This window comes from Larus michahellis, chromosome 1 (genome assembly GCF_964199755.1).
Source record: "Larus michahellis chromosome 1, bLarMic1.1, whole genome shotgun sequence".
NCBI lineage: Eukaryota > Metazoa > Chordata > Aves > Charadriiformes > Laridae > Larus > Larus michahellis.
Window position 1 is genome coordinate 216593543 of NC_133896.1, and position 72089 is coordinate 216665631.

Below are 72089 nucleotides of genomic sequence, written 5' to 3' on the forward strand. Positions count from 1 at the left end.
AAGATCAGAGTAAACTCCTGGTCTCCTTTTTCTTATACAAATTTGTAACCCCAGAATGATGTCATGGGTGAAAAAGATGAGCTATCTCTGATCAAATGTAGACATCTGCAAGGTTGGCATCTATCAAATAAACCACTGATCTTGATATCCTTCGCAGCTCATGGAGGGAAATGGAAGCCCTTCTTGCTGATGATTCATCTCATTCTCCAGCAGATGAGTCACCCACAAGGAGCTCCTACTTTCTCCTGTGAACGCGAAGGGAGTGGTGAGTGACTAACGCAGACACAGATTCAAAATCAAAGGAAATGAGTCCCTCTTGCAGTCAGGAAACAGAGAACTGGATTTCTTGCTGGTTGTGGGAATACCTCCTGCTAGTACAAATCCCAGCTTTCCTGCCCAGGTTGGACATACCAATCACTTAAAATACTTTCCAGATTTCCTTGGAAGAAGCCACTTGGTGATAGTATTTCTGGATGTGTTACAAATATTATAAGTGATTCCGCCATTCTACTGTTGCTTTGAGGGTCTGACATCTACCACCCCGCTGAGCGAAGCCCGGAGCAGGATTCCTGCCCTGAGGAGTGTCTGTACCTCTATAAAGCATGTCCTTATTCACAAATGCAAATTCTTTGTTAGCAAGTTGGGATGTAGCTTCTGGGGTCAGACTGTACATCCCTTTTACTACTCAGGTCAAACGCACTGGATTTTAGATAATGATCTCATGAGCCACCGTATCTAAAAGGTCTGTCTGTGCCACATCATAAGCATCTCCTGGTTGGAGGAGCATGCTTCTCAGGATTTAATTTCTGGTGTCAAGACTCCTGTATTTTTATACCCTCCAGAGCATGAGTGAAAAGAACAGAAGCTCTTCTTTGCTCATTGTACCTTCATTTGCTCATAGAATCACAGAATAATTTGGGTGGGAAGGGACCTTCAAAGGCCATCTAGTCCAACTCCCCTGCCATGACCAGGGACTTCTTCAACTAGACCAGGTTGCTCAGAGCCCCGTCCAACCTGGCCTGGAATGTGTCCAGGGATGGGGCATCCACAGCTTCTCTGGGCAACCTGGGACAGTGTTTCACCACCCTCAGCGTAAAAAATTTCTTCCTGATATCTAGTCTGATATCTAGTCTGTCCAGAGGGTCCACGTTCCTGCTAGCACACCTCATATCTTAATGGATGAAATAAGCTGTTCCTAGGACTCAGGACTACGAGAGCGGCCTCATTGCTTATTGGTTCACATCAACATCGCTAGATTCAGATCTCAACTGTTTTCAGCTGTCAGGTAACACAGTCTTGAGAGATGTTTAACAGACCCCAGAAGGGACCTGCCCACTGAAAAGTGGAGGCATACAGCTCCCACCGACCTTACCCTTTCTCCAGACACACACGTGCCAATATCCACTCCTCTTTCATCCGCAGCACTGAGGAAGCTTCTCACCTTCCACACGTGACACTCCCTGCGGTTACCCCATGGTGGCCTGCTCCCAGCTCAGCCCATCTCATCCTTGAACAATGCATAGAATTTCTAAAAAAATGAACAAAAAAAAAAATAGCCAGTGCATTGTGCAACATCAGGATGTCTTAAGGCTCGAGATTCAGGGTAAGAAAGTCATTGGAGATGGTCAAAGAAAACATTGTCAATACCTTTCTGGCCACTGAACAATTTGCTCATTGGTTTGTGCAGGGAACACATAGGACAACTGATTTACATATACTTTGCCTGCCCTCTGGTGGTGAATGGCTGCTGATTAATTGTATGTATAGGTAGCTATTTATATATAGCTACCTATATATATAGTATATATATACACACATACGCACATGTACATATATATATATAGGTATGTGCCTATGCATATGCATTGACATATATGGTGGAAAATGCTTTCACCTGAATTGTACCTTGAACCCGAATGTTGCAGATGTGAGTGGTAGTTAATTGCTGTCCTTGGCCGTAGCTGGTCTTTTTAAATGCTGAAGATTTTCCACCTGACTGCGATTGTGCTAACACTTAGATAAGTTAAAATAATTCAGCATGAAAATAATAAAAGTATAGTTGAAAGTTTGTTCCAGCTTGGAGAGACCAGTGAGCTCTTCGTGTGTCCTTTTCCTCTCTATAAATAAACTCTGGCGAAACTGGGTGAGCTGTATGAAATCAAGAGCAAAATGTTTATCCAGGACCAGTTCTTGCAGAAAATAAAGGACAGCATAAAAATAACTGCTGCAGGATGGATGTGCCTTCCCCTACACAATGCCGGCCTGGGTTAGCAGGAGGACACAGAGAGAAAGGTGGCCCTGGGCTGAAAGCTTGGAGGAGATATATTCCTTCAGCCCCTCAATGGCGTTTATTTTCAGTTCACCAAGGGCTCAACACCATATTTCCTACAACTGTGTCCAGCACCTGGGCATGAGGTAGTGAAGATAGGTGTGTTCAACACTGCAGCTCTCAGGACTTATATAAATATAACAAGTATTGCCTAAACTTGGTATTCTTAGCCTTTTGTCTTTGATGTGACCTTTTACAGTGGGAAGGGCAGCAAAGGTGGCTTCTTAGGCTCTATTCATATTGACAGAGTTTATCTTTGTCTAGAGGGAAGAGAACTAGAGAAACTTCTTGTTTCAACATTTTCATTCACCACTCAGCATTTCCAAATGAAACTACGGTCTTTCCCTTTTGGGAAAAGAACCCTCAGCCCTTGGCAACCTTGAGATTTGCAAGCCCTTCTGTAGAGTGTTATCCCAATTTCACAGTTGCTTTGGATTGTGTTTCAAAACCATGCCCAGGGATGAGCACACCATGTCCCGGGTACCCTTAGGCAACATGGAGGTGGTGTCCATAGTGTCCAAACACAGCATTTATAGCACATCGTCCAGTGACTGTGGCAGTACTCATCTTCCTTTCTGTCTCACAGTAGCTCCATCTGAACCAGTGACCAGTTCCTGGGTGCTGGATTCAACTGTTAAATTGCTACCACCCGTGGTCCCTTGGCCAACAAGCACCACTTCAAACAATCCCAGGGCATGTCCGGGTCCAGGGGTATTTCCACCATGTAGTTCGGGTGTTCGGGAGGAGAGGGAAGTTTACTAGCTGGTTCCAGTGCCAGGGAAGGGTGTAATTTAATCATGCGGGTGTCACCATTGCTTTCTGTGGAGCATCCCTTTGTCCTTTTCCATTTTTAAGGCCACAGAAGTCTCACGCAAGGTAGTTTTCTCCCAATGCTCAGGGCCTTCTGGTGTTCTAGATATGGGTGTATGATTTGCTGGAGACCTCTCAGGATGTGAAACCTGCTTCCCACCACGGCCAGAGGACTCCCCAGCTAGGGAGGTTCTTCACCCAAATCCTTTCCACCTGCCTTATCTTCTGCTGGCTGGGCACATGTGGACAATAGTGCCTGAACTTACAACCAAGGCAGGTTCATCCCACCTGAACAAACACCTTTGTATTCTAACCTTGCCTGGTCTTGTATCTCCTGTCTCGTTCCACACACACGAGTGTTGGACAGTCTGCACTTTTCCCAATGCTCAGCCACCAGTACAAAGCTATAGCAGTAGGGGTAGAGAGGAAAAGGTTTCCAGGCTGATCCCTCCTCCCCATAGACCAAGAAGCAGCGTTCACTGGGTCACCCTGCAGATTGGACCTGAGGCTTGGACCCACCATGAGTATTGGGTCATATTTCCCTCTTGACCTGGCTGTGTTGCAGCCCTGACAGGTGCAGTCAACCAGAGCAACCTCGATGACATCTCTCCACGAATAAACTTTGGCACATTATTTGGATAACAACCTGGGATTATTCCCTCTGGTGCTTTCTACGTGATGATGGTGTCTGGGGAGCTAGAGTTACAGATTTGGCCGGGCAGACAATCACCTCCGCAGGGAGCCCACACAAGTAGGTTAAACAAAAGCTTTATTTCCACACTGCATTCTCGGGACACGGTGCCAAGATTTCACAGACGGCTCAAAACAAGGATTGGCAAGCAATGTGCTGCTCCTGTGATGCTTTCTTATTGCAAACAGCCCTGAGTCACACAATGCATGTTCAGAGCCAAGCCTGAACTTCCTTTAAAATAAGAAGTGTTCAGATTAAAAATTTTCAGCTTTATTCTTTAAAGCAATAATGTGCTAGAGCAAAGCTCACATGCAGAGAGGCGTAAGGAGTTTCTACACCACCAGACTCTCATACATAGTTAAAACCCTCTGGTGCTACAACAGAAGAAATATTCAATAAGCCATGGTTTTTAAAGCAGTTAATTGCAGTACATCTGCCGTCAGATATTATTCTGTGCTACGCTGCGTTTGGACGGTGCACTGCTCCTGGTGAGCAAAGACCTCAAGACCGGAGCTTCATCCACGCAGAGTCTGTTTGCTGCCCTCTATTCCTCCCCACAGTTTTCTGGCAAGCGTGGAGAGAGGTCAGTTGGTTTCCTGCAGGATTTCAATATTTTGAAATGTTATTTCAGTTCCAGCTTCTGAGCGAGAAAATAAATAAAGAAGGAAATTGGATGTGGAGGTTGGATCCGAGACATCTGCCTCCAGGGTTGCTTTGCAGCGAGAGGCTGGAACGGGTAACGGAGATGGCCCAGCAGACGGGCAGCTGAGCTCTCTGGCAAACAAACTGCTAGAAAACCAGACCCTTTTCCATTTGAAAACTGCAGAACATTTGCAACTTGGCAAACCTTAACAACAATAGCAAAAAAAGCTTCAGCGCTAATAAATGCCTTCTGTTCAAGACCAACTGGAATCTCATGCATCGTATTGTGGTTTTCATTTGGACATCAGGCCATGCAGATATAACATACTTCAGCTTTGGTCCTTGGCCCTATAGCGACTTTCCCTGAGCTTCTCTGCATATGTTCATGAAAAATGTTCCAGACATCTAGCTTTGTGAAAATTAGAGTATTTATTTTCAGTCTGTTGTACGTTTTTTTTTAACTGCGCCTGCAGTCTGTATTACCTAGTTTGGCTCCTGGACAGCCCCAAGTTGCAAAGAGATAGTAGCAGAAGGGAGATTTAGTTCCTTTGAATAGAATTATTTTAATGCGCCAATGAAGCAGTCAATAAAAGAGAACCAGCTGATAAAATTTTTCTTGACTTTCAGGAGATCTTAAGCAGGTCCCATGGAGGAAAGGAGAATGTATTGCACTGAGTAATGACAAAGCGAAAGGCAAATGCTATGGATCAAGACTGATGTGGAGGCAGGAAGCAAAGAGGAGAATTACATGATCAGGATTCATTGTGCAATGACTTTGTGGGTGGTCCTTGCAGTCCCCCACTGGGTCCTGTGCTGTTTAACAGAATTTAGAGATGCTTAGGAAATTCAATAAGGGCAAGCGTAGGGTGCTGCACCTGGGGAGGAATAACCCCATGCACCAGTCCAGGTTGGGGCTGACCTGCTGGAGAGCAGCTCAGCTGAAAGAGACCTGGGAGTCCTGGTGGGCAACAGGATGACCATGAGCCAGCAACATGCCCTCATGGCCAAGAAAGCCAATGGCATCCTGGGGTGCATCAAGAAGAGTGTGGCCAGCAGGTGGAGGGAGGTCATCCTCCCCCTCTACTCTGCCTTGGTGAGGCCGCACCTGGAGCACTGGGTCCAGTTCTGGGCTCCCCAGTTCAAGAAGGACAGGGAACTGCTGGAGAGGGGACAGCAAAGGGCTACCAAGATGATTAGGGGACTGGAACACCTCTCTTAGGAAGAAAGGCTGAGGGATTTGAATCTTTTCAGTCTGGAAAAAAGACGACTGAGGGGGAATCTTATCAAAGCTCAGAAATACTTATAGGGTGGGTGTCAGGAGGATGGGGCCAGGCTCTTCTCAGTGGTGCCCAGTGACAGGACAAGGGGTAACAGGCACAAACTTGAGCATAGGAAGTTCCACCTAAACATGAGGAGGAACTTCTTTCCTGTGAGGGTGGCAGAGCCCTGGCACAGGCTGCCCAGAGAGGTGGGGGAGTCTCCGTCTCTGGAGACATTCCAAACCCGCCTGGACACATTCCTGTGTAACCTGCTCTGGGTGACCCTGCTCTGGCAGGGGGTTGGACTAGATGATCTCCAGAGGTCCCTTCCAACCCCTACCATTCTGTGATTCTGTGATTCAGAATGTCTCAGAGACATCCATCAAGGAAAGGAGGAGAACCAAGGGAGACTGACATCTGTAGAAATCATGAGGCCAGGCTTGGGGAGGATTGTGAGGAACTCGAGTGAGTGAGGAAAAGGATGGTGAATGAAATTTAATACCAAGAACTGTAAAGGCACAAGCACCAGAGGAAAAGAGTTAGGTGCTTCTTACACTGCACAGAGCATGGAGCTGGTTTCATCAGCTCGGGAACTCTCCCTTTTGGTCATTGCAATAAGACTGGGGGGAGTACCCTGGTGTGGGACGAATACTGAAAAGCTTCATGTGCCTGCCTGTTCCAGCAGTCACTGGCCCAGGATTCCTGCGTGCTGCTGCCCACCCACCAGCTGCAGGATGCTGGAGGAGAGGATTCCTATACCCAGGGTCTGGAAATCATCCTGGATGCAATAGCTTTCAGTGCATTTTGGGAGATCTGGTCCAACACTGTGTGCTAACTCAATCTCCCCTTACATCAGCTCTCTATATGCTACCGTGCTGTCCCCACAAGCTGACACAGCAACCCCATAGCTCTTCATCAGGCTGAGTTTTGCCTGCAAGAGCTATATCCAAGGCCACCATTTCACAGTGCTTCAGCATGAGCATGGAGAGTTGTAGTTCCTCTGCTTCCTCCCACCTCTACAACTACTTGAAAAGAGGTTGTAGAGAGGTGGGGGTCAGTCTCTTCTCACAAGGAACAAGAGATAGGACAAGAGGAAATGGCCTCAAGTTGCACCAGGGGAGGTTTAGACTGGATATTAGGAAAAATTTTTACACTGAAAGGGTTATTAAGCATTGGAACAGGCTGCCCAGGGAAGTGGTTGAGGCACCATCCCTGGAGGTATTTAAAAGGAGAGCAGACGTGGTGCTGAGGGACGTGGTTTAGTGATGGTTTTTGTCAGAGTTAAGTTGATGGTTGGACTCAAGGATCTGAAAGGTCCCTTCCAACCTAGATGGTTCTATGATTCTGTCCTTTTATTCAAACAGTTATTTTTAATACAAATGAGGTCAGTGATGAGAGTCACACTAGGACTTTGTGGCACGACTGAAGGGAAATGCAAGGATGTGTGGCTACAACAGTAGGAAATCCTTATCCCACCTTCACCAGAGATGCCCATGGACTTGCATCCAGCTGATGACCACTGTTACAGTGTGTGAGTAGGCGGGTGAAGGGGGGGAAGCGTTTCCCTGTGCATAGGACCTTGCCAGACCATGTTCTCGGTTACATGGACAGAAGGGAGCAGATTGCCCTGATGTCTCCCATGCATTCAACAAAGGGACAAATCCATTGCTGGTGTGAGGACAGACAGTTGACCGTGTAGTGACTGTGGAGCTGTCCCTGACCTCACCACTGAAGGACATGTCCCTACAATGCCAAGGTAAATAACCAGAATGTCAGGGAAGGCGGACATGTTGATGTTTTTGCATGAGGATGTCAGGACAGAGACAACATAGTTTCATGAGTTCAAAGAGAGGTAAGGCTGCAGAAGACTTATCCTCAGCCTTATTCCTGCCTTCACCCGGCTGCAGCTCCAAACCTCAGAGAAGGACCTTGACATTTTCCAATGAGAAATGTGCTGTGGGGAGTGGTATTGCCCCCTTCCCTCTTTAGTGTCCCCTGTCATGGGAAACTTTCCTTACAACTGTTTTGATACCCATCCACGCCATGGCTACTCCATACCTTCCTTGGGTTCTTCTGCATCTCCTCATACCTCCTCTACTTGACTGTCCTGCTGCTCATTTATGTATTTGGAGATCTTTTGGGGATCTGCCTCTAAATTACTGAATAATGGAGTGAATACGTGAACAGGGGTCTCCATAGGTGCCTCATCTGCACTGAGAGCTGAAAAGTAAGCTGAGATGAGGATAAATATACAAAGAAAAAAGACTTACAGGTGGAGGGATAAGTCTCCAAGGATCTTTATTGGCATTTGGTTTTAATTCACTGTTAAAAATACTGTATGAAATATGAACTCTATCCAGACACTGTATGTTGTGCATAAATACATCTTCTAGAGCTTTCAGCGTGTTTGCATGATTGCATTAAAATTCACCCTATAACATTAGTGGTAAAACCTCTGGCAATCACATGGTAGGTTCCTGTTGATAGTGGTTTCTAGAGTGTGCGCTTCACTACCCGAGAAATCCACCAAGTGACTTGTCCACAATCACCTGAGAAGTCTGCTGCAGAGCTACAAAATTCACATTTGCTGCTTCCAGCCCCCATCTTCCTCGTTACAACATCCAAAGACTAGTTTTAGGAGCAAAATAACAAGAAAAGAGCCTGATACAGTAATCACAGTTAATATGGGAAGAAATCTCATGAGTAAACCTAAACCTGTCTAAACAGAACAACGCCAGGAAAATATAAATATATTTTATGGCTCTCTAACAGCAGAGGTTATCACACTCAGGGATGAGTCCTTGGCCTCTTCCTGTTGAAATTAAGAGAAAAAAATACCACTGGCTTCAAAGAGAATTAAGAATTATCCTGGGATTACTAAAGTCGTCAGTGATCAGAACTTTGCTTCTCTGCTACCCTTTCCCACAGATTTACTATTTTATTTTTTTTTAAATAAATTCAAAGAATGTTGTTTATTTTTGAAGACTACAGGCTGAAGAAAGAATCCAAAAACTGTGTGCAGAAGGGCAGATTGAAATCCCCTTGTTTAAATCATCTTCAGCTGGAAAATTCAGGTTTTGGCTACCCAACATTTTCATAAAATTGTCTCTTATTGCATTAACAAAAAACACACACTCAAAAGATTAGCTCTTAGTGGGTAATCATGACATAAAAAGCTGGGTATCCCCAAACTCAAATATATATATATATATATATATCTTTACATATGTGTAGATGTTGAAAGGGAGAACGTATGCATAGTGGTAGTTTGAAGAGGTGTGGTGTTCGTTTTGGTTGTTTTTTTTTCCTCATTTTAAACTCACGTTTGCACAGACCAGTCCAGATAATGTCCCTCCCTGGAACTGAATATTGAGGCACGTTGTGTCAGAATTGCCTGGCCCATGTCTCTTCCACAGGACTTTATTCCTGAATTAATTTGCAAACAGAGGGCGAGCACAGAGCAGAAGGCGAAAGCTTTCCTAAGCCCTGCTTGACAGCTCAAGTGTCGTATGAGGCCTTTGACAGATGGCTTTCAAGGGCCAAATTCTTCCGCATGGAATACCTACTCTCATCACTGAGTAGGCAAAAACTTCTTTCACAAAACCAGGTGCCACAGAGTGCAATCTCATTATTGAAGAACATTAATGATTTTCCCTTCTGTTTTCACTTTTCAGAGTTTCGTACCCCAAACTGCTCTTACTTTGAGAGTACATGCGTTTTACACTTGCTACGGTGAATTAGGTGTGAAAATTGTATCTTCCTTAGCTTTGCGGAGCCTGGCTTGCCTCATTTCATAAAGATATTTGCCATAACCAAAGAAGGTTCGGTCAGTGGTTGTTGACTCTTATTTATCATCTGAACGATAAAAATCTGCTCTGATTGCTCCGATGAGAAGAGCTCAGACTGAGCTTGAGGAAGGTCTCCGTGTTTTCAATGAGCACCTTCTGGTGGTAATATTGATTAAATTACCATATCTGCTGTTCTCTTCAGCCTTGCAGAAGAGAGAACAACAATTCCCAGAAGTTTGTTAGAAGCCAGACGTTGAACAGGAGTAAAAAACCTGGAAGAAGAAATGGCCAAGAAGAAAATTATTTGGCCTTGATGAAGTGTGCTCTGTGAGAAGTGCCTACAGGCCAAATGCTGTGCCTTTGCAGAAAGGTATTTTTACCCACTGGGAGGCTTGCTTTGAAGACAAGTGCTTTTGAGACCACTTGGAGATGGGGAAGAAAAAAGAGTGATGCGTCCTAGACTTTGCACTGCTTAAGTGATGTACTTTTCATTCCCTCAGCCCCACTTTTGCAGGAAAGAAAATTCATATCTCATTAGTATTACTCAGCTAAAGGAACTGCAGAATGTCATTCTCTGCATCTCAGTTTTACAATAGCTTGGCATTCTGCTTTGGGATGAAAAGCGTAAAATGTTTTAGATATGCTCTATGAGTGTGTGTATAAAGCAAAACAAAATGTTCTTCCAGTTTAGATCTGGAATTGCGAAGACGACATATTTTGACATTTTGGGCAGAATCACATTTTGGCATTTGGAAACAAATATTGATTCATACCAAACTGTTTCATTTCAAAACTGTCATTTCAGTTTGAAAATAGCATTAAAATGGCATTTGCAGCTGAAATGTCAATTTAAAAGAAAATGTTTCAGCTTAAATTGACATACAGGAACAAAACATTTTGATTCAAAATTTCCCCTTGTGGGGGAGTAAAAAATATTTTTTGTTGTTGTGAAAATCATTTTCTTCTCAATTGCACTGATTTTCATGAAACCAGAGTTTCCTACAACAACAACAACAAACCTATTTAATGCAAAACAGTTAAACCATTTTAGCACTTGGCATTATTGTTCAAGTCCAGGCCCAAGTGCAGCTGGACGTGGTTGTGCTGCCATGCAGACCTAACTAAAAGGTTTTCTGGGCTCATCCTTGTGACAGATGCTGATGAAGAGCTGGCATCACCATCACCATCCCCATTACTTTCTTCCCCAATGGATCCCTGCCAAAAACACATACATACAGCTCTGAGCTGGTGTCCCATTTCACAAGAGGTGATGGTCAGGATTCATCTGCCTGCTCAGGTTCACCCTCTGCAAGAGCTAAGAGGCTTCATCAATTATACTGCTTTTGGCTGGAAGGGAATGAAATGGAGGGTGTGAGCTCCTCTGCTGGGTTGGCTTCAAGGAGTCCGTCCTGATCTTACTAGTTCTTCTCAGAGTTCATCCTCTTCAATGCTTATTCCGGCCTCCTTCATGCTCCCCAGCTCTTTAAAGGTTGCTTTTGTCAGTGTCTTCTTTGTGCCCCTCAGGACAAATTTGAGTTTCCTGGTCAGTACATCTGTCCAGTTGAAGCTGTAAAACAGGGAAGAGAGAAGGAGTTAGCAACCCTGCTTGATAAGGAATAGTCTTTCATTTTGCATCATTTTGTGTCAGACAAAGCAGAAACATTAGATGTTCTCAAAGCCATGAAGAAGCACCAGGCAAGGAGGGATGCTGGTTGAGAACTGCAGGGACCTTGTGGTCCCAGTAGACCATACAACCGCTGCAGCTGTTGCATGGTTTAATGAGACACATAGAGCTTTCATCCAAGGATACCCGCTTTACAAATGTAAATTATATTTACATAAAAACAACCAGAGGGCTTCAGCTGCTCATGAAAAACATTTCTAACTGCACATCACAAACCTCATAAAGCCCCTTGCTGGTAATAACAGAGATTCCCCGTTCATCAGCTGGGTTTCTCTGGGTTTGATGGCATTCACTGCCACCAATGAGAAATCTGAAGGTCCAGCCGCTCTGACAGCCCCGTGATCTCACCAAGGCCAAGATGGGATGGACAGAGAACCAGAAAGCCCTGCCATCCATCTCAGACCCAGGTGTTGTTTCACTGGCTTAGCCTGGCACTGTTCCTGAGAGAATGTGCTATGCTGAGTACTAGGACTTTAGAGCTGGCCTACCTGAGAGACTACATCTAGATCCAGGCTACTAAACCGATGTGATGGAGCTGAAGACGATCATTTGCTATGATTCTCTAAATGTCCCTGGTGCCCTGGTTCTACCATCTGTCGGTAGGGACAGATTTATTGTAACAGAATGGGGATTTCAGAGACAAAACAAACATCAAGGACTTGTAGAAGGCCAGGAGCTGAGGGATTAAGGTAGGTCTCAACTCTGCAGCTGTCCTGTCCTGCATAAAGCACCACATGAAATGAAATTTACCATTTATAATAGAAGAAAATATCATTCCAGCTGTTGTAAACCAAAAAGAACCAAATTCTAACCCATACCAATAACACCCTTGTGATTATATAGGTATTAAAAAGAACTAGTTGAGAAATTGTTGTGTGTATACATATATGTATGGTTTTAAATTGTACACACCATTGTTGTGTACAATGAACAAGCTATTACTTTAGAATAGAAATATATGTAAAACTGACTACATGAAGCAGGGATCCCAAGAGTGTAAGATGTGAGGTCTTGACAGGCGGGGAATGAATGTTATTAGACCCAAGGACTATTCACACTAGTGACAGATTATTAATATAGAATTGTTAAGCAGCCTAATGAAATTGCCCTCAATGACAGCCCAAGATAAGCTGTCTTTAAAGCATCTATTAAGCATCTATAAAGTATATACATATACTTTAAAGTACGTATAAGACTATAGCAAAGTCAGCTAATAGCACTGGCACCAGAACCAGGTATGCAGGGTTGACCACTCAGACATTTTGTAGTGTAACACCGCGTATCTAATGGTTTTTATTATCATTCAAGGGAATTGTATTGTATTATTCGACCTAAAGTTCTGCAGATGGTGTCTGATGGTCTGATTACCTGTGCTTGAGGACTGGCTATTAAATCTGGATGCAACAAGAGAAGAACCAGGACCTCCAAACTCAGCACACATCATGGTCCCTTCACTCAGCGGGAGACCAAGGGCAGCCAAGGACAACCAAGGGCAAAAACCAGGAAAGGGATCTGAAGGCAAATTGCTGAATCTTAAGAAATCACCCAAATGTATCAACCCAATACGATTTAGGATCCAGTGGAGGATCGACCCTGAGCATTCACTCATAGAACTTTATGAGAAACAGCTGATGCCCTTGTCAAAGATGATCCCACATGTTTTGTAACCACTAAGGAGACAAGGAAAATAAATGTCCTTTTCAACACCTTTCCAACACCTTTCTGGTGTTGAATGAAGAAGATAGGCCTTCCAGTGTGTTGCCAGGAAATGTCCCTGCATAGCAAGAGAGAAGAAGGAGCTGATGCAGAGTGGAAGAAAGAGAAAGAGAAGAATGATGTGATGGTGCGATAGGAAAAAAAAATATCAATAGAAATGAGTGTTTGATTTCTGCAGTTCTGGTTTTAATCTTTGGAGGGATCAGGCAGGCAAAATGATCAGAGATTAGCCCTGCAGTGGGGCTGTAATTGTATGGGTTTCTGGGTAGGCGTGGGTTTCACCTTTGAGGACAGGGAGAATCTTTATCAAAAACCCTGTTCTGAATGAGCTTTCAGATCTTCACGGCTGGTCAGCCACACCTTGCTAGTCTATGGCTTGGCCAGCAAAATGCAATAATTTGGGTGTTTACTGTATTTCCTGAATGAGAAAGAACCTTGGGGGATCTCCTGTCACTAAGCTGAGTTCATGGGACGAGAGGTCAGAATAGAGGGAGAGGCAAAGTCTTGAGGAAAAAAAAAAAAAAAAAAAGGAGAGAAAATAACTTAAAAAATTGAGCCTCGGTACTTTTAGGTGATCTCAGACTGTTTCTTTGCCTATGCAGGACACACTACCCATATGCTTATACATCTAAAGGTCAGCAAAGATCAATACAGGTGGCACTAAGATTTATACACCATGGATCCCTCCATAAATACAGCAGCGACCAACCACATTGGGGTGAAATCTCGCCCCTTTGAAATCCACAATGAACTCTGACTGACTTGCACGGGGTCTGAGTCTCATCTCTAAAGTGAGATCAATCTCAGGATCACAGGGAGTCATTGACCTCCCTGTGGGACAGTTGTCTGCTGGTCCTTGAGGGAAAAAGAAAAATCCCTTTCTCCGTAAGATGCTAGGGGTGGGATTCAGCTGCCTGAGGATACTGTCTAGCAGTATTTGAGATGCCATGTTTTATCCTGCTTGGTCTTCAGCTGCTGTTTCATCTACCAGCCTTGCAAAGGTGTCTTTGACAACCATGGTGCTCTGGCCTGAATCCCACTTGCATGGGTGGGTTGGTAGGTCCACGTTAAGATCCCATATCCTACTGCAGGAGAAAGTAGAAGGATCACTAACGGTATAGACAAGAGGTTTATCTCCAGGTTACTGGAGATGCACTTTGGTATTCCTCATGCTTTGTTGTATGTTTTTATCAAGATCTGGCCAGAACCATCACTTGTCTTCAAAAACAGATGTCCACCAAGGAAAACAGAGTCGACAGTCAGTCTTTCAAGGTTAAAGGATTCGCTTTCTGAGCACAACGAGTACAGTTTTGGCCTTCCTCTAGACTCCAGGCCAGATGAATGCTCCAAAAGCCCTGAGATGGGGATCCCTATCATCACAGCAAGGACTCTGTGAGACTGTTAGCAGTTTACAGTCCCAGACTAATGGGACTGTAAACTCAGTGAATGAACTGTAGATCAGTGCATCTGAGACCCTTGTAGAGCGTCCTTTTATTGCTATCAAGGAAAAAACAAGCTTATTATGGCATGATCCCTTTCATCATAAATGTCTAAATAGATTAGCTGGAAACATCACTAAGCCACCAAGCAGGCACGTGTGAATAAGTGGCTGTTGAGGACATAATTGCCTCCATTGAAAGCTTCACGCACACAAGAAGGATTGAACTAGGACTGCTGAAAAGCTCCAGGTATAAATGCCTTATTGATTTTTCTGCTGTTTCCCATGGATTGAGCCAAGTGGGCTAATGAGGACTTTCTGTTCTCCATAATACACTGCTAATCAGCCTTGCTTCAGTGCAGAAGATTAAGTCTGTGGGTGATATATGTGCTAAATATTTTACTATCAGTATATGTGCAGTTTTTGTCAAGCAGGGCTAACCCAAGTGAGAGATCCTCTTTGTCTCTGGCCTTGGAGGATTAGCTTGTCCTCATAGGTGCAGATCAGCAAAGCAATCCTCTGTGCCTTGGAGCTTATATTTAGCAGTGAGTGTTCACATATGGTAGTGCTTATGCAGGTCTCTGCACAGTATGTCCCATATTTAAATCTTTTTCTTTTTTTAAACGAGGAATTTCTGCCCAGCTCCTAGAATAGGGAGAGCCTCAGATAAAAAATTAAAAATCTCTGAAGGGAGATAAAGCAGCTTAGTAACACTCCCTGAATCTTTAAAAGTTGTGGTTGGGAAAGAGTAATGCAGCCAAAAGTCTTCTGCTGGGGTTTATCCTTGTGAGAAAATTGGATGGAGCTTTAGTCTCTACAGTAATCTATCAATCAGCTTGATACGGCGTATTTTAGGGGTTTTTAACCAGCCTGTATCTAGGCACCTTTTCCTAAGAAAGTGGAAATTAAGTAAAAGTTAGTTCAGAGGCACTGAATAGAAGCATTATTGCTGCTTTCAGAGCTATTATTTAAAAAAAACCCACAACCATACAGCGTTTTCACAGGACATCAGACCCTCTATGTGCATGCGTGGGTGCACGTGCTTATATGCCAGACTTGCTCTGGTAGCACCTATTTGATCAGGCACCTCAGGTCATGCTGTGATACCCCATGCAGCTTCTGAATTCCAAACAAATCCTCCTAAATCCACATTTATTTTTTGTACCAGCAGGTACCATAATGTTGAGTAACAGAGCTGGATCCTCTTCCATGTCATGAGATATGGAATTATACTAGGCAGGAGATACACATTTCAGGAAAGCAACGATAGGCAATTTGGATTCTTCCAGGCTTGAACTCCAGCTTTATCTCTGCGTTTACCATGGACTGGGCTCCTCCTGGCACAGTGCACATCGACATCCAGTGGATCGATAATACACTGCAGGTAAGCACAGTAATACTGTATGTCTTTCAGGAACGAATGTGATAACAGGAGGTCAAGAATTTGCTAGGAAATCGCCCAACAAGGCTACTACTATCTCTACACAGCTTTGCTGCTCTTCCGAGCACCTTGAATGAGACTCTTTAAAAGAGTAATACATATTTTTGACCACAAAAAAAAAAAAAAAAAAAAGAAAAAAAGCATGACACTAAAACCAGCAAAGTGCAGACAAATAACACATAAGCAGACACTAAACAGCACAGCTACGTTGGGACTGTCCTACAGCTACTACCTCAGATCTAGGCCCTTTTGCCAAGGAGTTTTTCAGCTTTCCTCCTTTTGAACTCTGCAATTTCTTCCGGGGGTAACCCATGAGCTCTACACCTGCAGTGAACATGTAGGCCATTAGAGAAAGAACCAGTTCAGTTTCATCTGCAATAAAGAACAGACCGTAACAGAGACCAAGGGAAAGGCAAGTGTCTTCTGGGGCGAAAAAGGAAAACAAGTATTGGACCTGGTTCCGATTTTATTTATTCCCCTCTTGTATCGCTTCCACTTGACTTATTGCAAAGGGAGAGGTTAGCTAATTTAATTTTAAATGTCCCAAAGTTAGATGCCTGCTCTGAGAAAGGCATCTTTTGTAATCTGTATAGCCCAGCACTTCCAGAGGGCTCTTGACACATCTTAGACCCTTCTCCTTGGATGAGATGAATGACTTTGTTGATTGAGGAGCACAAACGAGGTATCTATCATGGCTGTATCCAGAATCTATTAGACAAGATGAATCCTGGGAGAATTATTGCATTATTCATCTGATCCTCCCCCTCATTCATCAAAGGGAAGAGCAGAACAAAACTGCTGTGAAGGCATTGTCTTCTGTTAGTTCAGCTCCTGCCTCAGTGCCTTTTGGTCTTCCAGGGTTGTTGCTTTCAGAAAGTCTCAGCTCTCAAAGCCATGGGCACACTTCCAAATGGAAATCCTATTTAGCTGTCCCTAGAGGCAGCCAGTTTTCCCTGAAAGCTTAGCACAAATTTAACAGCCTTTCCCGAGGGAGGTCGGAGTCAAGTTTCAGCGCTTTTGCCAATTCTGTCCTACAAATGGAAACGTCCAGCCAAACTGTCCTTCTATGCCTTACCTAAATCCTCAGCTCTGGAGACATCTTTCCTTTTTACAGAAACAATGATCCTTGTTTATAAACCCCCCCATGAGTGCTGGAGCCTTTAGGGCTACGTCCCAGGGACAGTGAAGCCAGGAAGATACAACCCTGATGGGCTGAATGAGGAATGGCTTCTTCTGGGAATCTACAACTCAGGTAGGATTCCTCTCCCTGAAATTTAGGTATCTGCAACAGAGATGTCTCCATCCGAGCCAAATATCTTTGCCTCTATTCTGAGCCAGTAGAGGGAAGCAGGCTGTACTGGACCACAGTGGGGGTGTATCCCAAAGTGGATGTCCTCTGTGGAGCAGAAGAGGTGCATCTAGAAGTGCCTGTTTCTCTGCATTGACTCTAAAAGGAGTGTAAGATGACCAGCTCGGATGGAGGTCTCTGTGCTAGAGGTATATAGCTTTTAATAAGATGAAATCCTAACCATTGGAAGGGGCCATCTCCAGCGCCTTTATGCAAAATTCAGCCATGCATGAGGGGCTTATTCTTTGACTCCAACCAGCAGGACTTCATCCACAGGGGAGTAGAGGAGGTTGCTGCCTGTTTCTGTGAGGCAGAAACATTCTGCCTGTGCAGCAGGTTGTGACCCACAGAAGGTGAAGACCTGACCAGAATATTTGGGGGTGAAGTGCAGTATCACGTTGCCTGAGCTCCACCTCCAAACACTGCTCACACAAATATCAAATAACCCTTTGATAATGACTTGACTTTCATACACAGCACAATAACAAGAAAAAAGATCCAGTGCAAACAGCACTGACATCTCTAGCTTTAAACTAAAGGGGGGAAGATTTAGACTAGACCTAAGGAAGAAATTTTTTACAATGTGGGTGGTGAAACACTGGCCCAGGTTGCCCAGAGAGGTGGTAGATGCCCCATCCCTGGAAGCATTCAAGGCCAGGTTGGATGGGGCTCTATGTTGAAGATGTCCCTGCCGATGGCAGGAGGGTTGGACTAGATGATCTTTAAAGGTAACACATTGAATCCCATCTTCCAACCAAACAATTCCACGACCTGACTTTGCTTCCTTTCAGTGCATTTAGGGTTTCTTGTTATTGGCAGTAATTATCTAATCTAATATTCCAGCCAGTTCTCCCAGAAACCTCAGCTTGCTCAAAAAGAGCTTTTTAAAATATATCAGCTGAAGTAACAGCATTCCAAGTCAGAGAGCCTTCTTCAAAGGCAGCTAAGTCACTGGCTTTCATTCCCTTTCTCCCTTCAATCAGATTTCAGAGAAAAAGTCTTTTTTCTCACCTGCATTATACCATAGCCATGACCAGAATATTCCTTTTTCTTCATTTTGCTGTTGTGTTAGGAGTTCAGAAATAATTTGAAAAGAAAGCATTGATTGTGAAGGAAAAAAACATCTGTCCTGACGTTGGGTGATCAAGCCTATGAGCCAGAGGATGTTTTGATTTCCCCAAATAACTCTTGTTACATGTTATATAAAGTTTATTTATGAAATGTTGTGCTGCTGTTGTATAATTCCAGCTATGTAAGGACAGCAATAGTTTTTCACTGCTGTTTGCTTCACAAGCTCTTTTATTTCTGATTTAGAAGCACATTGGGTGAAAAACTTCAAATAGGAGCCTGAATGGAAATCCTTTTGCTTATCGCCCCCAGAAAAAACACATCAACAGCAATGTAACACTAGGTCCTCTCTGTTGATCATCTCCCATCCTGCCAGTGTGCCTCAACACGGACAAAGCAATGAGAGCCTTGTACTGGGCAGAAGAAGTTGTCGTGTTGTCCTAACGGGTGTCATTTTCCTGGCTTGTACAAAGATGCTTCTCATCTGGTGTTGGGAGATGGATTCTTTGAGCATCCTTCTCTGCTTCTCACCCATTTCACCTTCAAACAAGGATCTTGGTGCTTCCTCGAGGGCTGATACGCGTGTATATGAGGATGGGAGAGCCCCAAAACTTCCTCCTGTCCCTGTCTGCATCTTAAGTTTTTAGTGATTTCTCAAGTCAGGTTGTACTTATCATTGTGGATGGTGGTGGCCTAGATGCTTTATTTGCCCTCCTGGACTTGAGAACCTGTATGTTTTGATACAAGAGAAGGGATCTGGGTTTGATGATAAAAATCCAAAACTCTCGTATGTTCTTTCCCTGGGCACTGGATTCATGGTTAAAAACCCTTGAGAGGACCCACGATCTGTATCTTTCTTCACTGAATTGTATTCTTTCTTTTCTTTCTTTCTTTTTTTTTTTTCCCTCCAGTTTACTTTCCTAGCTAATTTAAAATAGAGTTAGAAAGGGAAAGTTTCTAGATAAAACTACCCCCTGGGTAGTAGGGCTCCTACTGCTTGAAAGCGCTGTATTCAGTAGCAGAGCAAAGGATTTCTGAAACAGGATGGTAAAAGTTGGAAAGTCAGAAAACTGAGTATGTCACTCATCTCCTTGGAACTGCAAATGAACATGATCCTGGCTCTTGGGGCGGTTTATCTGAATTTCTTTAGCTATTGAATTTTTTCCTAGTGCTAGATATTTTTTCAGTGCTTCGCCAAATGCGTCTGTGATTTAGTTCAGGTCAGGCTTGTATCTCCTAGATTTGTATAACATCATATCTTTTCATGGAATCATATATCTTTTCTGGTGTTTTGGACAAGAGGAGCACTCCAACAGTGATGACGAGGTGCTGCCCGTGCCAGAGCATCGCTGGATGCCAAATTCCAATATCCCACATTTATAACCTAGCGGCTTTGCGCTTTTTCCATGACTGCTCTGCAGCCCCAAAACTAGTCTCCTGGTGTATCCTTAAAGAAACCTCCCAGCCTTCCTTTAAACCTATCTGACTGTGAAATTTCAAAAAAACAAAAAAAATTTATCCTACAGGTAGGCTGCTGCTCCACTGCTCAATATGCTCTTTTTTGCTGTATTGTCATTTTGTTACACCTTCTCTATGTCCACCCCAATCTGCTCTTATTTCTTGTGGCAGTACCAGGCTTTTGCAGAAAGCTTTTTTCTTTGCCTTCTGTAGCGATTGCACAACGGAGCCCCAACCCACAAGATCCTGAGATACAGTAATACAAATCCTAACAAGCTGCAAGGAAGAAGGAGAAATAATATTCATTACAAGGCAAACATCTGCCAGGGAAGGCGTAGAAATTTGCCTTGGAGCAAGGAAAGGACCAAGGATCCTATTGAACTGCCTGTCCTGTTCTTCATGATGCAAAGTTAACCTAAAGCTCCCATATAAAGCAGGTAAAATTGAGATGTGACCAGACCTAGAAAGAAGGAGGTTATCCTTCAAAAAGGAAAATTCTCTGGGGCAGGAGCCTGCAATCTGGACATTAAACTTGCACTTTCCCTGTATCCCATAAAAAGAGCTTGTGAAGGGGCTTCTTACTTGATTCGCAGTAAGATTTTTGCTTCTGAAAACAGATATACAGACCCGGAGCAGCTGGACTTAAGGCTAATTTTAAGAATAGTATTTTAGTTCCTTTGATTTTATTCATGGTTGGAAGAAAGTAGGGACGGTAAGAAGCATATTAGGTCTTTTAATGGAATTATGTTTCTTCTTAATTAAAATGTTTTGTATCCTGCATGAGCCGTGTCACCCACAGCACTTGCGTTTTACAAGTGCATTTATCTGAACGTCCTTACAGAGCTGTAAAGGTATGAAATCCTGGTACCGAGAGTGGAAATCAATGAGAATGTTCCAACTAATGCTTCCAATAAGTCTGTAATTGGGATTAAACAGAGAGGTCGGTGAATATCAATTAAATTCAAATTATGTAGGTGCAATGATTGTTCCTTTGTTAGTCATTTGGTGGTGGCTTGAGGTTTATTACTAGACAAACTGACGTATTCTCTCATCAATTTCAGCAATACCAGAAGCAGTTGCTATCACAGTATTTTGCTGGACCGTTAATATTAATCCAATCACATAATTAAATATTCTTCCATATTTTTAAGATTAATGAAGTTTGGCTTCTAACCTCAATATAAACTCAGCTTTGTAAGGTCAAGGACCATTGTCCAGGTCTCCGGTGCCAAGACAACTGCGAGCACAGTAGGATAACGAAGCTTGATTTGTCCCTAGATATCTGTGAAGAGCTCTGTGAGGTACTTGATGGTAGATCTGCTCATGACCGCCTACCACAGATGAAAAAGCGCCTTCTCTTGTCAAGAAATCCTGCCAAGGACTGTGCTTGCAGCTTTGATTGACTGATGGGTTTTATGTCATGGTAAATAATAGGAAGATAGCAATTCTATTTTTTTTTTATGATGTCACCTGCTGTCTTTTCCACAAACCACTGCAGTGCAGGCCTGAAATACTCCATATCTCAAGGGTCATGACTTGTCATGGCAGTAAGAAGCACTAACAGACCACGAGTGAAACCAAGCGCATCAAGTTATCTGGGTCTATACGAATTCCAGGAGATAACTCGTGGGGTCAAACACAGATCCAGAGATTTTAAGAAGATGAAATCATTTTTTTAGGGTTACTTTGAGCCCTTTCTTCACATAGAACTTCCACCTCTAGGATCTGACCCTTAAATCCTTGGCCCACAGGTTTGCATTTCCATAGCACAGACATGAAGCCAAGCACAATTTATTAATCTTCTCTTAATAAGTAGCACTTCTCAGCAAAACCGCAACAACTGCCACCAAAGTCACAAAATAAAGCATGAGATAAAAGCAAATGCTCATGGAAAGGAAAAACCTAAATAGAAGATGAGTTGTTTCAGGACAGGGTGAAAACATGAGCAGAGGAGGAATTTATTCAGTACCTCCTCCTTCAGCTCAAAAGCCTACAGATGAGGAAATCCTTATGGAAGTGTATGAGGCAGTGACTTGAAACCATCATATTGGCCAATAAGAGAGAAACAACTTTCAGCCTCTCATAAACTGGTACAAAACTGAATCATCAAGATAAGGCTGGAAAAATGGGATATAATGTCAGATACCTATCTGATAATGTCACAGCCTATGCATGAGGCAGTTCTCCAAATATTTGCTTCTCTTGAACATCCAGTTACTTCTTCCTCCCATTTGACATTTGACTTCTACAGGGCATAGCTTTGATTTTGACCCTTCACTAGGAAAGATTCAGTTTCATATAACTTTTCTTTTTCCTCTGATTACTTTCATAATCGTTCAACTACTGTATGACAATCTATGTGGACAGAAATACTGCAAAGGAACAGTGAAGATCAGGGCCTTGGGACAAGAGCAGAAGGTCACCTCCCTCTCTGCAGTGGGAAAATTTTTTGCCTCCTCTTATTGTCCCCTTGGACCTGATGTATTTTCTATCACTTACAATCCATGTTTAGAAACAGCTTGGGCCTGCGTAAGTCCGACTTTGGCACACATGAGCAGAGGACAGGCTCTTTGAGGATTGTGGAACGAACCCCAGCAGTCAACAGAGGCCTAACGCATACTTTTAGATGGTAAAACCAGGATGAGAAGAACCTACTCTCAAGGTAGAAGTCTTGGGGCTTCCTTGGTTGCAGAGGAAGTCAGAGCCAAAGTAAAACCAGACCCTGTTTGCTGTCAGACATCTGTCTCTGAGCTAGTCACTGCAGGACATCTATACAGTCAATAAAACAGGCATCTTGCAAGGAGTATTCATCTTCTAATACAGACGTCCAAGCAGGCCAGTTGAATCAGACCCCTGAGCATGTATTTCTCTTTGTTGACTATAAAGGGAGTCAAGGTTGACTAGCTTTAATCTGGGTGACTACACTGTTCTTGTCAAACAAATCCTTCTCCTGGTTTTTATGTCCTGACCACAGTGTCCTTTCCAGGCACACAGCATACAACAACCGAACAGGGAGTACTCCATTTGCAAAGTCAGGCATTGCAAAGCTACAAAATGGCCTAATGAATTTCAGTCTTTGCTCACCACCACTTGCATGGTGGCAACATCATTAAGTCTGTAATTACATAATGCTGCCATGTTTTTACAACACAAAATCTCTTTATTGTTCTGTTCGAATGAACAGTGCTACAGGGAAGAAACATGTTTATATGGTGCATGAGGCTGGTGTTTTCTGCAGGAGGTTGATGGAAGGAGAGAAAAATTTGAGTGTCACCCATACGCTAACAACACCAGAGTTATGAAAATGTCCCTGCCTGTGCATGTCCCACACGCACATGGAGTAGGAAGGAGGTTCAGGAAGGAACTCCCTGGTGCTCCATCTCCAAGGGACTATAGGGGGGAAGCAGCAAGTTTCCCTGCCACTTCTTGGGAACTGGCGTTAAGGAGAGGAGTTGAAGAAACCACACCACTTCTGAGTCCCAGTACTATGCCTGAAAATGTAAGTCACCTGCGGAAAATGATGCAGACTTTGCAAACAGGTACTATGGAAAGAGAGCTATTCATCCTGTGAACACCAACAAGGACCTTCTAGTGAATGTATTGAACAGCGATGAAGTCACACTTACCCTGGTTTTATTTCAGGAGGTTTAGGTAAGGGCTTCAGGAAGCCTTTTTTCCCAACTAACCAATATGTGTCTTCTACTCCTTTACCCTAAAATAAAAACAAAAATCCAGATAAGAAGCAGCTTTCTGACCATCCTCTTCTTAATACAGAACTTTCTCACTGGGTTTCTGAGGGCTTCATATACACCCAGAGACAGAGCATGGCTGGAAATCTTGGGCTCTCCTTCACAATGGTTCAGGGATGATTTGAATTTCCCTATCCTAGAAGAGTACATCTTGTTCAAACTGTCATCTACAAACAACCCTCATTGATCTGGGTCGTTGAAACTACACAGCTTAGCAGAAATGAGAAAGTACGGGTTTTCTAACCATCGTATTTGGCAGCACTATCATCATTAATTGAGAGATTTCACAACTGTTGCTGGGCTGAGTATCAGACTAATAATCTCTCCCACCACTGATGATTTAGCTTTTAAGGTGAGATGCACCTGATGAAATATAGGCATCTATAATCAGAGTCAATCACCCTTGACTGGAGAAGTGGAGGAAAACAGGCACTTCTAAGGCAACATTCATCTTCACATAAACTGGACCCCTGAAAATAAGTCAGGTTAATAATTTCCTAAAGTGCCAATTTATCTTCACTAACTATGTGAAGGTTTCTTTCCATTGACTAAACCTGGAATAATTACCTCAGATCTCCACTTGCAGACATATGAACCCGGGTGAGATGATTCTACTTGTCATGAAAGATTGTTGAGAGACCTGGGGCCATACGCAGACCTCTTATGGTAGGTGTTTAAGGCAAGCAAAGCTCCTACCTTTGCCTAATGACTATGTAAAGGGAGAAGTGATGTCTTGAATTAGTTGAATTAGAAAGTATTGTCTTGTTTGGACACTGTGAAAAGTATCAGCTTCTGTCAAGGGTGGACTAAACAGAGTCCTAAATAAATAACTAGATCCAGCATATACAGCTGATTGTTTGATCCCATGGTCCTTCAAGAATTACCTCATGTACTGAAACAACTGATGGGGACAATTGGGAAGTATCCAGTGGAAGAGTGGTGGATGAAGGCCAAATAAGAGCTTAATATGAAAATTCCTTAAGCGAGAAGATTCCCCTATGAAGCATTTCGCACAGCCCTGGCCTTCTTACCTTCAGTTCTGTTTTTCCCCTAGGTATGATTTCATAGCCTTCGTTTAGACTCCGCAGCGTATCCACTGTACTTTGGCTGACATGAATTCTGTAAGCTGGGAACGGAAAGCAAAACAGCTGGATCATTATACTGCTCACACACACTGCAAATTCCCCACTGCTTCATACTGGCAAGGAAAAGTCCTCCAAGGCATGCAGGCATGTATCTGGTGTAGCTGTGTGGTGCTCCTCTACGTAGAGTACGATGCTGATGGATGGATCCTTCCATGCAGGGCTGTAACGAGCACAAGGTGAGAGGAGATCTACACTGGGGACTTCCCGGAGAAGGTTACGAAACACTCTTAAGTATAGAAGTCCAGCTCTTAATTAATGTTTTTTCAGCACCGTTGCCAACTGGGATCAAGAATACCATTTTCATCTATTGCCGCAGCATAACTAGGCAGCAAGAAAGAAAAGAAAAATAACCATTTGTCTTGTTCCAGACACCCAACGTCATTTGAAAGTTGGGATGAAGAGCAGAGAGATGGAGTTTGCAAGGGGAAATAATGAAAATGTGGCTGTGCATCTAGATCCATCTGGGGTTTTCAGTAATTGATTCCATCCAGAGCTGCCATTAACAGCCTATGAACAAAAAGGGTAAAGGTGGAGATCTTTATCAAATTCCCATCTCCCACCAGCTTGTTTTACAGTCATTGCTAGAAATCACTGAAATTTGTTGCTGCTCTGTTGGTGTGAATGTTTCTAATTCAAGGAATGTTCCTAAAACATTTCCCCCCCCCCAGTTTTCTTTGTTGTTGTTTTTGTTGAACTTTTGTTTCAAATCTGTCAATCACATTCCCTTCCCCCTTGAAGGACAGGGGATGAACCAATTAATTTTTTTTTTTTGCAGAATAATCAGAAAGAAGAACATCAGTTCAAATATACAGAGGAAGACCACACAGCTTTGAGCTACATTTCCTGAGACACTAACATACAATCTTCCTATTACTCTGTATCTATATACATTTCAATTAATGTATAATGATGCTCCTGTTTCTGCAGTGCTCCTGCTGTCTCCAGTCTCAGTGGGACTTTGCACTTCCAAGGGCCTAAACCTTGAGATTCTTCAAATATCTGTCTTGCCATTAGAAATCTGCTATCAAAGTATTTCCTCCTTTCCACTGCTTTCCAAATGCAACGCATGCCTCTTAAAATAAGCCAGCCATAATCACAAGCAAGGCAATGTTCCTTAATTAATGATTAGCCTAACTGCTAGTCTTAATTAGTCTTATCAAAACCACTAAAGCTAGAAAATGTGAGGATTGTATGAAAGAGTGAAAAAGTTCCAATGTAGCATATATACTGCAGCGTGTTTCTAGCCTAGCAGGACCTCAAGGTTTTAATATTAAATATCACAAACTTCGTGTAGCTTGTAAACCAGCCACAATGGGTAATTTCTTATAGCTGTTGAAAATATCAAAAGAGAGACCAGAGATCAGGGATTAAAATGCATGAGACATTGCCTTTGGAAATAAACTTGTACTGATAACCTGGACATCAGAAGCAAATTTGAAATTCATCCAGGGCTCTGACACTGCTGTCCACTGCGTCATCCACAGTTCATCCACTATGGTTTACAGATCTGTGTCTTAGCCAAGGACACCATGAAAAAGCAGATCTGGATACACATACGACTGAAATACAGGGAAATGTTCCTTCTCTACCACCTTTTTTTACATGTCTGGAAGACTCCAGACATGTATAGGATGGTATCATCTTATCTGCTGCAGCTATTGATTCAGGGTGCGTAGACTCACCTTTTATAACTGGAAGCCTCAGAAAAATAAAGGCAAGAACTTGAGGGAAAAATAGCATGAACATCAACCCATCAAGAAAGACATCAAGAAAATCCAAAGGGGAAGGGAAGCTTAAGGATTTCCTTAGGACCCGCCAACTCGTGGAGCTGTTATTGTTGATAAATGAAGCCATTACAAATGATGTCCTTCATGTTGCAGCACATTGTTGCCTGTGGTTGCCCACATGTGCTTCAACCTTTCCCTTGCACTGGCCAAGACGGGTAACTGCATTATTTTACTGTGCAACGAGAGGTCTGAATTAAGCGTCCTCAGCAATGATTGAAAGCAAGATCCAACCCATGTAGGAGGAATCAAGGGCAATATTCGTATTCCTTTTGGTTGATGGGATCCAAATCAGAGGACTGTAGCTGGAAGGCAGGGTCTTAAAGCTGACCTACAATGGCAAAACTGATGACATCCTCTTCAGGCTGCTTTGAATTTTGATGTTTGACTTGCCCTTTTCTTCAGAGCCGATTCAGTTGCAATGCTTATAATTAAAAATGCACATTTCTTGGTCTGTCTTGAGAACTTTGTCAACCACCCACCCCAGGGACTGTCCCAAATACTCACGCAGGCCCGTGGACTCCATTCGTGACGCCGTGTTCACCGTGTCTCCAAAGAGGCAGTACCGTGGCATGGTGAGCCCCACCACGCCAGCCACGCAAGGCCCTGAAAGACACGTCATCTGTATAATCCAGAAGGTTCCGCACAAAGTAAGGGGCCCACTGACAGACAAATCTCATCCTCTCCTCTGATATTGAAAAACCATGTGGGAATACAGGATTTTTAAAGATCTTATTGGCCTTGGTGCTTGCTACAATCAATCAAAAATCAAGCATTAGTGTTTTATGCCTGACAAAGGCCTTGTGTGGTAGGACCTCAGTTCACCACCATCTGGGACAAATTTTTCAGAGCTCATGGAATCTCAAGAACTATTGAAATCTCATTGTAAAAAGACCTCCTTTTCCGTCTGAAAAAACTAAGGTCCTGTAACATGCCCTGTGTCCCGGTGAAGCAGGACTGAAAATCACCCTTGGACATCCAGGGATGCTGGCAGCACGCTGGACCACCCTGTGTCCCCTCCTTGTGTTCCCCTCCTTGGAAAGGAAGACATCATTAGCTCTTCTGTCTAGCCAAAGACTGTTTATTTTTTCCTCTCTCTCATTCTTTAGATGAGATCCACTCCCTTCCAAACTAGCTCCCAAAGAACCAGTGCCAAGTTCTCAGGGAGAGGTATGCGTGCAGGATTCACACCAACACGCACACACACAGAGACAAAATGTGTGGCAGGCAAACAGCACAGACAACTGTCATCTGGGGCACTCGGGTTAGCTAATGTTTGGACTGTGCTCTGAGGGATGAATTGCTAAATTTCATCACCCACAATTTAAAACATCAGGTTTGCAAAATAAATGCAAAAAAAAAAAAAAAAGAAAAAACCAAACCAAAAGAAAAAGTTAAAAAAAAAAGAAAAAAGACAATGTTCTCAGAAATGTAAGGAGGTGCGGGGCTTCCTGCAGAGAAAAGACAGACCTCTTTGTATTTTGCATTCGGTGTATGTATGTTATATGTCTTTTCAGGCTCTGCCTGCCTTTTCAAGTTCATGATCCTTCTGGATTAAGATTTAACAAAGCTGACATCTAGGAAGTCTTTTCCCATGCCAGGTTACAAGAGACGTGAAAGTAGTACATCAATAGTATCTGAAATTATGCTATAGATAAAGTTTTTCATAATATGAAAGGTTGTAGGTTAAAAAGTTTTAAAATAGTAATAATAGCAGTCATAATAATAGTAATAATAATTGCAGCCTAATTTATAAGTGATCGGTTACTTGGTTTAAGACAATGTAATTTTACTGTGATTTTAGCTGCCTTAGTTACAAAAACTGATTCTTCATATAGTATTCATATACATCAGGACACTGAAACTCCATAGCTGAAAGCTATGGGCAACTTTGCAAGAACCCCTGTTGCTGTGACCTCTGAAAAATTGTTGCTGCAGAGTCCAAGTAACAGGATTTCAATATAATTTACAGAGGATGCAAGCTGAGAGGTTAGATGGAATTTAACTCCTGCCTGATGAAGCATCACTTGCTTAAAGATTAAAAAAAAAAAAAGAAAAAAAAGAAGAGGGAGAATATTTCATACCAAAAATGTTACAAGGACTTAAACAGCATGTCTGGGTCAAACACAGCATGCAGGGACTGCTGGAGGTCAAGTAAAGATGATTTAATGGTGCGGCCTTGGATAAGACACCGCCCCTCAGAATTTCTTCTAATTAAATTCCCATCCTTATCAATACTCGCTAATTTGGTTCAAGCTCTTCAGGAGGAGCTATATCCACTAGAGGCCGTTTTTTCAGGGTCTAGTCTGTAGGCAGTTTGATAGCACAATTGTAAGGACACTGTTGATACTACGGTGTCAAGGTCCTAACGCTTACCTAACTGGTCCTTAATGTGTGCATAAAAAAGGATCTAATTGGAGACATTTTAATTCATGCTTCAGTAAGAGCTTTCCCTGAGAAAACACGAACTCACATGGCATCGCCTCTCTTCATCTTCTGGTGACGACATGACAGCAGCACTCAAATCTCAGTAAGAATCAAAGCCCCTGCTGTAATAGTCATTGCAAGGACACAAAAAAGTGGTTCTTGTCAAAAACCAGACCTCACTCAGGAGGATTTGATTCAAAGTACAAATATAGGTAGCTGAGCTTCTGCTGTAGTTGGTGGAGGCCAAGTCAATGCAGTCAACTGAACTGGGCGAGCCTTTCCAGTCCTGCACCTGAGCAACTCTCCAGGGTCCGTTTACATGTCCACCAGATCTCCACTGACCACAAAGTGAGTGCAGGCTCCCTAACACTCCTGGAAACATCTGCACATGGGTGCCCAGGGAAGTGGTGGAGTCACCATCCCCGGAGGCATTTAAAAGACATTTATCTATAGTGCGGAGGGACATGGTTTAGTTGTGGACTTGGCAGTGCTAGCTTAATGGTTGGACTTGATGACCTTAAAGGTCTCAGACAACCAGAACAATTCTATGATTCTATTTAAATTTAGGTTTCCTACTGAGTCGGTACGATCACCCAATCATTTCTGCAAAGCTCACAACCTAGGATAGGCAAGATTCTTAGGGACAGGCACTACTTTTCTAGATCACTGCCTTTAAGCCCGTTCTCCTGTTGCAGAAAGTTGCTAGTTCAAAACCAACCCTGCAGTGCAAACACAGCCAAAGAACTTCTCCACGGTGAAAGCATCCAAGAGTTAATTCACTCGCTGCCTTCGCTGCCTGTGTGTGTTCCCCCTTTGTCTAGACAGCCTCAGCAAAGGGCTAACAAAAACTCCCAGCGATAAATCTCCCACAGTAACAAGTTTCAGAGGAAAACAGAGACCCTGTGATGAGAACATTATGGCCGAGTTGTTTAATTATACAGGTTCGCTGGTTTGTTTTGAAGCGGCGCTTTGCCAGGGCTTGCAGGGTCAGTTAATGAGCCATGCTGGCTACGACTCTGCAGCAACCATCAGTGGAGGTTAATAAGCTTGATCGAAGCGTGGGGCTGGCTGCCAAAAAGCCTGACTGATAAACAGATCCTCTTCAACCTCCGTGGAAAAACTTGTCTTCTCACCACCACTCTCCCCAGCCATCCAGCTCCAGCCCAGAGATGACTGGTGTGGAAACAGCTGAGTCAGCTGAGTTTTTCTGGACGTGCAGTCAAGTCGAGAGAGGAGAGCCAAGACTCCAGGGTGCATTTAAAGCAGAGGAGAAACTGCAGACCAAACAGCGGTCTTATCCTCTTCGCCTTACCCATGCATTGCCACAAGTGGACCACGGGCATGGGCGAGGAGATGTTCCCAGAACTGCAGCTCTCCATTGGGGTTGGACGGACACGGGCAGCCCATGTCCAAACGGCATTTACTGCGTTTTCAGAGAGGGGAACACGAGCTCTTCTTGGCATCAGTTTCCAGAGAACAGTTGGCCCACAAAACTGGTGGTCACACCCGTTCTCCATCCGTTCCAGGACAGTGAAAGTGTAAACCAAGCCCTCCTCTCCCCCAGGTGCTTCCTCAATGCTTTCATGATGCTGGTGATTCCCTCATCATGCTTCTTTCCTCAGGAGAAACAGGGTCTAGGGTTAATCAAACTCTGCTGTCAGCTCAGTGGCTCAGAGAGCTGGTTTGCTTTGGAGCATGCATTTCTCGCTGCTCCCATGACAGTAGGATGTTGCCAGATCTGTGCAAAACAAGATCTGGCTTCTGCTTCTTTAGAAAGAAAATACCAATTCCTCCCTGTCTTCCTCTTGCACCCTACACGACAGCTCATAGCAACACTGCTTTCCAGATACCCAGAGTTCAGAAAAACAAGAAAAAATGTAACTACCCCCTGCACACATCATCTAGGGATAGATTTTTGTCTGGGTGCATGGAAGACCTGTTGCAGAGCTGCTATCAACAGGCAGCAGCAGATGTTGCGCACTGGATTCCTCTCTTTCCATGTTGAAAATGTGCTGCTGATTCTCCAGAGACTCCTGCTCTGGGCAAGACAAGCTGGGGCCATAGTCTCGTCTCATTTCTGCCAGAGTATAAAACTCACAGTGCTCCTGCAATCATTCCTTAACACTTCAAACTTCTGTGAAGGGACAGCCAAAACCCCCAAACTGCAAAAAAAACCGGAAGGGAGTTGCGTTTTCAGAGATAACCCCAAAAGAAGAACTCATATGGTCTAGCAGATATGAAATAATGACTTTAGCCCTGCTCAAGTCACATCTCTGTTCTCAGAATATTCTGGATGAGATTCTTCTTCTTCTCTACTCTTATTTCCTTATGCATACAACAGGATATTGACTTCTGTAAAACATTTGCATGTCAAAGCTGCAAAAATGTGGGCATTATCGGATAGACTGAAGGACAAAAAACCCTGTAATACTGGGTCAGACTCCTGGGCAATCTTAATTAATTATTTGGCTTCCCGCAATGGGCAGTACCTGGTACTTCAGAAGAAGATACAGGAAGTCTGGTGATGAACAGCTGGGAAAAAATTATTAATGGATGACTGTGGTATAAAATTATGAAGCTTCATATCTCTTCAAAAATATTGATTCTATGATAACTCCAGATAACTTTTCCTCTGTTTAAAATCCCAGTCATACTTTTGGTTATCTGATGACTGCAATCCTACTGTATGTTTTGTTTTGTTTTGTTTTGTTCTGCAGTTTGATTACACTTTGTATAAAAAAAAAAGGAACTTATTTTCTTTTTAAACAAGCCACTTTTCTGTTCATTGAGCAGATTATGACTTCTGTGCTAGAGATGATTTACTTTCTTTATAACATGCTTTTTTTTAAATATAGCTCTATCACATATTCTTCCAGTTACGTCCTACCTGTAATAAATCTCCCCAACCCTTTTCATTCTTTCATCACCCTGTATGCCTGTTTTTCTGTGCTTTTTCATTTCAGAACAGAGTTACAAACATGTCTCCATATCACACTGGAGAAGACTCTACAGCACATCAAGGAGCCGCCCTTACAATGAAACCCTTGTGACTAATGTGTCTGATGCAGTTTCTGACTGCGACAGAATACACAATTTCTCCCCCAAATGATACCGAGCCATTTCCCTCCTTGGGGTTTGTGCTTCCATTTTAATGTCCTTGTTGCTATGGAAGACTTTAAAGCGTCTTCTAAGGGTGCTTGTTTTGGGGCAGGCAGGGAGAAAGCATTCAAAGAAGTAGTTGTTTGATGTTCAGGCACAGGCGAGTGCAGCCACCTACCTGTGTGGAGCCCGATTCGTATCCTGAGGGGGATGTCTGGCATGTGTCTCATTTTGAATGTTCCCACCGAGCTGAGGATGTCCAGGGACATGTTGGCTATCTCAGCCGCGTGCTTGTTTCCATTCCGTTTTGGGAGCCCTGAGGCAACCATGTAGGCATCACCAATTGTCTCCACCTGGCAAATACCATGGCATTAATAACCAAAACAAAGCAAAAAATAAATAAATTGAAAGAGATGGGAAAGAGCAATAGAATAAAACTACAAGAGTGTTTGACCCAGGCATGGCTTGATCCTTGTGTCCAGGTACTCCTCACCTTGTAAACATCATGGTTTCCAAGAACAGCATCAAACAGCGTGTAAAGGTCATTCAGAAGGTCAACGACTTCAATGGGTTCACTGAGGGCTGAAATGGTTGTGAAGCCCACGATGTCGCTGAAGTAGATGGTCACCTGGTCAAAATACTCCGGCTCCACAGTGCCACCAGTCTTGAGGGCTTCTGCCACCGATCTGAAATAACAACACAAGCAAAGACGACGGGGCACAAACCCTTGTTGTAGGCCATGCCCAAGAGCTTAGAAAGTCTTGCCTTACTGTGCTCAAAAGGTCTTCCAACAAATAGAAGGATCTATATGGCTGTAACAAACACTGACTAAAGTTTATTACTTTGATTGGAAGGTCCTTGCCAAAATTGGAGGTCAGCTCTGCAATCTTGCTCACTCCTGGGGAACTCTTTTGTCCAGTCTAGCTATGATGTTGGTTTTTTTACCATCTAAAGTACCAGTACTTACGGGGGGAGCATTTGTGACAGTAGTTTTTCTGTCTTCTGTTTTTCAATCTCCAGCTCTTCAGTTCGCTCCCTGATTAAATTTTCCAGGTTGCTCGAATACTGCTCAAGCATCCTGAGCATTGAGTCAATGATATTGGTCTTTTTCCCTTTGTTGATGGTTTTGAACTGGAAAAATCAAACTAGAGAGTTATTTCACCATCTCATTACACCATTGTAGCACTCTAAGTTTGGAAAGGAACAAAAAGCAAACATTTTTAAGGGGACAATGCTAAAGACTGGCTTTGTCAGTGTCAAGACATCAACAATAAAGGCAAACTAGAGGACAAATTTGCATCACTAACTATGGAAGCTGCCCAGGAGCATGTTCTTTTTTATGAACTTTCAGTGAGCGTTAAGTGAAACACCACCTTCCATGAGTTGTCAATGTGTGTGTGAGTTGTTAAGGAGTTCTAGCATGCAGCAAATTTGCACCCTCATTTATCCCATGACCAGCCTTTAGGGTGACTTGCAGCCCTTTGCATTCAGAGGTGCAAATTTTGGGGCATCAACAACACTTAGAAACTGCTTATCTATTACTGGTCTTAAATCCACCTTTGCACACTGTCATGTATTCGTGTGCTGCCATCCGCCACCCCCAGCTGCTCATTGAGTTGTTCTCTCTCCTCTTGACCTGAAGCTGAGCCTCTGGACCATTTGGATAATCTGAGGCTTCAGACACTGCTTTAGACTCAACAGTGAAGTCCCATGGGTGTAAAATTAATCACAGTTTCATAGGACTGAAAGGTAAAAATTAGGAAAAGTTTACCTAGTTTGACCTTTTAAAAACATAGGAACAGTACTCCTGGATCAGACAAGGTGTTCATTTTGCCAGTATTTGTCCATGACACTCGCCAGTAACAGATGTCCGGGAAAGCTGTTCAAAGAGGGCTCAGCTACAGCCATATTTCCTTGGGATATGCTCCCAGCATACACCAATTTGCAGATCAGAGAACTCCTATGCCAAACGTTGTATCTTTGTGTTTAACAGCCTTTGGTGAATTTTCCTTTTAAATTAATCACCTTTTAAATACTTTAGAAGATCAAACAACATATTGATCTGAAGGTGCTATCATAATTTACAGGTCTTTGATGTCCATGAGAACATCTGTGCAGGTACACTGCAAATGTGAAGACACTAATCCCATGTCCAGCCTGCTTCACACCCCATGTGGTGGTGCCATGGCAGCCCAAGTTCAGGACAAGGTGTAAGCCAGGCCAGGCCTAGCCAGCAAACCCAAATATCTAGACATCATGAACCATAAAATAACACAATAAATAGCAAAGGCAAGACTAGAGCTCTGGGGCTTCTCCAATCATTATTTAAAGGTTCACTTAAAGAAATAAAACACACTTTCCTGCCAAGTACAAACAAAGGATTCCACCTGCTGGTCTATTCACCGACCTTATGAAATACCTCCTCAAAAGTTGGACGTCGCTCGGGGGCTTCACCCCAGCATTGCTTCATTACCTGGATGCACTCCAGGGGGGCCAACTCAGGGGCTATGTTTGGGCGGCACAGGGGAGGGGGCTTCTTCACTTTCTTTATAATTTCTGTGACAAAGAGAAGAATGGGAAGCACATTGTGAGATGAGTGGTCTCGGTGGGGACAAAGGACATGGACCTTTTCGCCTGTCCCTTGCTCACTCCTTCAGCCATCACCATTATTCCTCACCACCCACCAGCTGCATCAAACGGACCTGGGATTTTCTGCTTTCCTCTGCCAGGAGTCTTTTGGAGGATTTAAAAGATAACAGATTCATCTGCCTTTTTGTCCCTGGAGAACCAGGTTATGAGCAATAAAGGGGCTGGATGGGGGAGGTTGTGTGACAGATGGATGTGTGAGCCTGCAGGCTTGTGTTTATTGAGATTGCCTCTGACTCTCCCCATTAGGCTCTGCGATCCTCTATGGGAGCAGAGAATTATGGTCAAGCCCAGACAGGAAGGATACCAGTCTGTGACGCTTCACCATTGACTGGAAACCAGTACTTAGGAGGCTGATGGGAATAGAGACAGTGGAAAGTATTTTAAGGGGGAGAGTTTGGGTTTAAAACAACGTGTGGGAAATTACTCTCTATCCAGAGGTGAAATAAGACTAATGAGGAACTGGTTTGGTCTTTCAGACCCTGAGAAGTCAGCCCTTGAATCTGTGGTTTTTAGATAAAACAGTCCTACAGCAAAGGAGGGGAGCTGCAAGTTTAATTGACAGCTGAACCACGGACAGGGGAGTGTGATGTCTTAATCCAACCCCAGCTTCAATTTTGGTATTTCTTAGTAAGGTTACCCTGGAGGAAATGTGTTTTTCTTTTCACCCAAAGTGACTGTGTTTGAAAGTTTCATCTTGTGTAGTGCAGAGCAGTCATCTGGATTGAAAACCACCCTCTTTCTGGCAAGAGCCCTGCATTTCCACAGCTGTTACTGTGAGTACCCAAAGCTTTTCAGTGTTGACAGTTTACTTTTAAGCTCTTTGGCTCATCCCACCGCTCTCCACCAAACGAACCAAAGAAAGCACCTGACCCAAATATTTCCTGGGGCAGCCAAGGGGAAACGCCTTCCCCAGACAGTTTTAAAGTTCACGCCACAAGTGAAAGCTCCTTGAGGGTTAGGATGGAATGAGTAGAAATTCATCATTTCATCAGGTGAGGAAACTGGAGTGTACTATGTGTAACATTTGCTGGAGGTTTCCTATGGGGACTAGGTAGGGGGACACCTGATAATTACATCATAGGCTACATCATAGGTCCAGCTCTGAATGACAGGGTGGGTTACATCGTGTTCATTGTCATTGCGTTGTTGCAGCAGTTTGGTGCACAACAAGGTCAGAGACCCATTTTTTCAGGCACTGAACTGGCAGTTACTGAATGGCCATGCCCCACTTGGTGACTGTCCAGCTTAAAATATGTTGAGAACGGGCTTTCACTGAAACCAGCTCTTTTTTTGCTTTTTCTCCCTCCCTCCCTGTTCACATGCTTGTGACCTGACCCTGACTGCAGTGTGTTTGCTCTTCCTATGCATGCACAACATGGCTTGAACTAATGAGAGTTGCACCATGAGCAGTTCCTAAGGAGTTCACCTATTTGCTATTTCTGTTACAAACCACCTTATATATAAGCCAGCAGGGTCAGGATGTATCACTTTGATCTTTGCTGATGAGACAGCCTCTTTAAATGGGGAAGTAATTAAGGAAAAACAGATGGGCAGATGGACAAAATATGATGATAGCAAGGGAAACAAAAAAGGGCCGATGAGTGGGAAGCAAAGGAGTTTCCAAGCTATGGGAAATTCTGCCATCAGACTTCACCCCACACTGTGATGAAGAGTCAAAATCTGGACAGGGAACTGGAGATGCAGCAGTGCCGGCCAGCTCTGAAACCTCTTCAGGGGGACGCAGATCCCCAACCCCATTGATAGCAGTGATGGGTCTCGTACTGTGGCTGAGATCAGAACTGCACATTTCGATGTTTATTTCGTATGTTTTGTTGAAAACAGTCTTTTGTCACTGAGAAAGGTCATGAGATTGGAACATTATATCCATACTAATGTTCTACCCAAGGGGCTTGGCCAGACATTTTATGAGCACTCTGTGTAAAGCCTTAAAATTGTACTGAAATAGTTGCCTACCTTCAGCTGAGAGTTCTGACATGCAGTATGGTGGACCCCGAACAACCACTTCTTGTAGGATGATTGCAAAGCTGTAAATGTCCCCTTTGAACGTGCCTTTCCTGCACATGTCCGGGTCCCTCAGTAGCTCAGGAGCCGTCCAGAGCAATTCTAAAAAATTAAGAGCATCATGCTTCTTACACTTGAGCTCAGACTATTGCAAATGAAGTGCTTAAATGAACACTTCATTTCGGTCATTTGAGGAAAGGTTGGAAAGTACTTCATTACTCAGTCTTTTTTTTCTTGTGATGTGTTAGAAATATTAAACTTCCATCCTGACAAAAATTTTGAATTTTCCAAATTTCACTCTACCTTTTAAAAAAATGTTAAAAAAATGTCATACCAACAACATATATCCTGTAACACCAACCCTGAACTTCAACATAAGAAGTCTTCTCACTGTTGACGAAAGATTTAACACCCTTTTTTGTTTGACAATGTCAATCAGACAAAATATTGTCACTGAAGCCTGGATTTCTTGTTACTGTCACTATTTTACAAAGCAACAGTTAATAAAATACTTTCTGTAGTTCTTCTTAAATGAACGTAGTTTCCGTAAAAGCAGTCTGTGTCAGTCTGAAGCATCACCAGTCTTTGTAATCCGATAGTTCAAGTGATGCAAGACACAGTTGTAAAACATACCCAGCCTCATCAAGAAATGAATCTTCTTCAAACTGGGATGTTGTTACCCTGGTAACTGTGTATTCTGAGTAATGGGAATAAGGAACATTTCAGACACTGCAATACATATAACTTTCGTAAGGGAGGAGAAGAAGGTCTTCTGGCAACTGCCCTATCTGAGACATTGGAAGTGTGTAGGAATCGAATCCTGTGACAGAGGGATCAAAACACTACATACTACTTGAATGAATTTGTTTGAAGTTTGAAGGATAAACTGGGATACCAGAGGAACCCCAAGGCAATGGCCAGGTGAAAGAAATCCTGCCAAAGTCTCCAAACCTGGTCCCAAGAGATGCTGTCCCTAAGTGGTGGGAATGTCATGTGGCAGCCTTTGGTGATTGGCATGTAGAAGACCTATTTCAAAAAGACCTGTACCATCCTGTGTTTCAGATGGCTTAGTTTTACCAAACAAGGCGTTTGGGTTAACCTAAAATTTCAAATATAGGGTTGGGGCTAAAGATGTGAAGCCAGTTCCACTGGTCACAGAAATTCAGGTTTGATCAGATTTCAGGGGCACTTAAATTCTTCTCCGTCTACTACAACTTTAAGGTCTGTCATTGCTTACAATAAAATCTTTTTTACTTACCATGACACTCTGCTATTCATTTCACTTTCGGGAAGTCTGAAAAAACTTTGGTTATCCTTTCCTGTAACAATGCATTGTATACAGGCAATGAGAAATTTTGAGACTGAGCACATATATCCTTCTGTGACCACTGGCCTGCAATTGCGTTAGGACAAGCATCTATTAAATCAATAGACAAATATTTCTAAAAAAATATTTCCTTATGACACCTACCTTCTGGGGGTGGCTGAACATACGGGCATTTCTGTGCTTCTAAGAGCTCATTATAACCATAGTCAGTGATCTTCAGCACAAACCGGCCATCCACAACACAGTTACGAGACTTGAGACGTCCATGGGCGAAATCTCGGTGATGTAAATATCTAATTCCCTATGAAAAACAGAAAAGATTGAGGCTGTTCCTTAAGAATTATGTTATCTGTCAGCATTCAGAGACACCAAGCCAAATTGTCACCGCGGATAGCATCAAATACAGCATTAACTCTATGTGAAATGCAGTGCTGATCAACCCAAGAAACTACGGGAAAAGTTCAGAAATGGATTAGGAATAGGAATTGGGCTATCTGCACCCTAAAGTAACAGTCTGATGCCTCCCTCTGTAACCCTAGGACTCATTGCACTCAGAAGTTGTACTTTTAGACAAGGTGGACACAAGTGGTACCCAATCAAGGCAAGCCATTAAGAGCTGGATGCCCTTACCCAGCTCACTCAAGGAGGATCAGAAGGTGGACCATGGGCTGTAAGAATGGCTCTGGCAGTCTGTCCTCTGTAGGCCACTTGTCCCAGATTGGTTGTTCACCATGGGACATGATTGGATCATGAACACTCTTCTAAAGTGACCTTAAACATAGCCATACCGTGACAGGGGATGGCTACGGTTTGGTTCTATGCTGGATTCATTTCTGATTTATGACAAGAAAGGACCTTTGGAAAGTAAGAATTTGCCACCAAAGTCATTGTTCTAAGTGATCAGTTCTGGCCTGATAATGTAGTTTTAACGTCTCATCCTGCTGAGTGGATGTAGTCCTTTTACCCTGAATAGTGCCTCTCTCGGATGTTAACAAATCAGGAATAAGATGTCTGCGTATACCAGTATAATTGCATTCACATTGGTTTTCCCTGCATTACTACAAAAATCCCAAAGTTCTGGATGAAATAGCTATGTGAATATAAAAGTCACATGCAGGTCATGCCTCAGCAGGAGCAATGGATTTACTTTAATTAGATCCATCACGAGAGAGGACTTGAACATCCAATCCAGTTTCATATCTTCGTTTCTCAGCAAGTCCTCCAGGCTTCCTCGGGAGCAGTACTCTGTCACGATGGCAAAGATGCCACAGTCAGAGAAAAAGCCCAGGAACAGATTCACATTTTCATGACGCAGATCTTTCATCTGAAACAAGACAGTGAATCACAGCGAGAACAAGTCAGCCAGACATCTGCTCAGCAGCTTCTCTATATCATTAGATGTCCTTAACATTCCTGTACTTCCAAACAGTCTTTCACACAAGGATTGGGGAGCAAACAATCTCTTTGCTGCTTACTTTCAGCGATACTACACTCTTTTCTAACTTTGCTTTTCTTAGTCTATCTGTTAAGACAAAGAAAGCAAGATAGGAAAAGCAAACTGAACAGAAATTTGGTTTTATTTAGACAAGCTGTATTGGATCTTTCACTAGGACAAAATGGCTTCACGGGGGTAAAATGAGTTCAGCATGTGGAGTCTTGCTCCAGCTCTAGTGTGATCTGGAAAGGAATACCATGCCTGGAGGATCCAAAGTTATCCATCAGTGGTGGCTTTGGAGACATGCCCTGGTAAATTTGTTATACGCATAAAAATGCCACTCCTATGTTAGCAGTAGCTGCCAACAACTAATGGCCCTGAATTTGGAAAATAAATGTGTTTGCTCATCATTTAATAATAATAATAAAATGGACGGCTAAAAGTAAACTTCTAACAGGAATCTTAGCTGGAGACACAAAGCAAATCCTAGAGAAATGCACAACCGTGTCTGTGCCACATTGTCAACAAATAGCACATGAAAATAGCGCCCAGTGCATCACCCTGCCCTGACACAGGCAGGGATGATCTCCTCCAAACCACCCTGCCTTTCTAGACAAGGCCACTTAGAGGACTCGTCATACATTCAGCACTGCACCAGCTTTGAAGTGTCAGGTCCAGGCTGGGGTTTTGCAAGCTGCTGACTCTGACACATGGGTCATTGGTAAGTTTGCCAGATGCAACCGCGCATGGTCCATTCCAACAGATTTCACTGGGTATGACTCAGTGACAGCCATGATTTGAGCAACTGGGTCCAGTGGGAGGTGTCCCTGACCATGGCAAGGAGGTTGGAACCAGATGATCTTTCAGGTCCCTTCCAACCCAAACCATTCTGTGATTCCATGATAAACAGGAGACAAGGAGGATAAAAATACGCTGCAGTCACAAAGGTCCCCCAAGCAACCTTCCCTCCACATACCCAGCCATCCCCTGTTCCTACCTTCCTCAAGATGCCGGTGGAGCTTTGCCGCAGATTGTGAACGGCTCCCATCTCAAATTTTTTCAGCCACACCCAGTCTCCCTGTCCACAATACAGGAGGGTGAATGATAGAGCAAGTCTCTGAGCAACAGCCAACATTGGGAGCTGGGTCTGAATTCCAGATCCTCGACTTTGAAAGTGGCTGGGGATTTTCAGTGTTCGTGGTGGTAGATTTTTTCTATATTGCACCCAAATAAGAATATCCAGTGGAATCCCTAAAAAATTGGGGTGAGACGGGACCTTCACCTGGATCAGAAATTCATACCTGGAAGGTGTATTAGTATCTGATAAACAATGATAACTTAATTCAAAAGGCAAGTAACTCTGTCCAGAGCTTTTCTCTGGCATTAATGATCCAGTTTATTTTGCTTCTGTCGGTGAGAATCATCATGCCATTTTTTCAAAAAGCTGTGGTTTTAGGAAAGAACTGATGGATGGTGTGTTTTTTATTGGCCCCTGCCTCTGCTTAAACTCCATACAGTCCTATTGGCACACGGGGGAATTTGATAGCCTTTATCCTTTGTATTTGGATCCTGTCTTGTAAGAAAGGTCCTTATTAGACATGTCACCACCTAAAGGCTCTATCTTGTGAGAAAGGTTCTTCACAGTGCCTTCAGGACATCTCTAACAGGGACCAAACCTGGCAACACCACATAAGGATGTCAAATAGCACCACCCAACATGACTCCAAGTGTTGGAGTGAGGTTTGGGGTGGAGTCACCTTAAGCACCGGTAGGTCCATGCTTGGGAGTAACTTATTTTCACCCTCGAGGTCTGTCAGCAGTATGCACATCCTGAGACCTCAACTGAAGCAGTGGGAGAAGGCTGCATGAGGTCCCAACCTACCTCATACAAACCCACATTGGAGGTTTCATGGGTGGCAGCTGCACTTTTCAAGGAAAAGGAGCGGGTTACAGATTTCAAGCTTCTGCCATCTGCTGCTACGCTGTTTGCATCAGTCAGACTGTCCAAGGTCAGTCTCTGGAAGGCAACAAAAGCGGGTGCAAGACAATTACCACCTCTGGATGCAAACCTCCACTCCAGCTCTGCCTCAGGCCGTACATTTCACCCATGCTAGCAACCTCCCAAACTTCTCATCTCACCTCTCTGAATGCCTCTAAAAGGCTCATGAGGTTGACCTTGTGTAATACCTTGAAACACTACAGCGGCACTCTAGGTGATGGAAATGCCGTGGCTCAGGGGAGACACCAGAGGAGTCAGGTGTCTCTCTGAGCAGGGCACAGGGAAATGTCTCCTCTGGCATAGACAAGAAGCCTGTATCTGTGCCAGTGACCTCAGCAAAGGGATTGCTCCGCAGCAGTCCGTATCGTTGGCATGGTCCCGGGCATGGCTCTGGCCTGTACCAAATAACACTCCCTCAGGAGATCCCCAGCTCTGGACAGGAGCCAGCACAGGACAGGAACGGTTCCCAATAGGCAGTTTGGATGCAGAGGCTTTATTTTAGAAGGTAAGATGGTTTAGCTATATGGACATGAACTATGCTATGCCATCTAACGTCAAGAACAAAGAATAAGCCTTGGATGTTAAAATACACACAACCAAGGGTACTATTTTACATCATCATAACAGCTTTGACAATGCATGTGCATCTAATCTGAGCCTCAAAAACACTCAGCGTACGGGAAATTTTTTGATATGCGGGGGAAAATGAGATACGGAGAAGTGAATGACCTTCCCAGAGCTTCATGGGTATGAAAATACCCAAAGCAAACCTATCTTTGAGTGTCTCACCGCATTACTTTCAAGAGTGGAAGGACTTACCTTTTTATGCAGTTCTGGGTTGATGAAGACGAGGTCATCCAAGGTCAGTATTATCTTGTTAGGTCCCTTGAATAGCTGGCTGTTCAAGATACTATGCCTGAGAGATTTGGAGAGTCACAGTTATCATTATTAGGCAGGTAACCAGTTTACACCACCTTCAAGTCGCCCACGTCTGGCTTCCCTGCAGTATTAGGAAAGTGCAGCACGCGGTGAAGCAGTAGGGATGGACGTGGTTGAAAGCAGTAGACAAACCATGATGTCGTGTCTTGAACTGATATCCCCTGAGTCAAACAGCAAGGCTCAACCAATTCACAGTCAACAAAAGCTTTAATCTCTAAGGGTCTCATCACAAATAGACATCTTGAGTCAATCTGGCTGCAAATATGAATTGGACATCTATGTAATGCATACTTTGTTTTGCTTGGGTTTATTTTTCATACGCCAAATCATTCTGCATTAGGAGAAAATAATAGGTTTTAATAGACCAGCCAGTCTGGCTGATGAGCTCTCAGGCACACCAGCCTTTCCTAGGGACTGAAAGCAAACCATGGATAATTTATAAAAGCTGCCTGGGCAAAAGTCACCATCAAAATTTACTGGCTGAATCTCCATATTGTAGCATGGTGCAGTACAAAGCACACAGCAAGATGCCACCTTGTAATGACTGCAAGCTCGTACAGAGGGAAAAGCTGCAGGGAATGAGCAGTTTGGCATGTGTGACAGTGCAATGCAGCGTGGAGGTCTTGGAAGCAGTATTGCTGAGCCAGTGCTGCTCCTCTTGGTCAGGAGTAATTAGAACAAGAAGACCGTGCTGATTTAAAGCTACTTCTTCCAGGACTTGAGCCAGATGGGATATCTATCATGCACTGTGTAACACAGGACAAATGCGTTTCTGGCATCTTCACAGGATGCTGCTGCCCATTTTCCAAGGGATGACTCTCTGCACTCCTTGATAGGCTACCAGACTTGAAGAATTGCCACGGGTGAGAGAGGAAATTCGGTATAGTCGTCAGACCGGCAAAGAGACTATCTGTTCCTTGACTGCATCCTGCTACTGGCTCAACTTCTCTTGAATTTACAAGGCAGAAGAGACCACAACAAGAAACGGTGCACTGTCAAGGACTACGTGTTCATGGGACAGTTCAAACAGGCTTATGTCCACTTCATGTAAATCAATACGAAACATTCCGGCATTTCATTGTTAGTTTTCAGCTGGGATTCATCTGACACTAGTACCCACCACATGGCCATTTTAGGGACTTAGGGAAGAGGCAGAAGTCATACCCCATCATTTTGAACCCACTATTTCAATAGACGTCAAGGTCTAGCACTGAGCACAAAGCACACTATATCTATTAGACAGTCAAAAACTCATCAAGCAGGAACAGAGAAAAGAAAGAAAAGCTCCCTCGCTGCCCTCAGTGTTGCTTTATTTGTTTAATGAACTTTGTTTACACTACAGCAGATGTCTCTGCACACATCTAAGACTTTGCCTGATGAAGTGGGCAATAGGGTGCCTTTTTCTAACTGTACTATAGCAGGAATCCACTTCGCAAAATATCTATAGATCACCATGATTTCCGTTGCATGTACCACTCCGGGCATTTTAGAAGAGCACAGACAGCTTTTTGGAGTTCAGAGGGAGCCTTGGCCATATGACCTTGGTCATAATCACCTGAGATGATTTTTTATAATCTTTCTCTAACCACTTGCCCCAAGCCACCCAACCCAGGTGCATGCAAAAATCTCATCATTTAGGTACCTTTCACCTGCCCTCCTGAAAACCTTGTTTGGTCAATCGCATCCTCTCCCCCAAGCATGGAGGAAAGCACTCCTCTGCTGAAAGCAAAGCACGGAGAGCGGAGTGACTTGTTTAAAGCCATGGAGCAGATCCCTGGCAGAGCTAAGACCAGAGCTCCCACGTTTGAACTCAGACGACGCTGTGGTTTAAATTTAGTTCCAGACATGCCCCTCCCTTACATAAATCATTGCCTGAGTCATGCTAGACTTTTTCTTTTCCCTTACAGATGGCCATACATCTTCACTCATGACTGAGCCTTCCCAAGCACAGTCTGGTACTTGTGGAACAGCTTACAAGTAGAGTAGGCAGTAAGACTGTCTTTTATTTACGTAATTGTTGAGGTCGGTGGCCAAGGAATAGACGAGGGCTTTAAAGTGCGGGTGGATGGAGGCGACCTCCTCAGTGCCTGCAATTATAAGGTATCAGGAACAGCTGTGTGTTATAAGCAGGGGAACTGTTTGGGGTGTTGCTTTCTGGGTGGCCTTATATCATCTGGGTTTGGAGGGATGATTCAGGAATGGAGAGAAAACATGTTTTGGGATGATTTGAGAGGCAAAGCTGGATGGGAAAATCCAGGAACCCTGCTCTGCTGAATTCATTGCTGCTGATTAAATATGGCTTCTAATTTCACTCTAATTTCACTCTAATTTCAGTCATGCACCATGTAGACATCACTAATGAGAGACAGATTACTCCAGGGTCCAGTTTGGAGCATGTTACTTTAGGTTATGGCCATAGTGTCCTTGCTAAAGAGGTACCCATAGCTCGTGGACCAACCAGTCCATGCTGGCTCATGTCCACCTTGGTTATAGAGTCGGGACACAAGTGTGACCTACGCGATTGTTGGAAACTGTCCCTTCCCCAGCAGACCACTTCATTTGCTCCGAAGATCCCATGCCCAAACCAATCTCTATGCCACGTGAATGACCAGGGAGATGGACTCCAGTTCAAAACAGGGAGTGAATCAGATTGGTAATAAAGAGGTATCCTAATTCATTGCTCTGAACCCTCTCCAGAGATACTGTCTCTCTTTCTCTTTAGTACTTGAAGAAAGTAAAGAGGGTCAGCCTAGGTGTTTCATTGGAAACATGATTACAGTAGGGACAGAAATCCAGGAAAGAATGTGCTGGAATAAGAAAAAAACCGTTTAGCATGGCAGCTCACTTAGCCTCCACCCTGATGTTCTTAAAGCAGATTCTATTGTTGGTTTGTATGGCACACTTTGCACTTCCAAAGTTATAGTCACCTTCCTAATGCTTCAGAGCCATCATCCAGCTAATCATTCCAGCAGCAGGTGGCAATGTTCTTCCAAACCTGGACTGGATTAAGGGTAAAATGGCTCTTCATGAGAACTGCAGAACCAATGCCCATAGTGCTTAAGCCACTATCACTTCATAAAGTGAAGAGACATGTGGATGGAGAGCAGAGGCCACAGTCAAACCTGCTCTGTGTTCCCATGGTCCAAACTGCTGGTTAAAATACAAGTCTCCCACAGAGGCGAAAAGTGGCACCCAATCAAATACGTACTGTGATTCTCACCTGATGAGAGAAGTCAGGCCCACAGCACAAAGCACCAGGGCAAATATCAGCATTACTCCCAAAATCATGACTGTAGGCTCAATCCCTGTGTGGAGAGGGGGAAAGAATCAGTGAATTAGAAAATCCCTTTGATTTAGGCAATACTATTGAAAATATCAGTATCAGACCATTAGACTACAAAGTCAAATATTCAGCCAGGAGAACGCTAGAAGTCAATTTTTATGTGATATTAATTTGTGAATACACAAATATTACTGACTTTATTTACATGAGACTGTAACTACTTTAATTATTTATTTCCATGCACTTTTTTTCCCTAACAGATCTAGAGCCCTCATTGAGTGGAAAAATATTTTTTTTTTCTTCAAGTAAATAAAGACTGGACTTGCAGGGAAGAATTCAGTTTTAGAGGCAGCTTCTGCAAAGTTCGTAACTTTTGAACATTTCACCCTCTTCTCTCCAGGAACTGAAACACTGAAAAAGCTTTATCATGTGGTACCAAAGTGACGGCCAGAGTGAGTCACCAGCCCATCTGGGATTTTTCATTCCCTGCTACAGATTTCTAACACTGAAAGGAAGGCTGATGTCTTCCTCAATGGGCCCATCAACAGAAAATACTGGAGACACATATTTTGCTCACGAATGTCTGTCTTTGCTATAGAGGTAAGGAAAGCTGACATGAGTGCATGAGCTAAATTCCAGTGGGAAGTGTTTGCTGTCTCTGCCTCTTCTGTCTTCTGTTTACTCTATTTTATTCTGTCTGTGTTCAAAGATCCTTAAACAAAAACAAGCATGGAGAAATTAGGGTTGATAAAAGGTTCATGACTTTAAGTCACTCCTGCATCTGAATCACAGGCCATTTTGCAAGCACTGAGACCAAGAGCTTCCCAGTGAAAGCTGCAGGAATTTTTGAAAATTAACATTCTTTTCAGGAATAGACAGAGCATTTTAGCTGAAATTTTCCTGCCAGGTTTGGACTTACTTTCTGCTTCAGCCCAGGGTCCTGGTCCCTGATTGTTCTCACGCATACACAGAAACAGGTTGCCCAGAGAGGTGGGAGATGTCCCATACCTGGAAACATTCAAGGTCAGGTTGGACGGGGCTTTGAGCAACTGGGTCTAGTGAAAGATGTCCCTGCCCATGGTAAGGGGGTTGGACTTGATGACCTTGAAAGGTTCTTTCCAACACAAACCTTTCTATGATTTTATGGTACTATGATTCTATATAAGAAGTCACTCCACTTTCATGCTTCAGCCTGGAACTAGCCCTGTATGCCTCCATCTGAGAAGAAATTCAGGTGCAATAGAGTTGATACTTCACACCCATTTCTCCACCTCACAGACAGTGTGGGTGTAGACCAAGGTTTCGCTCCACTAAAGAAAGTGCAATGGAGACACAGACAGCTTTCTTCAGGAGGGGCTCAACTTGAATACAGGAATGAGCAGGGTCACAGCAACCTGGCCTGGAGGCCAGAGTTTGTTCTTCATGCAAAGACAAAATCAGAGTGTTGGTGTTCCTGTAAGAGCAGGTGACAGCAGCCTGATATTCATATGTTCATCCCTAGGAGTCAAGGGAGCTGCCGAAGAGGTGTTTCCCTTCGGAAGGGTGAGTGTGAAGCCAGAACACATCTCATAAAGGTCTTCCACAATGCTAGATCCATGGAAAAGGAGGGACTGGATCAGCTTAGAGGCAGACTTGTAGAAGACCTAATGCTCTGGATCCCTGGACACCTGCTGGGAAACTTGCTACTGAAGAGAGAATGAGCTTTGAATAGCCCAGTCATAGGGGCATGGGTTGGTTCTCTTGCTGGACAAAGTGTAAAATGCCTCCTGAACAAACTAGTGATGAAGTGTAGGGGTATGAAATGCCCATCTCACATCTCTGCATGGCCTTCTAACATTTCCAGAGAGAATCTGTAACCCAGACCACAATATGGTAGGGATAATGTGGAGTTTGTTAATGCTTTCTTCTGTATTCAATCAAGGTTGGGGCTTTTTTACTGGCACCATCCCCTGAGCTTCCTCAGGTAGCCCCCAAAGTCTCTGATGTCTGAAAAATCTTCTTTGAGAAAGAGTCTCAGATAAATTCTTTTGCTTATTGCCATTACATTTTATAACCCACAAGTGCTTGACCATACTTTAGAGGACTCTAAGGCAATGTGGTACTTGAACGTGTTACCAGAAAACTGAGGAATAGCAAAGGGCCTGTCCGTGATCATATGATTTGCTCAAAGTATGGGCACTGTTACCCGTCATGACATGAGAACTCTTCCACAGCTGGAAAACATCCAAATATAATTTAATTCACTGAAGCAGCATCTGATAAGCTGAGAGAAAGAACTGGTTGGAGCACAAAATTCACTGGGGTGACAAGAGACAGTAAAAGGACAAGAGAAGAGGAAAATAAACACCCAGATAAACAAACCCTAAGGAATAGGAGATAGTGAAAGCAATACCAAAGACCAGAGCGCCCATGTCGCTCATGGATGGGCCATTGCAGGAACGATGCAAAGCCTTGAGAAACCTCCACCAGAGCTTTATAACTAATCAGAAGTGAAAACAAGGTTATCGCGGGCTCATGGGAAAGAGCAAACTTCCAGCATGCTTGAGGATACTTGTGGGATTCTGTTAAACTCATTAGGGGATGCTTTAAGGGGACTAGGGGAGTATATGAAACTTCTTATTGGTTGTTTAGAGGAAGGGAAAAAATGGGGAAAGGGAGGAATATGGTTGAGTTGGGGAGGCTCAAGTGTGGGATACTGGATGGAGATGCTGGTCACATATAGTCATGTTGCGCATTTTTCCAGCCAAACCCTCCTCCTGGTCATCACCATCTGTCCTACCTTCTTCCTAACCCCTATTCCTAAATTTTTTTTTCCTGGGTGAGTGTGCTCTCTGTCTGTGTATGACATTTGTAGGCTTCATGTCAACCTAATCAACAGGTAAGATAAGAAGTCCTGACATCTACAGCCCATGAGAGAGCACAAATCTGGAGACTAGTCCTGCAGACGCCAGAGGGTTTGAGAGCTGGCTATGGGGGAATTACAGGTCTGGACCACCTACCAGAGGATGCATTTGTGTGTGTGCAGGAACCTGATTAGGTGGTGCATAAGAAGAGCATCAGGTTGTTTGTGTCGTCCCGTGATTTGGCAATGCTGGCTGTGAGTAGAGGTGCCTGTAAACACATTGTTCTCCTGTACGTGTTAGTGTGTCAGTGTCTGCATTCTGTGTGCGTGCGTGCGTACTAGGAGCACCCACTGAGCCCCACTCCTGGTGGACCTGGGGTCAGGAACCACAGCAGCCTGGCAGCTTCACATCCAACCCTTCTCCAACCCTAACTCCATACAAAAGCCAGACCGAGGCCTGAATTTAACTCTAGTCATAAAATTCAGTCTCTGAAATATTAGCAATAATAATAATTAACTGCTTCACTGACAAATGCCTCAAGCTTTATGCTTTCGTAAAGGTGCGAACATAAAATCTCATCTCTCTAAAAATCAGTGGGATTTTTCCATAGACTGCAATGGGATGCTAAATTGCTACGCTGTTCCTAATGGCAGTGCAAAATTAGATATATGATAGCATTATACTTGTCTCTTCTATAGCTTGCCAGCTGCTGTAAGGTCAGTATATCTCCAATTTCCATGGAGCGACACTGATTTAAACCAGCTATGGCTGAGCCAAGGGGAATGTTTTTCTCAGCTGTTGAATGAAATATTCTGTAGATGTGGTTAATTTTGTCTGTTTAAGTCATATCCTGGAGCAGTAGGAGTAAATGCTTGGTAGTATAAGTAAATATGTCAAGTGGAGACTAAGTATCCTACCCTGAGATTTTGGCTTCCCTGTGGACTTTAAAACTCCACCACAGTTGTGGTAAATTAAAAACAATAAGTAAAGGCAATGCCCAGTCTCACAGACCTGGGAAGCGGCACAGATAGATACCTCCGCCCCCAAGTCTTCGATTACCACCTCTGTTGTCTACAGTAACTCAAATTATTTTGAGTAATGATTATCATCTTTTCTTGATGAGGTGAGCACTGATGATCCTTAAAGCTGCATAGCTAACTGGGTAAAGAAGCTGGGTTTAACCAGGAGAGATGGCGAGAGCATCTGCTGTTGCGCAGCTCTCTTAGGCTGTCTTCAGTGCAAATCCTCTTAGTGCCCTCTCCCTCAGAAGGACAGGGACACAGTGTTGGCTGGAGCCTCTGGCATTTATTGGTTGCTATCAAAATATGCAAATGTTGACTGTTAGACCTGGAAAACTCTTTCCAGCACACAACAGTGGCAACAACCTTATTGAACTAAAAAGCGATGAAAGAGTCTTGTGGATCAATTGTGGGATCTCTGTATAGGACTCCCATTACAAGCAGCATGATGACTGTTCATATTTATATGAATTTCTGGAGTTTAGGGTTTTTTTCTTTGGGGCGCTCTCCCTTGGAGTAAAAGATGAAATAAAAAAGAAGCATGGACCCAATGCCACTTGACCCTGGGTTTTTTTTAGTCTTTCTTACCTCCATTGCAGAGAACATCTGGGTCAAACCAACAACTGGAGTCTGGCTTGGGTGGAGCTCCGCTGGGAAAGTGGATGTCCCGGCCCAGGGAATTCACAGAGTCTGAAGACAAGTCCAGCAAGTGGGTTGGGAAGAGCTGGTTCCCACCACCATCTGTGTCCAGTACCACATAGTTGCTCATCCCCTTCCCACAGTGGTCTGTCTCTACCCGGTGACTAAATCCAGGGAAACTGAAGTTTTTTGTGTGCTCAGCTATGTGAGCTCCTGAGATTCTGACTCCTTTCCTCCGAGCACTGTCTATAGCCATTGCCATGAAGTAAATGGCATCATAGATTGTTCCAAAAAGTGGAGAAACCTAAAAATACGGGAGAAATTGAGGTCAGGATATACTGCTGCCAACCTGTGGTTTGAGATCTGTGGCAAAAGATGTCCCACTGACTAAGCTGTAAACTCAAGGACTGAGACATCTGGGCGTTAATGCTCATGGAGCAATGGGTTTGAAGAATCTTAGGTTGAAGGTAGCTATGGATCGACCCAATATACGCGTGACTTTGAATATCTGTCTTTTCTTATGGCTGCTTCCCAAAATACAATTTTGAAATATTTTTAAAACTGAGTAAAATTGCTTTATCATGGGAAGAGCCAAGACCCTGAGCCTGATGTTCAGCTGGCATTTTATCACAGCCTGCCTCAAAACACTGTGCTAAAACATCTCCCATAAACAGAAGATCAAAGCCAGAGGTTCGCCTCCCTACCCAGGTAGGGAAAATGTCATGCCCCAGGGATCAGTTCTCTCTGTCAGAACACTTTTTATTCCTAAGATGTAAAAACCACCAAGCAGAGCCACAGCAATTCATTCTCTGGGGTACCAGAGCCTTTTCTCCGTGCATTTCTCCCTTCTGTGCCAGACTTGACTTAGGAACCTATAATTGTACCCTCTCCTAAAAACACCCATGGTGGCTTTGCAATCACATGGTCATTCACAGTTGGTAGGTGAAGAGAGAATATAGCCATTCACTCATGATAAAATGATGTGTGCGGTAGGGACTCACAGAAATTCACATCTCTATTGGGATTTGTTGACCAGATATAGACACTTACAACGTAGATCCTACACTCATTATAGTTAACTTGGGCTCTCATTATAATGACGGGAAAGAAATAGATACTTTCAGGGCATGATTCATCTCCTCCTAAGGCAGACATCATGCAGATCTGATAAATCATGCCTTAAAAGTACTTATAATTTTTTGAAAGATCATAGTGAGACTTGAAGATTAGCTCAGCTGAATCCAGCATCTCTTTACCAGTATGGCAGATTCCCCAATTTTTCTTGCAACGTTTCCAAGGTCGCAACTGACTTGTTTTTTTTCTAGGCTACCGGTGACATTTAGATAATTGTACTGACAAAGAATAACTTTGACTATAGTGTTGAAATGAATAATGCCACAATGATCCTAAGCATTTCCCTCTAGAAGCACCCAGTATTCTGTTTGTCTGTCACATCCCCCCACATTCTCAGGCATGTGGACATCTTATTCTGATGCCTTAGAAACTCCACGGACTTTATCCACCTTAGGAGACACCTCTTCATCTTGGGCCTACACCAGTTAGCATGTAGCAAATCAAATCTGAGAGCCTCAGAGACAATTCCTTTCTCTTGAATTTAGATTAGATATTAGGAAAAGAATCTTTGCTGTGAGGGTGGTGAGCCCCTGGCCCAGGTTGCCCAGAGAAGCTGTGGCTGCCCCATCCCGGGAGGTGTTCAAGGTTCAAGGCCAGGTTGGACGGGGCTTGGAGCAACCTGGTTTGGTGGGAGGTGTCCCTGTCCAGGGCAGGGGGTTGGAACTGGGTGATCTTTAAGGTCCCTCGCAATACAAACCATTCTATGATTCTCTGAATTTCCAGGATTGTCCTACAGTTGAACTGAGTTAGACTGCCATATATTCAGGACAAACATCCTTTCCAAACCAATGCAAACCACATTCAACTATCACCATATATTTCTCAAAATAAAAGCACGCATTCTGGGTTGTCTTTTGCCTGTACTTTCTCTATAGCTATTGTTTGTCTCATGTCTCCCACTACCAGGTCTCAGAAAAGCCCAAGAGAAAGAATATTTACCTGGCTGGCTTCCAAATCCCTGGTAATTTCACCACTTTCTTTAGCTTCCCTGAATGCATCATAGAAAGTCCTTTCTCCAGACGCCAGTGTGATTGTCAGCACAGCATCATATGCTTCCTGGAGCTTGCTGTTATTATCAAAGATGTTGAATGAGTTGTTTTGGTAAGGAAGACTGTATAGCAAAGTGTCGTATGGAACAAAGACGTATCTTCCATCTGCTAGTCCCATTTCCAGAGCTTTTGTGAGTAAATTGGCCTGTTCCTCTCCTCCAATGAGCACAGAATGCATGCACAGGAGTATAACTGAAACACAAGGATTGTAGCGTTGTTAATCCATGTGGGGTTTTCAACACAAAATTGGTCCCTCCCACTAATAAAAGGGCTGTCTGAACTGCTGTGTCAGGTCAGACCCTGATGGTCCCCCACCAGTGTGATGTTCTGAGGAAGCTGGGAGCTACGATCATTTTGTTCAACCTCTGGAGGTCTGCAACATCTAGCTAAAGAGGCTGTGAGCATTACCCTTTCCTGGAGCCATACAGAAGGATGAATGGAGAGAAATTTTGACAAAAGTGAGGCACAGACCTCATTCCTATCATGATAGGAATTCATGGTCCTGTGCCGCCATGGGCTGAGAGATGTGAGCTTTCCCTTTGTGTGCCCTGAGATGACAGACACCACACAGGCATTAGCAGTGCCTAAGCCCCACCTGTCACCATATATATGGATCTTAGGTTGGGCACCGTGTTGTGTTTCAACATCTGGTCCATGCTGTGTCTTTGCCTGCAAAACGCCATGGGGTCAACGTCCCCATGTCTTGTGAGGAGATCTGAAATACAGGTGTATCTGTTTTGCAGGCTTTCCACGGTGCTCACTGGCCCTTCATGAAAGGAATCACTCCTGATCTTTCATCCAATACCGCGCTTCAAAACTCAGTAAGTGAGAGGAGCAAAGTAGGGCAATGATGGGAAGGAAAGGTGCAAAGGAGACCTGCCTGCTAATAAACCAGGAGGGAGCAGGATATATGGTCTCTTCCTTAAGAGAATAAATATCCTTAGCAAAGTAGAAGCTGAAGAGAACAAGAGCATTTTCAGGTCTCTGAATTACAGAAAAGAGACAGGTACTAGGCAGTGATTCATCCCATACTATAGTAGAGAGCATAAGCTTGTCAGATGACTCTTATGAGGAGCCACTAAGGGAACTGGGACTGTTCAGCCTGGAGAAAAGAAGGCTGAAGGGAGACCTTCTCGCTCTCTGCAACTCCCTGAAAGGAGGGGGTAGAGGTGGGGGTTGGTCTCTTCTCCCAAGGAACAAGCAATAGGACAAGAGGAAATGGCCTCAGGTTGCACCAGGGGAGGTTTAGGGTGGATATTAGGAAAAATTTCTTCACCAGAAGGGTTATCAAACGTTGGAACAGGCTGCCCAGGGAAGTGGTGGAGGCACCATCCCTGGAGGTATTTAAAAGATGTGTAGACGTTGTGCTGGGGGACATGGTTTAGTGGTGTTTTTAGCAGTGTTACGTTGATGGATGGACTTGATGGTCTTACAGGTCCCTTACAACCTAGGCAATTCTATGATTCTATGATTCTAATCATGTTTGAAGAGGAGCTGGTTCTCTCCATTGATTATGAAAGGAGCCCATCATCGCTAACTCACATGGAGAGCTATGATGGTGATGAGATTAACCCACTCAGGGTGGATTTGGTCTCAAGCATAGATTTGAGCATTGATAAAACTCCAAGTTAGATAGCACCTTGCTACCATCATTAGTCTTTGGCAGAAAAGTGGAAGTCTTAGGTAAAATGCATCCTCATCTGGATTCACAGTGCTGAGTGCAGAGGTGTACACCCAGGATCAGAGCTTCATCACAGACTTCCTAACAGGACTCTGAACCAGAAAAACATAACTATTCCCCCACATTTTCTCAAAAGAAAAAAGATCATTCTTTATTATGTGCTGTGCATCAACAAAGGCCCTTGCACTCCTTTAGTATGTGGTATATAACATTGTTTTTAATTTCTGATGCCTTCACTGAACCACACATAGCAAGGACACAACATTGAAGCATGAGATTTTTGATAATCCATAATCCAAACCACCATAAATTTAAAACCTTGTATAAAAACCCCACTGTACACTTGACAGGGTCAAGCACAGACATCCATATACTAAATATCATTTTTTCAGACAACCTGTACCAAATCTTTCATGTTGTAGAAGACTACTTTGCCCTATCTCCATTCACATACAAAATGTCCAGCATTCTTTTACGTGAAGCCCTGGCTCCATTAGGGTCAGAGATAAAATTCTGCTTGATTTAAATGACTTCAAAATATCATTCTCTAAACTATGCCCATTGAATAACAATGCAGTCCTACCCTGGAGAAAATGAAAAAAAAAAGAACGAGACTCAAAGCACTTACTTCTAATGCCGGCAACTGCTTTAATCTCATTCCAGGTGTCTTCAATGCCTTTTTCTCCTTTACGCACAGATGTAACAATGCCTACAGGAAGCCCCTGGTTCCTGAGAGCACTCGCTAACTTGTTGGCTGTGTCCATCCAAATATCCTCATTGGAAGCAATGATGCCAACATGAGCCCAGTTAAAATATTTCATTATTGTAAACAAAACTCCGGTTGGAGAGGGCAGGGTCCTTACGAATATAGGGTGGTGGATGGTGGAATCCAGTTTATAATTGATGCACATCCATGAGAAGATGGCTTTATTCCAGTTTTCCCCTAAAAGTGTAGCCACCTCACAGAAGCCAGGGTTCAAAGGGCCTACGAAAGCTGAGGAAAGCTTTCCAAAGTCAATGAATCTAACCAAAGCTCTTGATGTCTCACATTCTTCTTGCAGGACCACATAATCCAGCCTGTGGCCAAGATCTAAGGAAGGATCTTTGCTTATTCGTTCCACTGCTAACCTGGCAGCCACGTGGGGAAAGGCTTTGGAAAAGAAGGGGTCACAGTGCCAGGGGCCGAGCAGTCCAATTTTAAAAACAGAACAAAGTGCTGGAGAGGAAAGTAGGATTATTCCCAACAGCAGACACCAGAGAGCCTGGAAAAACGTCTTGGGTGAATTTCCAGTGTTGAACTGATATAATCTAATGTGCCTCAACAGCACGCTGAACAAGCTCTTAGGACACAGTAGGAGAAATGACATTGTTCTACAGGTGGGTGGGTCTGCGCCGAGTTCTTCAGGAAGCCAGGCAGTCCATTACCAGCTGCTGGAAGAAAAGTAGATTACACTTGCCTTCCTGTATACGTATTTGTTCAGTGCGTGTAGACACAGCTGAGTCAGCCCAAATTACACAACAGTTCTCAAGGTGCAAGTCTATGAGGTGCCCAAACCCTGCACAGACACGTGGACATGCACCACACAAGGCACCGCACCACACAAGGCACCGCACCACACAAGGCACCACACCACACAGACGAACGTCCAACTCGTGTCAGTTAGACGTACCATAGCCCTTAAATGGACACTTATATAAACATCTCAAAATGCTTTGCAATATATTCTGAAACCAGGTAGCGAAAAGTGAGTCTGCTTTGTTTGCAGCAGTAAACACAATCTATGGACACACTGTGTTTTGGGTTCTTCAGAAGGATAATTCCCAAACCACACAGACAAACACATGTATAAAAAAATAAAAAGGTGAAACACAATAAGCCAACAATTTTTGCCAATCCAAAATCCTTGGTGAGTTTTGAATATGAATCAGACCCCCCACAAACATAAATATACACACACATATATAGACCTATATATATATACATATAGTTAGAGATCATGTGTATGGACATATGATTTAAAAACTTTCTGAAAAGGTTTTTCAAGGACAACTCATGACAGAGACTCTTAAATCTGGCAAAATGAAAGGTGGATAAACAGGTAATCACAAAAGGAGGGAAAAGGAGGATTATGATTTGAATTTAGATAAAGAACTGTTAAATAACTGTCAGGGCAAAAGCTTTGTGTTCACTCTTGGCTTAAAATATTCCTGGTTAAAGACCAAGAGCCATGGGGTTTTTTTGGGAATAACAACCTCACCTTTCACAGCCAGGTACAGAAATTGCAAACCCACAACAGTCTCCCCGCCATCTGCAGTGTCACCCCGTGGCTTAGAAAATTTGCTGATCCAGGCAGGTTTGAGCTCTAAAAATAGCAGCCCCCTGACACCAGCTTACCTGTTCATTACCGGAGAAGTATTTTTATCCTGGATCCTCAGCCACGGCGGCATGCAACACAGAGCACCCGCAATGCAGCGTGTGCTGTAAAAGCAGCCACAGGTCCTCTAGCCTGATGGAGAGAGACCTCCAGAAGGACCCAACCACCAGTGGAGCAGCTTCTCACCGGTGGCAGTGTCTATCCTCAGATGTGGGTCTCGCCTCAAGGATAGGAGATGCATGGTCAGCCTCCCCCACAAGTGCACTTGGGTGCCCACCTCCTTCAACTCCTTGCTTGCATGGGCCACTCCAACTTGGTGTGTGCTCTAGGACGGTGTGCTCCACGTCGTATCAAAAGCTTCCTATGTCCCTTTTGGTGAAGGCCATCCTTCTCCTCCAAGGTTTCACGACTTAGGGTACATCCTCACAAGCCCTTAGTTCCTCGATGAAGGTCTTGCAGAGCTCCAAGGCTGCTTCACTCTGAACTGCCTCAGTGCACAGGTGTACTCATATCTAACTCAGTAATTGTAGGGATGGCATCTTAAAGCTCTGCCCTTGGATTAGTGGGATTTAGCTCCTGGGATCTGTCCCTGCAGAACAGCTCCTTAAGTCTCCCTGCGCCTCAGTGGGGATAGCTCCTCTTCTGCCCCGTAAGCAGCAGAGACAAGAGCTATTTTAGGTTTGGGGTAAGCAGAATATTTGATTTTGGGCTTTACCATCCTGCTGATGTGTTACATTCCACTTTTCCCTGTTTCTTCCTTGTACCCATCATGACACGCACTGAGCTTTTTTCACTTACATCAAAGCCGTCTTGGTTATTTCCCTGGGTCCTCTCGATATCTCCCTACAGCTGAGCCCTACAATAACCCTCCCCACACTACTAGACATCTTCCTTCCCCAGTGGACCTGGCAATAGAACTGTCATCCTGGAAAGACCTCAAATGTCTCCACGCCTGTCCTAGCTAGGAAGCCCCTTGCCATAATTTAGCTGAGGTCACAGGACCAGTGCTTGCGGTCTAGAGGGAACTATTTGTAATTCAACCTTTTAGCAGTATTAACTTCAAATACATCATATAAATTATACACATCTGATCGGTGTGTGTTCAGAAGCAGTTCTTCATGACTAATGATCGAGGGAAGCCACAAAGTCTTTCAGATGCAGCGGGGAGAGCAGCTCTCGCCATTCGTTTCATTAATTTCCTTCTACTCATTGATTTCCTTGCACAGCTCAGGTCCAGGAAGGTTCCTGGATACATACTTCATTGAAGACCGGTATAGCTCAAGATAGTTATCAGAAATTACCAAATAGCTTCACATTTGGAAAGTGCCTAAAAGACACGCTAACGTCAAGTCTAAACTCAGAACTTTGCTTTGTATGCTGCTAGTGCATTAGGATTTGACACTAAGTTTTAGTCAAAGCAGAAAACTAAATAAAGCTTTTGCAGATAGGACTCTGATTTTTTTCAACTGAGCTTAAAGTTTGATTTCTCTATATACAAATATACCTACATCTCTACCCATATATCATACGCTCACTGCTATCTCATTTCTTTTCGTATCGACAAGGGTGCTGCACGGCTCAATTCCACTGAGGGTCAGCCGTCTCAAAGTCTTCTGAAGCAGCTGCAAAATTCCAGTCACTCGCTTCTAGGGGATGTTTTTATCATTAAAATCTCCTGTGTTGAACAAAATGTGGGTCAGGCATCCAACAATGAAAGATTAAAAAATAATCGCCTTGGAGGTCTATTTATTAGCAGAATTACTCTGACCCTTAACAATTCATATTTTTCCATAGCCAAGTGGGTTGAAACCTTTATTACTTTCTCCCTTTTCTTCTGCTTCTTCTTTGCCAGTGGAAGAAAAGACTCTCCTGCAATCAAGTCATAGCAGTGGCAGGAATCCACCCTCCATAGGAAAACCTGGTATTCCAAAGTAGCTCTGCTACGACTGTCCCATGCTCAGGGCACCCAGGACTGGGAATAATGCTCCTACATTTGCAAATCAAGCTCAGGTCCTGGCACTGCCTGATTTGCCTCACTAATAAACAAGCAAGGTAAATCAAGCAGCCAAGGCAAAAAAAAAAAAAGTATCATTAAGGTAAAAAATTAAAGTGACAAATTTGGTGGCCTTCTACAACAGGGTTAGCGCGTTTGTGGATAAGGGAAGAGCAACTGACATCATCTACCTGGACTTGTGCAAAGCATTGGACACTGTCCCGCACAACATCCTTGTCTCTAAATGGGAGAGACACGAGTTTGACTGATGGACCACTCGGTGGATAAGGAACTGGTTGGGTGGCCTCACTCAAAGACTTGTGGTCAATGGCTCAATGTCCAAGTGGTGATCAGTGACGAGTGGCGTTCCTCAGGGCTCAGTGCTGGAGCTGGTGCTGTTTAACATCTTTGTTGATAACACGGACAGTGGGATCAAGTTCACCCTCAGCAAGTTTGCTGATGACACCAAGCTGTGTGGAGCAGTCGACATGCTGGAGGGAAGGGATGCCATAGAGAGGGACGTGGACAGACTTGAGAGGTGGGCCTGTGCGAACGTCATGACATTCAAAAGGACCAAGTGCAAGGTCCTGCACCTGGGTCACAGCAATCCCAAGCACAAATCCAGGCTGGGTGGAGAATGGATGGAGAGCAGCCCTGAGGAGAAGGACTTGGGGGTGTTGGTGGGTGAGCAGCTCAACATGAGCTGTCAATGTGCACTGGCAGCCCAGAAACCCCCCTCCAAGCCTGGGCTGCATCCCCAGCAGCGTGGGCAGCAGGGCGAGGGAGGGGATTCTGCCCCTCTGCTCTGCTCGGGGGAGACCCCCCTGCAGTGCTGCCTCCAGCTCTGGGGCCTCAGCACAGGAGAGACACGGAGCTGTTGGAGCGGGGCCAGAGGAGGCCCCGGAGACGCTGGGAGGGCTGGAGCCCCTCTGCTGGGAGGACAGGCTGAGAGTTGGGGGGTTCAGCCTGGAGAAGAGAAGGCTCCAGGGAGACCTTGGAGCCCCTTCCAGTCCCTCAAGGGGCTCCAGGAAAGCTGGGGAGGGACTCTGGATGAGGGAGGGGAGAGACAAAACAAGGGGGAAGAGTTTTAAACTGAAAGAGGGTAGATTGAGATGAGATCTCAGGCAGAAATTCTTTCCTGTGAGGGCGGTGAGCCCCTGGCCCAGGTTGCCCAGAGAAGCTGTGGCTGCCCCATCCCTGGAGGGGTTCAAAGCCAGGTTGGACAGGGCGAACACCAATCATTATATGATTCTATGAATTCTCTAGCTGTAATTAGCATTAAAGTTTAAAACCTTGCATATGCCTCCAAACCTTGCTTTTTTCTCACATCTTAAACCCATCATTACTGCAGCAACCACATCACAGAGCAAAGATTTTTTTGTAATCCTGTGTTATTTGGCACCATCAGATCAATTCCCAACACTCTTCCGTACTCACCGAAGTGAGTGAGAGATACGCGCATTCATACAGCCATAACATTTCCCACGGGAAGGTTAAGCCACAGCTGTGTCGCTTTGCTTTAAATTTTTAGAGCAGAAGAGGGTGCTCTAATCTCTCGCTCTGACCTCCCACATCAGCCTGGCCAAACAGCCTCTCAGGAGCTGCTGCTGCTCGCAGCTCTTCAAGCGTCCTGGAAATAAAATGCATTTTGTAATGAATTATACCAGAGGGTACCGCTGAATAAAGCTGATTTCTCTGGAAACCCCTCTGCAGCCAGCAGAGAGAGACAGGGAAAAGGCTTGGCTCCTGTTCTGACTCTCTCCGCAGAAAAGTCTCGTATCTCCACTGATAACAGAGAAAATCAAGGGACAGCAGCATGGCAACGCTCGCGTTAGCCTTTCTTCATGTCCTCTGAGCCTTAATTAAAAGCTCCAGCCTTGGAGGATGTACCAGGTTCCCACGTCTATTATTCCAACTGTTAATTACCTTCAACATTAAAAATACCCACTTAACGTCTAGCATGTCTGGCTTCAGCTTCCTGCAACTGGCTCTCACTCCGCCTTTGCCCATGAAACAAAAAAAACAGGAAGCACAATAAATACCACCTCCCTGTAGGCATTTGCACACCATAATTAGCTCACATCCTAGTCATCCTCCGAGCAAAATAAATAAACAGCTCCTTAAGGCTTTTGCCGTAGAGCCTGCTTTCAGGATTTCATCCTTGCAATGCTCTCTTGACATTCATTTTTAATTTTCCTTCTCTTTGCTAAATTAAAAACAGCATCCATTAGTAAGCCTCACTCCTTAAAGCTGAATTTGAGGTGATGGCATCTTTTATCACCTATTCGATTTTTCTTCACTTTAATTCCATACCTCAGGTGAACACAATTGCAGCATCACTGTTTTCGAGCCCATCTCTGCTTTCCTTTAATGCAAAATCTGCCTTGGAATTGTGGTATGAATTCTTTGCTCCCAGACGTACACAAACCTCTCTGGTTTTAGTTCAGTGGACACTTTTCAAATATGTCCATTTAATGAGAGGTCCAGACCAATCCGCAAGTTTTTTATGAATAATGATTTTTCTGTTTCTTCTAGATAATGTGATACGCTTATTGAACAGCACTGGAAAAAATGAGATTCCCAGAGGTTCCACATGAAAACACTGCTAAAGGAGGCTCCTCATCTACTATTTTATTTCAAAATATCAATTAATATTTTTTTATTTCTTTATGACATGGACACACTGACCATGTAGCACTGATTTTCTCTCTCAGTATCGCCTTTCAGTAGGATGATGACTTGTAGGGGTTTAAGAAGACAATGTCACCACTTGCCTTTACATGCCAGACTTGTAACTTGATCACAAAAATTATGTAAAATCAGACTGACAAGATTTATTATCGCTTCAGCCTCCCCGCCTGGCATTAGTTAACCTCCATCCTTTAATTCTTTACAAGTTCCTCTCGATTTTGTCCTTTCCATGACTTTGAGTAAGCTGGATATCAACCCAATCTGACATCAGTTTCTTGGCCATGCAGCACGGGAAGGGTTTGATGTCCCATGGTTTTGGTGGAGCTGGTTTTTTGGGGGGGAGGGAGTGTCCTGCTGTGCCATATTATCCTGTTTTCAAGTTGCAGTCCAGCACATGGAAGCCCTTTCTTCTTCAGATTATCTGGTTTGTATCAGAGAGGCTATGTGTCAGCCCCGAAGAGTCCTGTGGAGGCAGGCTCAAGTGGGTCCACTTTTTTCCCCACATGGCTAGATTTATTTGATTTTCTTGGAAGCCGATTTTGTAGGCTGTGAGATCTGAAGCCTCTGTCCCTGGCATTAGTGGAATATATGACGTTGCCGGTAGTTTGGATAGTCAATATTAGAGCTGGCAGGAAACAGTCTCATAACACCGGATGAAGTATTTGTACGTGTATTTATTCAGGCATCAAAACCTGAGTGTTTAATTTGACAGCCTCGTCTCCAGAAGCTCGTTACATAGCAATACGCAGAGAAACACTCCTCTTCCAGGGGACATTTCCAAACCTCTTAGAATCCAGCTGTGATTCAGCCTAAGAAGTGGCTACTGTTCATCATTTGCTTTACATGGGGCTTAGTGAGGCTGGACTTTCAATAAGCAAGTTAAAGCCAGATACTGAAGGAGATGGAGTGTCTCATGGTGTTAACTGAAAAAGCCCTTGCCCAATGTGTCTAGAATGTTTTTCTTGAAATACGTCAAATTCAAAAAAACTTCAGACATGTCTGGATCTATGTCTGGAGACCTTAGAAATTTCCAGGTGTTTTATCTGGGAATAAAGATATCAAGCAAGTCTGTCTCATAGGCAGGGAAGCTGAAAGTGGATGAGTGTTTGATGTATATTTTGCAAGCCTGACCCACACTGAGAAGCCTGGAAACCAGCTACAGCAGCTCAGGGGCAACAACAATTTCATTGATGGCCTTAACAGAAAACCTGAGGGCAACAGCAAACCCACCCAGCACTTGTAGAGTTCAGGAAGCTTGCAGTTCCTTGGATATTTAAAAAATTAAATCGCTTCATCAAAGTGCGGCCAAAAAAAAAAAAGAGAAGGAAAAGAAAAATCACACTAAATCTTCTGGCAGACAAAGAATGATGGGTTTTGGCCAACTCTGTTCTCAGTGAATGGTAACAAGACTTCCAAATGCGTCAACGGACTCATGAATGGCTGGCTGACGTTTTGCATGATGACTTACCCTATGCTATGCTGCAAACTTTCCCGCAACCGCACAACCTCACTGGAGCGTTCATCAGATCCTGCCAGATCTGATAAATGACATTTATTCTTAAAATAAAGCTTGAACATGACACTGAGTTGCGTTTCCTTAACACCAAGGTTTTACAAACCCCACGGAGGAAATAATCCCAGAACATCTTCTGTCCCAATAGGTCTCTCCTAGCCTCTGGCATCTTTGTCAGCTTGAAGAAAATAGCCAGATTTACAACCTTATCTAAACATCTGAGCTTTCAAACATTTGCTGGAGAGACTTTAACTTGAACACTGAACTGCAGCATAGGCCATACAGTACTGGTGTTATATGATCAGAGGGCTGGAGCCCCTCTGCTGTGAGGACAGGCTGAGAGAGTTGGGGGGGTTCAGCCTGGAGAAGAGAAGGCTCCAGGGAGACCTTGGAGCCCCTGCCAGTCCCTCAAGGGGCTCCAGGAAAGCTGGGGAGGGACTCTGGATCAGGGAGGGGAGACGTAGGATGAGGGGGAATGGTTTTAAACTGAAAGTGGGGAGATTTAGATGAGATATTAGGAAGACATTCTTTGCTGAGAGGGTGGTGAGCCCCCGGCCCAGGTTGCCCAGAGAAGCTGTGGCTGCTCCATCCCTGGAGGTGTTCAAGGCCAGGTTGGACCAATCTAGTCTAGTGGGAGGTGTCCCTGCCCAGGGCAGGGGGTTGGAACTAGATGATGTTTAAGGTCCCTTCCAACCCAAACCATTCTATGATCTTCCTCCAGCTCTCACCTTGCCTATCACAACATATACCCTTGTCCCCTGTTACCAGGCTACCCAAGCATCTAGACAATATTTGGTGGTGGAACAGCATTGTTACCATAATTTGAAGGTTTAGAAACTGAGGACTCACAAAATTTAGCTGTCTAACCTAGCCTGCATAGGAAATGCATGTACTAGACCTAAAGCTTTATGTTCTTTTTAGTGTGGGATGAAACAAGACTGGAAAGATATGTTACCTGTGTTATTATAGCAGTAGACTTCTATCACTGAGGATTTAGGCCAGGATTTTTAAGGCAAGGTCTCTGCATGACATGCCAGATGTTACACAGAAGATCATACAGGAGCAGGGAAAGGAAAAACCCCAGGCTCTGAGCTGCACGTCCATGCAGCCATAAATCACTTCTCTGACAGCATCTGGGCTCCCCGACACCCGACTTCTACTGCATAAGAGCTCTCCTGTCGCAACACGCTTTTTTAACTTACCAGCAGCACATGCAATAATTTCTTATATGCCCATTTTCTAACATCACTTCATCCATAGCGAGGAGTTAGAGAAAATAAATAAATGCATAAATAAAGTAAATAATTAATTAATATGGAGCATGAGTTAGGTATGAACTTTCCTGGGTAGGTGGAAGGTCTCAGCAGGCAGCAGCTTCCAGCAACCTGATGGCTTCATCTCTCCCACTTCAGTTACATATATATATATATATTTTATATATATATATATATATATATTCAGCGCTTTATATATATCCTCCGGGCTGCTCTGGCAGTGTCTAGCAGCAAGGCAAGAGAGTCACTGCCTGGCTGCAGCCTGGCCCTGCTGACTCCTTGCAAAGCCATCTCCCACAGAAAGCCCATGGTCTTCCTGAGCCTTCCCACTAATCCCCTCTGTGCCCACAAGGTTGGACAAGCGCCTGCTCAATTTTCTGGTAATTAACTAACCCCATTTCAGACTGGCAGAAAAGCTAATCTGTAGGAATTTCTACTGGCATTTTTTAAAACTGTATTTAAAGCTTTTCTGAGGGCTCTCTCTGAAGGAAATATTTTGATTTCACTTCATTTCCAGAGCCTACACAAAGCTTAACGAGGGTCAATGTACCCAGTTTCAGAGCACACCTGCTTTTTAGTCCCCTTTAATTGTCATTCATAAAGGCAACCCCGGAGGTGACTATTTCCAAGGGACATTCAAACCACATGGAATGTTGCAGATGGTTATTTTGTAGTGCTGCTCAAACTCGGTTAACCCAGCTAGAGTGACACATCTCTTAAACACACGCTTTAACTCTTCAGTAAAGCTAAGACCAGAGATAACAGAGCAAAACATCCCCCATGTCTCTTTTTCTGTGCTTCCTGTGGGCACAGAAACAATTAGTCCTATCTGCCTCCCAGCCATCAAATACCCAGCAATACCTGCAATTCAACTACCCACAGAAGGGGCAAAAAAATAAAATAATCAATTGCTCTTATCTATCTTCATGCCAACCATGTAATTACTTTTTTTTTTTTTAAAAAGGAATTATAATTTAATGAAGACATTGACAGGAGCAAGAGAAAGGAGAAATCCCAGTGTAAACATTGCCGTATGTCAAACCTGGAGCCTGCAGGAGTCCCAGACGAGCCCCCAGATATTAATCCCTTCATCTGAAATACGTACATCCAGGCTAAGACCTCGCTAAGTCCCCATTATCTGTTGCTGCACGGCATGGGTACGCGGCAGCGGGGCAAGTGCGGCGTGCCCTCGGAGAGAGGGAGAGAAAAAACAGATCCAAACTACCGGTGAAAATAAACACTGACCCAGAAGACAGCCAGGGGTTTTTAAATAGCAGCAGCCCGCTGTGTCCTGGCACAGCTTTTCAGGGTGGCCCATCACGAAGGGTGCCTTCCAGAGCGGTGAGAGAAATAAACAGCATGTTCCTCAAGGTAAAGGAAATCCTTCAGGGAAATTGGATGTCCAAAGTACATCGGCGGACGAAGATTCGGAGCGTTAGCAGTTGGGGATCGACATGGCATTGCTGCCATTCGTGGAACAATTTATTTCTGCTGGGATGAACAGAGGAAGGGTCCCAAGAGCTGCAGCTCAGCTCTTCTGGTGCCCGTTTAAGGGAATTGATAATATCTCTGTCTCTTTGGGTGTGAAAGTGTCTCTGCTGATTAAAACTCCCTGGAGACCTACATCTCTTAAGCTGATAACGATAAGCCTCTCAGGCTGACTGTGTGCTGCTCTGTTACCTCCAGCGCTGCTGTGGGTGGGTAGCAGACATGAGGCATGCATAGTCATTGTGGAGAGCTCTGCAAGCCAGAATGAAAATCTTGGATGCTCAGAGCCATGGGAGAAAATGGCAAGAGCAACATCTAGGTCTGGGGAAGGGATCAGCAGCGAGGTTTACCAGAGGCGGGTCAGGAAAGACCCTTCCTAAACTGTCCTTGGCTCTGATTGTCCTTACAGGCTGAGAGAGCTGGGGTTGTTCAGCTGGAGAAGAGAAGGCTCTGGGGAGACCTTATAGCCCCTTCCAGTGCCTGAAGGGGGCCTACAGGAAGAGTGGGGAGGGACTCTTTGTCAAGGAGTGTAATGATAGGACACGGGGTAATGGTTTTAAACTAGAGCAGGGCAGGTTTAGATTAGACATTAGGATGAAGTTCTTCACAATGAGGGTGGTGAGACACTGGCACAGGTTGCCCAGAGAGGTGGTGGAGGCCCCATCCCTGGAGACATTCAAGGCCAGGCTTGATGAGGCTCTGAGCAACCTGATCTAGTTAAAGATGTCCCTGCTCACTGCAGGGGGGTTGGACTGGATGGCCTTTAAAGGTCCCTTCCAACCCAACACATTCTATGATTCTATGACTCTATAATGGGCTGGCCCTGACTTTCCATGGTTCCAGCTTCACTGGCCTTCATTCCCCATCAGAGACCAAAAAGTCCCACATCTGATCTGAGCCCAGACTCCAACCCTGGCCAGGCCAGTTCTCATTTGACCTTTCAAATCAATGTCAAGAGTGTCTCTGTGAGGCTTGCAGTGCTCAAAGGCAGGGAAAACAGAGAGGTCTGGTCAGAAACCACCTCCCCAGTTTCTAGGACTGCCTCCTTCTCAGATGGATTAAGTAGGGGCAAGGCAATGGGGAGGGCAGCTTGCTTTTTCCTACTAGCTCTGCCGGCTTCATGCTGTGAAAAAGGGACACAGTCGCTGCCACCTTTCTTCTATCACTTTACCTTCCGCAGCTGTCTCTAAGGCAGACCATGTAGTCTTATACAATAAGATGCTGGAGCCTGGATTACTTTTCCCTGTGTTTTAAAAAGCACAAAACACTTCCAAGCCTGTATCTGGATCAGCATCGCTGCGAGTGACTGAAATACCGAGTAGATAATGTAGCAGGTGCAGCAAAGAGCTGTCACTTCTGCTTCTTCCCTAAGACCGTAGACACATGTGCAAGCCATGTTTTACCCTGTATTAAACAATTTATGCTGGTTTTCCTGAGCACTAGACTGTTTGGATGAGGATCTACCAAAAGACTTCATATCTGGGTGACTGGCAGGGAGGATCTCGAGGAGTATTGTAAATATGCCGTCAGGTATTCAGCTGACAGAGTGAAGATGCTCATCCACAGCAGTATCAAACTCTGGTTCTGGTCCTATCCCAGCCTCTGAGCATTATCCTTTGAGTGGAATGGCCAAGGATACAGTAAAGTATGTAAGGATACGCTTAACTGTAAGAACTAACATTAGCTCAGCTCCATGTATTGGAGCTGGGCTAGAAAAGCCTCCGGCTGTCTTCCTGGGGTTTTCTATGGCTGTTCTAGTTTCTGAAAGCTCCTGTGCCATGAGATGCAACAGAGATGGGTACATGGGTGCGATGTGAGCAGAGTAACTTGCATGTTCTTCACAGTATACCAAGGCAGGTCCAAAGAGGTGGAGGGTACGCCAGGAGGCGGGAGAACTGGCTTCAGGGTTTCCTTCTTTGTCACAGGCTTTTTGTAAGACCATAGGCAAATCATTTCACCCCCACAGCAAAGATAAGAAGCATGACTGCAAGACTTTAAAAGGAGAGACATGAGTCAGCCTTGAGCAAACCATCATGTACCAATTAACAGACTTCCCATCCATCATCTGCGTTTCTTCTTCCTCCTTGCGTTCATCAGCTTCTCACCACCATGGTCAGAAGAACACCCACACAAAATTTCTTGGTCCTCAGGTGCTGGCTACTTTGCCAAAGCCCCAACGCGGGGGAAGTTAGAGCAAACCCAGCATGTCTGTGCCTTGTTGTCCTACATGCTTCTGCAGTCCACAGCCCCCAGCCAGGGGCATGTCACACGTTGGACCTTCCCTTTCATCTCAGCTGGCCTCAAGCAGCACAGCGAGTGCCAAAAGTGGCTCTGACGCTGTGGGGCTTATTTGTCTTCCCTCTTCCTTGGTTCTTCAAGGAGAAGATAAAACAACCTGACATCTGGTTGCACTTTACTGCCGTGCTGGCTTATGTCATGTCTTTCTTCCACAGTCTTTATTTTCTTTATTAATCACCTCTGAACCAGCAGAGCTGACACATGCTCCACTCATGCCCCGTGTAGCCCACGAGAGAGCGCTCCCTCGCTGGTAGACCGCATGCTTTTCCAACTGGTTAGGCTGGAAAGCAACTCAGCTGGGGTAGCTTGGTCCCTGGGCTGCCCTCTAATCCCCCCACTCACACCCAAATCCCACCAAAGTCAGATGCGTGGGAAGCAGACACCATGCATCAGCATCAGCGTCTGTCAGAGGGTGTGGTTTTTTTTTTCCAGGAAAGAGATTTCTGCAGGACCCAAGCACTCGCAAGGAAAACAGAGGAGCACCACAAGGGAGGGGGTTTCTGTTCTCCCAGACACATGTTGTACCGAGTGCACGTGTGATTTGCCAGTTCATCACCCAGACTAAACTGTCACCAGCAGGATTTTGATCCTTCGAGCAAGCTGAAATCACTGCTGCTAAAACATATTTCTCTGCCCTCAGCCTTTCTTTTCATATTTGGGGACCTCCTGTCCAAAAGAGCCTCGGTTGTTTCATCCACTAAGCCACCGAGCACATTTTGTTTCTCCAATTAAGCAGTGAACTGCTCTGGAGAGAAGAGTGGCGAGCCTCTCTCAACGCTTCATTTTAATTAAGTTTCCCTTGTGGTGAACGACTGAGGATGACAGACAGTTCAGAGGACTCCCCAAATGCCAGACTTACAACCACTCCTGATTTTCTGTTATTCGGAGGAGTTTTTTCTCCTGCTCAGATGATCACTGGGTCTCATCGAGCCGTGTGCGTAAGAGTCCTTGCTCTAATGAGCAAGTCGGAGATGCAGCCCCCCACTTACCGCGCCCTGCAGCTGCAAAGTGTTGCTATAAAAACACTTAATGAAGTGTGATGCCTGAAAAACACCCAGCTCATTCCTCCAGGGAACAGGAATGCCCTCAGCCATGATTAAAGTGATGCTCGGGCCCGGTGGCTGGGGGGAGGATGGTGTTGCCTGCCTGGTGTGCTGCGTCTCTCGCACATTGCTCCATGTTGGGTAGCAGTGGAGCCTGTGGTCGATCCACCACCCTGCTGGGTTGGGAGAGGGGAAGAAAGGCTGTCCTCACCAGAGCAGTGGGGCCAAGACATTGCTGATGACAAGATGAAGCCTCTGCTTTAAAACTGGAGGAGACGAGTGGTCCAGCAGCCTGGCAGTGGGGCTGGGGGCTGGCCCAGGGAGTGGCCTCTTTGGATGAACAGTGATGAACATTGGGTGGGAAGCTGGGTCCTCCAAAAACGCCTTGAATATTGAGTTTGTCCCTCCTTTCCTGGCATCCTTTGAAATTCCTCTCCTTACAGCCCTTCAGCTGTAAGAAATCCCCTCACAGCTGTGCCTGGTGGTAGACACATCCCCTGCGGTGGCACTGCTGTGTGTTTGAGCCCTCCAGCTGACACCAGGACGTGTCTCCATGCCCACAAGGTACCCAGGATCCCACAGCAGTTAGTGTTATTGGAGCCATCAGGGACCCTGGAAAGTAACTCGGCTCCCCCTAAAACGTAGGAGCTGACTAGGTCCATTCAGCTGCACTCCCAGGTATGTAGTGACATATATGATGTCCTCCGGGTTGAACACATCAGTGTGGTGTCAGACATGTCTCATGTAGTAGTTGCATGCTCTACTGGAGCTACAATGACCTAGACCATCTCTTGTTCCACTAAATACCCGAGTGTGGTCACACAAACCAACCTTACCTGGTTTCCTAATGCCTTTTGAGGTCCCCAGGGTGTCCCACCTCATCTTCTACAACTTCAAAAAGGTAGGGGTCTCTCATAGGCTGTGTCATGCCTACCATCAGCCCCACTCAGGTGTCTCAGATACTCCAGAGTATCTAAAATGACACAAGGTGCCTCTGCGCAGGTGACTGACCCAAACCCAGCTGTGCTCCTTCCCCTCTTCCAGCCTGTGTGTGAACAGCAGCAACGAGGAGAGCTGCACCTGAGGCAAGAGGTAAGAGGCAAGATCCAGGCCAATGGCCAAGGTGCCCAAATCTCTCGGGACCCTGGAAGTCCCCTGTGTGCCCGCAAACTGATGGTCAAGTGGCACCTCAGCTCAGTGTGAATTATACCGTACCAGCAGCCGACAGCCAACGCGGAGCAGACTGGTGGTCTCCATCCATCTGCCAATGGACAGACGTCTACATCATTAGCACTGTAATTGGCATCCCCAGGAGGCTGCTGAGCAGATTGTGGAGATGAGCTATGGGCTTGTCACTCTTCATTAGTGAGGAGAGGAGGGGGAGAACAGGCGGTTTATCCCATCACTGGTCGTGGTAGGTAGGAGTGGAAGGATCTGGGTGTTTCAAGCTGAAGAGAGGGAGCCCTGATCTGCCCAACCAAAGGTTATCTGTCTGCTACGATTGCTCCATTTCACATGCACCAGCAACAGGGCAGTGACTGGAGAGGACCAGTGAGCGCTGGGAAGGGTGGGATGGGAGAGAAACTGGTCAGAGAGGAAAACCACCTAGGAAGAGTGTGGTCAAATGCAGTGGGCAGGCATGGAGATGTAAGAAGAGAGCAGACAAGCACAGCCTTGAAGGGAAAAACCAGAGATGGCTCAGCCCTGGATGGTCCTCCCTGTGCTATGGCCACAGCGCAGATGGGATGTGGCAAAGCCTGTGGATCCTTGTGCGTTAGGATGCTCAGCTAGCCATCCTGCGGGGAGGGTGGCCAGCCACAGTCCTCAAAGCCCAACATAAATACTAAATTCCCAAGACCAGGGGTATAAAAGAGAGGTTCTTTCTGCAAATTACAGCTGTGAGAAGCCCGGCTATTTTTCTGGGGGCTCATCTTCAGATTTTACTAAAACCAATATCAAGAAAAAAAAAAAAAAAGAGGGGTAAAAATGCTAATTGCTGAGTTTTGGATGGCACAGGGCGGGACTCTGAGGGAATTAGTTTAGTTTCCTGCTCATGCAGCGCATTATCTTGTCTTTTCAAAGCTGAGGGTCCTGCATGTGCCTGGTAACTGGTGTCCAGTTACTGCTCTATGGCAAGGGGCTGAGATAGGGTAGCTGCCCAGAGAGGGGGTGTTTAAAAGGAAGCTTCCACCACACCCCAGCTTGAGTGGATGGGAGCTAACGGGAGGGATGACAACACAAGTTTATCCCCCTGAGATGGTGCCTCCAGATCCAAGTACACACAGGTGTGTGGGTACCACTGTGTCTGAGCAATCAGGGATGTGGTAAAAGGGATTGCTTTGGATCAGTATTCAACTTTGTGATCTTACGAAGACCTCCAGCCATCCTCTGGCCGAGATTTGCTGTCCCTCAGCACTGTACTTATACTCCTCTTAATTGGTAAAACACCTTACACATGCAATTCCCCCTCCTCCCGAGCAGGGAGACACCAGGACAGGTCAGGGTTGGGGTGCTGGTGTCTGGCTGCCTTCTTGCCATGAGCCAGGGTGTCAAAATGAACCCACCACTTCAATTAGGTGCTAAAAGACGGAGATTAAAACACCTCCTGCTGTGCCTTGTTTCCCCATCTGTAATGTGTAGACAATACCTCCTCAACTCACGAGAGTTTTTCAAAGAAAAATACATGAAAATGGTGAGGCACTCCATTGCTATGGCAACGGGAGCCATTGAATTATGGGTGGATGGAGTCAAGTCGAAATGATAATGGAAATGCATTTGTGTCTCCTGCTCGCTGTTTATACACAGGTCTTTATTCTCTGGTGTTCCCGCAGTGCGTTCATCCAGGAACAGTGCGCAAAATGTAGTCGCCACTCCCTGGCCACAGGGCATGGTCTCCGGCAAAGGTTTTATGTATCTTTATCAGCATTCTTTATTTCTGAGGTCTTGTAAAATATACACGTCTCTCCTCCAGAGTTTGTTTAGCGGGAACTGGCTTGTTATAAACATCCAGTCAAGGATGGGAGCGCTAACCCCTGTTATTTCATTGTCTGGCAGAAAAACAGATAAATAGAGGAAAAGCAAATAATTCCCCTGAGTGGACATCTGTGCTGATGTCAAAGGAGCTCCCAGCAAGAAATACAGAAAGGGTCATGTTTTGCAGTGAATTAACTTTTGCAGTAGGCGAGAGGACCATATTAAAGCATCTGTTCTGCACAGAACTTGTCCAGCCCTCACCCCCGAAGCGTGAACCCTCCAGATGGGCGGGCATCTCTGTTCACAGCATCCATCTCTTCTCAAGGAAGCCTTGTTCCAGGGCAGAGGACACGTTGTTCCGGGGAAACGAACTGCCGACACCAAGCAGTGACTAAGCAAAGACGAGGCGTAGTGATGAAGGAGGTATTGCTAGCCAGATTTCGGTTCACACCATCGCAGTGTCAAAAAAGCTGTGTATTTAAACTGCATTAGATTGGTGACACTGCTAGTTTAGTTCAGAGCAAGACCCGTAGAGAAGACTGGCTG

At 44.5% G+C, this 72089-nt stretch overlaps 1 protein-coding gene across 1 annotated transcript; it reads right to left on the reverse strand.

The window, feature by feature from the left end:
- Window positions 1-10947: 10947 nt before the first annotated feature.
- On the reverse strand, window positions 10948-55262 carry GUCY2F (guanylate cyclase 2F, retinal). The gene is made up of 18 exons (XM_074573017.1): window positions 54524-55262; window positions 52105-52406; window positions 49981-50335; window positions 45468-45552; window positions 42128-42224; window positions 41192-41326; window positions 40307-40387; window positions 39022-39198; window positions 38019-38175; window positions 36500-36649; window positions 34284-34432; window positions 32844-33007; window positions 32370-32562; window positions 32055-32229; window positions 26858-26956; window positions 24453-24547; window positions 23299-23384; window positions 10948-11086 (listed from the first exon to the last, which is right to left on the reverse strand). Exons 1-18 carry the CDS (start codon window positions 55260-55262, stop codon window positions 10948-10950), a joined length of 3378 nt encoding a protein of 1125 aa, XP_074429118.1.
- Between the last annotated feature and the right edge of the window lie 16827 nt (window positions 55263-72089).

Excerpts from the sequence above, each read along its gene's own strand:
- GUCY2F (XM_074573017.1), bottom strand. The coding sequence starts at position 55,262 with ATGTCATTTCTCCTACTGTGTCCTAAGAGCTTGTTCAGCGTGCTGTTG. Across the intron at positions 40,388-41,191 it reads CCAATGTGGGTTTGTATGAG|GGAGACTGGGTGTGGCTGAA; the intron begins GTAGGTTGGGAC and ends TATTGTGGACAG. Across the intron at positions 34,433-36,499 it reads GTCAGAACTCTCAGCTGAAG|AAATTATAAAGAAAGTGAAG; the intron begins GTAGGCAACTAT and ends TCTTTGTCACAG.